Source organism: Gossypium hirsutum, chromosome D02 (genome assembly GCF_007990345.1).
Source record: "Gossypium hirsutum isolate 1008001.06 chromosome D02, Gossypium_hirsutum_v2.1, whole genome shotgun sequence".
In the NCBI taxonomy this organism is placed as follows: Eukaryota; Viridiplantae; Streptophyta; class Magnoliopsida; order Malvales; family Malvaceae; genus Gossypium; species Gossypium hirsutum.
The window spans coordinates 58,034,606-58,106,694 of NC_053438.1; the positions used below are offsets into that span (position 1 = coordinate 58,034,606).

The 72,089-nt window shown below is 32.7% G+C and overlaps 5 protein-coding genes and 2 long non-coding RNA genes across 8 annotated transcripts in view; 3 read left to right on the forward strand and 4 right to left on the reverse strand.

Moving 5' to 3' along the window:
- The window catches only part of LOC107907890 (stemmadenine O-acetyltransferase), a 1,540-nt gene extending 488 nt beyond the window's left edge, over positions 1-1,052 (reverse strand). The window contains exon 1 of the mRNA XM_016835199.2: positions 1-1,052. This exon is cut by the window's left edge and continues 488 nt beyond it. Within this exon, the coding sequence (XP_016690688.2) occupies positions 1-1,001 (1,001 nt within the window). The 5' untranslated portion in view covers positions 1,002-1,052.
- Positions 1,053-7,881: 6,829 nt separating this feature from the next.
- LOC107909756 (uncharacterized) lies at positions 7,882-20,326 on the reverse strand. Its single transcript, XR_001687351.2, has 2 exons — positions 19,998-20,326; positions 7,882-8,123 (listed from the first exon to the last, which is right to left on the reverse strand). It is a non-coding gene; the product is annotated as an uncharacterized lncRNA (long non-coding RNA).
- Positions 20,327-22,667: 2,341 nt separating this feature from the next.
- LOC107907889 (uncharacterized) lies at positions 22,668-23,626 on the forward strand. Its single transcript, XM_016835198.1, has 2 exons — positions 22,668-22,736; positions 23,048-23,626. Exons 1-2 carry the CDS (start codon positions 22,668-22,670, stop codon positions 23,624-23,626), a joined length of 648 nt encoding a protein of 215 aa, XP_016690687.1.
- Positions 23,627-27,219: 3,593 nt separating this feature from the next.
- LOC107909755 (uncharacterized) lies at positions 27,220-28,045 on the forward strand. Its single transcript, XR_001687349.2, has 2 exons — positions 27,220-27,523; positions 27,793-28,045. It is a non-coding gene; the product is annotated as an uncharacterized lncRNA (long non-coding RNA).
- Positions 28,046-32,398: 4,353 nt separating this feature from the next.
- Positions 32,399-38,986, reverse strand: LOC107909754 (stemmadenine O-acetyltransferase). The gene is made up of 2 exons (XM_016837396.2): positions 37,741-38,986; positions 32,399-32,661 (listed from the first exon to the last, which is right to left on the reverse strand). The coding sequence occupies exons 1-2, from the start codon at positions 38,984-38,986 to the stop codon at positions 32,399-32,401; spliced, it is 1,509 nt and encodes a 502-aa protein (XP_016692885.2).
- A 9,340-nt stretch (positions 38,987-48,326) lies between these two features.
- Positions 48,327-54,145, forward strand: LOC107909752 (protein WVD2-like 7). 2 transcript variants are annotated; one of them, XR_001687347.2, is made up of 10 exons: positions 48,343-48,708; positions 49,168-49,725; positions 49,808-50,410; positions 50,647-50,705; positions 50,792-50,857; positions 51,131-51,233; positions 51,324-51,395; positions 51,626-51,736; positions 51,990-52,253; positions 53,033-54,145. XR_001687347.2 is itself a non-coding variant. In XM_016837394.2 (9 exons), the coding sequence occupies exons 1-9, from the start codon at positions 48,640-48,642 to the stop codon at positions 52,116-52,118; spliced, it is 1,770 nt and encodes a 589-aa protein (XP_016692883.2). In that variant the 5' UTR covers positions 48,327-48,639; the 3' UTR covers positions 52,119-52,460. The 2 variants fall into 2 exon arrangements, 1 of the variants encoding a protein (XP_016692883.2); XM_016837394.2 differs by lacking the exon at positions 53,033-54,145 and having other exon boundaries at positions 48,327-48,708; positions 51,990-52,460.
- LOC107909753 (two-component response regulator ARR11) lies at positions 52,720-56,409 on the reverse strand. Its single transcript, XM_016837395.2, has 5 exons — positions 56,022-56,409; positions 55,020-55,172; positions 54,515-54,901; positions 54,295-54,371; positions 52,720-53,960 (listed from the first exon to the last, which is right to left on the reverse strand). The coding sequence occupies exons 1-5, from the start codon at positions 56,155-56,157 to the stop codon at positions 52,992-52,994; spliced, it is 1,722 nt and encodes a 573-aa protein (XP_016692884.1). The 5' UTR covers positions 56,158-56,409; the 3' UTR covers positions 52,720-52,991.
- Positions 56,410-72,089: the final 15,680 nt, after the last annotated feature.

The window sequence follows — 72,089 nt, forward strand, 5'->3', positions numbered from 1 at the left end:
CCTTGGTTGGTTGACTCGAATATATCCTCACCAGCCTGAAGTTTCCTCACGTATTCTTTGTCGATTTTTCTAATGGAGTCCCTTATTTGGCTAACAAGTTTAGACCCATCGTCTTTTCCATTGTCCAGGGAAGGAACTGTTACGGCAAGTCGAAAAATGTTCCCAAAAGACTGAGCTGACAGCGGGGGCTCAAATTTTGTACGTATATTAACTGTATGAAAAATCACGTAGAATCCATTAGGGCTTGGTTTTTCCTTAGTGGAAGCAATGAAGCGGCTCCATATGAAAGCAGACAAGGCCTCAATACGTGAAGGGCGGATTTCATGATCGACAGCGTATTTCGCTCTGATTTCCTCTATTTTAGAAGCACTAAACACCAACCTCTTCGTCGCTATATTCTTTTCACTTTTTTCCATTACTGGTTCAGGCACTGATACGTTCCGCGGGGGAAAAAGCTTGGCCGATACCAACTCAGGCAAGACCACGTTCTTCGTATCCCCACGAGCAATGGCTGCCCACGTATTCAAAAACGTAAAAAAGGATAAAGCATCGCCGATTTTATGTGAAACACACACACCAATCCCGATTCCACCACAAAGGAAAGTGTTGAATTGGATCCCCATGGGCAACTCCGCAGCATCATCGAGAGGAAAAGGGTACAATTTGTTGAGTTGTTGAGGGAGTGGATCGTGTAAAAAATCTGAAAGCCGGCACTTGACTTGGGCTTCTTTAAAGGGAATCCCCTCGTCATTGCAGTCGACAATGGAGTTGTTTTTGATGCGTCCCGCTAGGGGATAGAAGTGGGTTAGGGCCTGGGATACCGACAGCTTAAAGTTGTAGGTTTGGGCATTGGTTGTGGCGGGGTAGAACAAGACCAGATGGTTATAAACTGGTGGTATTTGTTGATCAAGTGAGGAGAGTTGGTAATGGCGAAATTGTTGAGGAGTCGGAGAAGATGGCTTGATTATCTCTTCCAATATTACTTCAACCTCAGGCTTCATGTTTTAGGCTGTTTTTGATCGTGAATGGTACATGTTGCCTACTGCTCACTACTACACTTATATAGACATGATAACATGATATTGTTAAAAATAAAAATAAAGCAACCTTTACTCTTCAACTTAATAATTTTTTCAATTTAGTTTCTAAATTTTTTTAAATCTCTATTAATTTTAAAGTTTACCAACTTTTCTAATAATCTTGAAATTTAAAATTTTTTCTTAATTATGATCTATGATACTTTAATATTATGTCACATCATCACGTAAAAATATAATTGTCAAGTTTAGAGACTAATATGAAAAAAAAATTAAGAACCAAATTGAAAAAAATTATCATAAACAGAATATTCACTTATTCCTAAAAAGTTATTAATTTTCTAGATTTTTAATTTTTTTTTCCGTTTTATTTGGTCATTGTTGAATTAACAATTTAAACCAATTGAACTTTTAAGCTTGTATATTACCATAAATAATCTTTGAAATAAACATCCATACGTGTTGGATGTGGATGGATATATAATAAATTTTTTATGTTAATTTTCAGAATAAAAGAAATATTAAAATATTTAAACAATATCTTACACGAATGCGTAACCCTAAAACAAAATGTTCGTGTAATATAATAATATTACATGTCATTAACTTTGAACCCTGCTAAGACTCCAAGGTAGACTCTTACAACAATTCTGTGAAACAAGTTATAGGGAATTTACTGTTGATGTCGAATGCTGAGTCTACGACATGGATAGGTTATGTCGTGTTTTATTTGATACCTTTAAAATATTAATATTTATGATTATTTAGGTAAAATGTTTTGACTTTCTGAAGAGCTCCCGCGGGAAGTAAGCTGGGAATTTTATATTACCTCCGGGATTTTTTCTTTTGAAAACAAACTGAGTTTGATAGATAAAACAAAACATAACAGCAACCAGTCCAAAACAAACGAGACAAGCCAAAAAAATAAAACGAAAGCCTTAATACATTAAGCCTGGAATAAACAGCTCCGTAAGCAAAACAAGATCAAAATTTGGAACCTTAAACGAGCTGTCATCCGAACCCTCCAGAGAAAATCAAAGTTGAAGGGACGCTGCCGATGACAAGACAAAAGAGATGATTCTGCGACCGTGGAAAACCAGAGAAGCAGCTATCAAAACCGATGAGCAGGCAACCACTGAGTCTGAAGCCTGTGTTCCAGCATAGAGATCCCAAATCCCAAGTTAGTCATGCGAAAACCATGAAAATCTTTGAGCTCCCCCCACCCGCAAAGATGTTGGATAAACGAGTTTGGAAAACGTAACGGAAAATAAATTTAGGAAAAAAATAGAGTTTTAAAAAATTTTCAAAATAAGATCTTGGTTGTAATATCTAAAGTAATAAACACTTAATCAAAATTGTACATTTTCAGTTCATCTAGGATGAGCGCTTCGACCTAATAGTCTTCTCCATTATCCTCAATCTCACGTTTACCGAGTGTGGGCTCGCTTCGAATCAGAAAATTTTTGACAAAAATTATCAGTGATACAATTTTGTAATTTCTCTAAACTCTTGGGTCAAGTTGTAAATAAAAAAAATATCTTTAGAAATTTTCTAGAATAATCTCTTCAGAGAATTTTTCCTCTACAACTTTCTCTTGAATTCAAGTGTATATAAATAATGACCTAAAACTCCTCTTTATATAGGGAGAGTTTAGAGAGTTCAATTATGATTAAATTTAATCATTTTAATATTAAATTAATAAAATACTATTAATTAAGTATTAAATTAAATTTAATATTAAACTATTAAAATAATATTATTTTTATAATAATTAATCTGAAATTAAATTCTGTGGTAGAGTCCCAATAAGAGTGTAACTCTTCCACTACTCAACCACCAATTACCAACCGTCGCCGGTCACCGGGACGCCGCCGTCGTAACCACCGGCACTACTGTGTCCGGTGATGCAGGTGCGACACCCTTATAACAACCCAAGCCAGTTCGACTGTTGTCAGTTCAGTTAGGGCCAATGACAACCCGACCGATCTAGTCTAGCCACTGGTTGGACCGTCGGCCCGATTTCACATATTGAGCCCGGTTCGACTAGGTTTTGAGTCTTGATCTTGGTTTTGGGCTCCCAGACTCAATTTACGATCTCAGATTCAATTTTCAAGTTCAATTACCCATTAAGCCAATTGTCTGACTTGAAAATTAACTTCTAAAAATATCATATTAATTTTAATTGATTTGATTAATTTAATTTTACTTGATCAAAATTAATTTTTTCAAAAATCACATACATTTTCCAAATTAATTTTTTAAGAAAATTCTTTAAACAAATTCTCTAATTGAACAATTCTTACGACCACCTAATTTAATTCCACATCGAATCGACTCAATTAAATTATTCTCAAAGTCGTAGGATTTTCTTCTGATTCAAATGCAGTTCGATCGAGCTTTTATTGATCTAGCGGAGGGACTAATCAGACATATACAATTAGGCTCTAGTGATTACAATTATGTCCAGAAGCATAGCTCCGATAATTCACAATTACTTAATCATGGAGTCAGTCCACAAGAAGTACTATGATCGAAAATTCCTTATTGTATACTCTTTACGAAAGCAATTCATCCAATTGCTTTATCCAATGACCTTTGAGTTAAATTCGTTCATTCAATAGAATCCTATTTTTTCTCATTGTCACCATTGTGTTTTCTTAACGATTAATATGATCACTGTCAACAAATGACTGTGATAAATTGCTCGTTTGAGAACAAGTAACCCATTGCCACGTTCCATATTTATCAATCCACGCAATGCCAATAATAGGACATCATTAACTCTTTAATTGAGTTATGAATTCCATTGTTGCTAGTAAAACCATGCCATACATAAGTCATGTACCCAACATACCGACTATGGACTTGATCATCTTTAGAGCATAAGCCTTTACTTATATCAAAGCACATGAGTTACATACGCATGGTCAGTGACTAACTCAGGATTTAGGTAAATCACATCATGAATGTCACAAGTTCACAAACGGATTCATAATTAATTCATCTTGGATCCAGTCCAATGTATCATTCTACCAATGAATACATCTATGTCTCGTGGAGTCAACTACTCCGATAGTCAAGACCAGCCATCTCCCCAATTGGAATTGTAGACGACATAATAATCATTCTTAGTATTTGAATCAAATGTCAACTTTGACTCTTTTACAGGATTACGAACTCATTTAGATTATCTACTAAAGTAAGTCGTCTTTTTCGCAATGTAAACGTTCTTTACAGTGCCACTTACCTTTTGAACTTTAGACAATCAATGAGCTAATATTTATTTGTCACAATCATGTAAAATATAAAAGGCATAAATACAAAAGACATAATAGTGAAATGTGAAATTAACTTTATTTATTTATTTATCGTTCAAATAAATAGAAAACAATTACATGTTTACTACAATATAGGCACATTTCCCAACAAAAGACTCTTTAACTTTTCCGAAAAGCCAACCCGAGAACACCCCTGTCATGGTTCACTACCACTTAAATAAAAAGAGGCACCGCACCTGCCTTAGAAACTAAACCCCAATCCCGGAGACTCATTGATGCCAACCGATTGGCCGCCTAATTTGCGATGCGAGGGAATTACAAAAAGCGACATCCGCGAAGGCGTGCTACCATGGCAGTAATGCCCTAATGTAGGGACCCATAATAGACGCATCAGGCCGAGGAGATAGGAGTTCGCGGATCACCGTTAAAGAATCAACTTAAAAAATGATCGACTGAAATCCCAAATCAGAGCCAAACGGACTGCATGATAACAAGCCAGTGCCTTGACATCGAAAGGTGAACGTACATGCGCAATGGGTATTGATTGAGAACCCGACACCATACCTGTATGATCTCTAATGACAATACCTACATAGGAACAAATATTAGACCTACTGTAAGCTACTTCAAAATTTACCTTTATAAATGGAGGATCTGGAGGCTGCCATTGCTCAGCATCGATTAGGCGACCAGGTAACCACTGGTTTATCAAATCCAATTCGAAAAGGTAAGCCTAAAATCTATGCACCACAATATGTATTTGAACAACATCATTATTATGAACCTTCTTATTTCTCGCATGCCGAAGGAACCATAACGCTTACACTACTTTCCGGATTACATCACTAGTAGATACTGTGAAAATGGATAGTAGCCAATCTTTGTAAAGATGTATTCGATGTTTCACTTGGCTATGTGATGTGCAAGGGCCCCAAAATAGTAAAAACTAGCTGGCCATCTCGAAAGATATGTTCTAAAATCTCATCAGCAACAAGGCACTGTGGACACAAAGTGGAGGCTCGCAAACGTTTATGATATAAAGTATAGTAACTAAGAATGTAGTTGTGAAAAACTCTTCAAACTGTAATTTTAACTTTTCCTGGTAGTTGCAACTTCGATAGAGTAGTATAGAAAAGTCTGTAATAGTCTGGAATCATCGTGTAACCTGAAGAAACAAAGAGTCTGTAACCACTGTGAACAAAGAATTCACCCGAAGGTTCAGCACCCCACACTAAGAAGTCATCATAGGCCATTTGAAAAATAGGAATACATAGCACACAATCAGCCAGGGCACGACCCAGAATGCTAGTGAGTTTGTTTTCTTCCCATTGTCTCGAATTAGGATTAATGAATCTAAAACAGGTAAATATGGAGAACTAACACTAGTGTTTTGCAAACATTTGTTAGGTAAACTTGGGATCCAATCATCATCCCTGACCCATATATTTGACCCTGTACCCACACGCTAGCAAAGCCCCATGTGAAGCAACCCCTTTGCAAACCAGATACTCCTCCATAGGCAAGAAAGATAAGTTCCCAAACACCAACCTTGCTTAGCCAACAAAGTAATGTTGAATTTTTCCAAATCATGAAAACCCAAACCACCCTCAGACTTCGGAGCACATAAAGATTTACAATCTCACCAGCGCATACCTTCATGGCCCTTATGCTGCTTCCGCCAAAAACGTTTAATAATTCTCCAAATCAATACATAAAGTTACCGGTAAAAGAAAACAAGACGTAGTAAAGGTAGGAATAGCTTATAAAACACTCTTAATAAACACTTACTTCCCACATTAAGACAATGTACAAACATACCAATTCTCAATTCGGGAATGCATGCGATCATTCAAACCCTGAAAACCTTGCTTCCTCACACCCCTAATCATATTTGGCAATCCCAAATATCTCTCAGGTTCAGTAAAGATGCGGACTCCTAAACAATCCAAGATAGAGGTGGCAAGAGTGTCCTCAACGTTGGAGCTAAAATAAATAACAGACTTGTCAAAATTAAGACACTGTCCCGATGAGCGCTCATAATCAGAAAGGATTCGTTTTAACACCAAAGCACCCCCAATCGTAGCCTCGCCAAAAAGTAAACAATCATCAATGAAGAGCAGGTGCGAAATAAACGGGCCTCCATCGCTAAGACAAACCTACGAATTAGATTATTAAAAAGTGCTTGTCGCAAAAGGGAAGACAACCCTTCAGAACAGACAAGAAAAAGATACGGACTAAGTGGGTCTCCCTGTTGAAGGCCCCGACGCAGCGAGAACAGACGACTAACCTCCCCATTCATGGTCTCTGAGTATAAGACAAATCGAACGCAATGGAGAAGAAGACAAACCCAACGGACAGAAAATCCCATTCGCAACATCATTTGCTCAAGAAAAACCCACTCCACTCTATCATAGGCCTTGCTCATATCTAACTTTAAGGCAAAACGCCCCCTCCTTCCCCACCGCTTGCGCCGAAACACATCGAGGATCTCATAGGCCAAAATAGTATTATTCGTAATCAACATTCCAGGAACAAACGCGCTTTGGACCTCATCCACACACAAATGTAGCACTGACTGAAACCTATTAACTAGGGCCTTTGAAATGATCTTGTATAAGACAACTCAGAGACTAATAGGGCAAAACTGTTGTATACGGGTTGGATTCGAAACTTTCGAAATCAAAACAAGGTGAGTACCATTAATTGCCACAATATGCATTCCCTCGTTTAAAACCACAAGACAATAATCACTAATAGTGAGTCCAACAATGTGCCATAATTTCTGATAAAACAAAGTAGGAAGTTCATCTAGACCGGATGCCTTCGTTAGGGCCATGGATTTTGATATCATATTTGCACCTATTTATAACCATATTTATATTTACATTTTTGTGTAAGTTAGTATCACGAGTTAATTTTACATAAAAAAAGTCTCAACTTATTTTTCTTACAATGTATTGTTTTGTTATTGATGTAATAATATGTGAAAAAAACTTACGTAATACATATGTATTACAATTGTTAGACTTACATACCTCATTTGATTGCTAGTATAATAATGAGTAAAAAAATTATTTAATACATATGTATTACAATTATTAAAACATAAAATAAAAAATAGTTAGTAAAATTTAAATTAGAAATTAAAAAAATAAGTAAAACTCAAAGTAATAATTCTTCAAAATAAGCAAAAAAAAATGTTCCTTCTCTTTTCCTAAAATAGATCTTGTCAATGGCTAAATATTACCAATTAAAATTAGCGTATTGCTAACTCATATACTAAAACACTGTTGAAAAATAATAATACTACCAAATGTTGCAACAAGAAAGAATTATTAGTATAAATTTACACTTGAAATTAGAAGGATAAGTAAAAACTCTTGCAAAAAATAAGACATCTTCAAAAGAAGTAAAAAAAATTCTCTCTTTTCTCCAAAATAAATCATGTCAATCACTAAAACTTGGTGAAAAAAATAATATTCTTACCAAATGTAGCGTGATTGTTTCTGTAGCAAATATTCAAACAAGAAGATAGGATAAGATAGTTTTGCTAGGAGAGTTACGTAAGAAGAAATGACAACACGTTATATTTGTTAACACAATTCAGATACAACAACATTTCTCGGCCCAGCTTGGTTCAGAGAATGATTTTATTCAATAATTCATCCGATACAACTTTTGGCTTAAGCTCAATCTACCCTCACAACAATAGATAATTGCAATCTCACAACAATCAAATAAAGACACTCAAAAGCTCACTTCGAATGTGCGGCACAAATATCCTATTTATAGGCTTCACTCGATCAGCCTACAATTTAAAAGAATAGATAGATTAAATTTCAAATTCAAATAGGAAGTTATCCTCAAAATATCATCCTTTAATTTTAAAGATGCTTCTAATTCAAACTACTTCAAATATTTAAAGATAAAAATAGAGTCCAAGCCTTTACAAATTCTTATTTTCTCTTCAATAATGCTGACCAGAAGATAAGGTTAGGACTCCCATCATATTTAGTTCCCTTTTACATGAACCAACTACATTTGTTACCTAAAAACATTTTAGAAAATAATTACAAAATTTATACGTGTCAGAAATGCCAACGATACTATTACTTTAACTGTCCTAAATACATTATATTGTATTTTACTTTTTTTTTCTCGTGATTTCTGATTTATGTCGATTGTGACGTACTATTTTTGTTCTTATGGTTTACTATGAAGTTTATATTGTGTTCTTTTTTTAGATGATATGTACGGTATTGTCTAGGTTTAAAGATGCACCACCTTTAGAGAATTCTAGGTTGTGACAACATTTTGCTGCTTATTCTTTTAATAATAAGATTAATCTTTATTGAGAAAAAAATGTACACCCAAAAAATTTTTGAATTCATAACTTGTCATTTTATTCATAGCATAAAGTCATTTCAACCGCCTATTAAAATATATCTAATATGAACGTCTGCCTATTTTTAATAATGACCTCTTAATCTAGATGATTTTGCTCTTATATGCTTTTTATTACATTGAAAAGTGATAAATATTATATAATTCATATAAAAATTAAGATGTTAGTAATCTAAGTTTTCAATTATGACAACAAAAACTTGATTTCTTGTATTGAAATCTTTGAGCACCATGATTGGAGCAAGAAAAATAAACTTTTTCTAACTCATTTCTAAGAGAATATGGAGACTTGTATAATATCTATCCTATAATATAAAAAGTAAGCTATTTACTTTTGGGGGGGGTAAATATAGGAGGGATATTCCCTAAATAATCAACCAACAAAAATTCTAGTGAAATCAACTCCTAAGAGATCAACAAGCAACACACTCATGGCAACCTACGGTGGTCAATCAAATAAACACATATCACCAGATAGAGAAAGGCTATGTTCCACCAACCAAACTGGCATGAAGTTCTTCTCCCTAGGAGTGTGAACCAGTTTCCAACACTTTTCCTTTCACCATGCACCTCGTACAACTCCAATGAATCAAAAATAAGGATTTGAAGACGATTAATATCATTCAAGATCATCTCAACAGTCATAGACAATCTGATTCAATTATAATGTTCCAAATTCTTTTTTTTTACGCAACTTCAACCCCATTGAAAATTCCCATAAACTCTACCACATTGATATTGCAATTTCCACAAAAGATTGAAAAATCGACGACCCAATTACCATAGTATTCATCAATAGAACCCTCAGCACTTTCCCTCTCGCTCGACTAATCCCAACTCCCAACATTCACCATAAATCAATTGTGAGGTAGCTTCTCCCGTTGTAGCAATAAGTAACTTTTAATTGTAACACACCTATCCCGTCTCTATTACCCGATTAGGGTTATAGAGTATTACCGTAAAAAACAGAACATTTAACTTTACAACAGAAACAATTATACAAATTAAATGCTAACATATAAAAATTGAATCTAATCATGGCAAAAATACATTTATGGGCCTTAAATCAAGTCTATGGGGACTTATAAACGGTTTGGGAACAATCAGGGATCAAAGCAAAACAAATTAGAAAATTCTAGAAAAATATGAAAATTTAGGAAACATGGGTCATACGGTCATGTGACACATCCCAGACCGTGTGAACATTCGAAGTCCGGATACATGGCAATGCTCCAGCCCATGTGTATATTCGAAATAGGGCCACACAGCCATGTCGCAGGCCGTGTGCCAAACCATATGTGCATTCGATGTTGGGTCACACGGCTGTGTCATAAGTCGTATGCCAAACCATGCTACAGATTGACTTGGGACACGGTTTTATCGCAGGCCGTGTCTCAAACCATGTGAATCCTGCACCTAAAATAATAATGACACACGATCGTGTGGGGGTGGTCGTGTGTGGCACACTGCTGTGTGGCAACCCGTGTCTTAGGCCGTGTGCTCCATTTTTAACCCCTAAATCAAGCTAATTCAAACACCATTTCTTTCACAATAAGACATATCATAACTAGCGTATTTCACAAGGTTAAAAGCATATTCAAAACACCAAATACATGCCAAATATTTCTCTATCGTATGTCTAACCAATATGCCATCAAAAGGCACCTCAATTCACATACCAATTCAATTCAAGAACAAAGTTACAATTAAAAAATAAGCTTTATCATTAGTTAACCATTCATGCCTAAAACCATCAATCAAAAATTTACCAAAGATGTGGTCATTCACAACAAAACTACCATTTCCAAGACATCACCACTTAACATATATATAAGGCACTAAAGAGCAACTTGACCAAAACCAACACAAGTACACACCCAAATTCAACCACATTAACTAGTTATAACAAGTTAACCTATCACTTTACATATCAACAACTTAAAACCTATATACATGCCACATTCCAAAGTGATAAACAAAAACTACCAACAAGGCTAGATAGTGTGAGCTCCAAATCAATCCATCTGGTCAGTCCACAAAATGCTAACTATAAAAGAAACATAAATGAAACACAAATGAAATAAATAAACTTAAGAAGCCTAATAAGTCCATAGTCTAAACATGATTTAACTTACCTTAACCAAGACAAATACACAAGTATATAATTTAACTCCTAATAATCAAATACAAGTTCACACCATATTAGTATTTATTCATATATATATAACATAATAACACCTTCTTAAAAGACTTACCCAATACCATCATCCAAATTCCCTCAATGTAACCATCCACATTTATAAACAAGAAATTCATTGTAACATTTTTCATTTAACAACACCATAGATGTACAATAGAATTAATCAAGTAGATAAGTTGTAAATTAATTAATACATAGTCTGATGAACTATAGTAACTTGACTCGGATACTCGGGTAACTACACCACACCAAAGGCATCATAGATGCGTAACAAAGGCACTGAAGTGCAAACAAAGGCACAAATTGTAACACCCTAACCTGTATCCCTCGCCGGAACTGGGTTACGGAGTATTACCGGAGTTTACAGATCAAACAGACAGAAATTTCAAACAATTCATATCATCAAAACAAGTCATCAAAGCATCATTTTAATCCAATTTATAAACATACCAAAACCAAATCAATTTTCCTAGTTCTTGAGCACTTAAACATAAAATTAAATTCACATGCACCTATCTAGATTTAGTTCAATTTATCATGTCATAATATGGCTTCAAAAACAAACACATATTTATATGTATAAAACCAACCAAAATTAAACTTATAACCTCATTTACAATCAAACCACAAATTAACTATTATTTAGACACCCTAGGTACATGCCGACACAAAGGATAAACTTCACCACATTTGAGTTCGGGATCGTTGTTGGATGTTGAATCGGCGATCAAAAGTTAAATGCCTAACCTACGCATGGGAAATAAAACCGTACGCTGAGTATAAACTCAGTGGTATTTCTATAATCCAAATATTTAAAGATAAGAAATTATAAATATACAATTGAAATATAAACACATATTAATATTTAATTATTACAACAACCATATCATATTTCATTTGTTTCACAAATATCTCAATTCTCATACTTGCTATATAAATAGCTTTTCACAATTTATTTCACATTTCATTATACAATTGCAATATCCATTCCATAGTCATTTCATGAGTATATAACTCATATATTCTATATATTTGCAACATATTTCACATTATATTTTCAATTCACTATTTCACTTTCATTTCTCATACCATACCATTTCAATATCAATTATAAAACTTTATTATTTATTTACCCCTATTAACACGACTCGGACGGATACACGGATCCAACCAAAACACAACAATTTGGCACCCAGTGCCGCATCGAATAATTCGAAGTAATAAATTGACACTTAGTATTTCATCGGCTAAACCGAAGTAAATTGGCACCCAGTGCCTCATCGAATTAATCCAAAGTAGTAAATTGATACCCAGTGTCTCATCAACTCGAAGTCGAAGAAATCCCTGAACTCTTCCAATCCTATGGTATGCCATCTATATCCGACTCAGCCCGATACAGTTAATAGGGTTTCAATTCACTTTTCAAATACAACTAATATTCAATTCAATTCAAATAATCAATATATATTCAATATATATACCAATTCAATCAATATAAATTCAATAAATTTATCACATACTAAATCAATCCATTTCAATTGCAAAACACAATAATTCTCACCTCAACACTGACCAGATATATTAAATTGAATTATAACAATTAACAACTAAATTCGGATTATAGAAATACAAACCAGAAATTTCGAGCTATTCCTCGTCGACTTTATCTTTCCCCTTTTTAGTCGAGGATTCCGGTACGATGTTAGCTACGGAATTAAAACAATTAAAATTCATCAATACAATACAATTCAATTTCATATTACATATTTTAATTTTTACTCAAGATTTGTCTAAATTCTAATTTAGTCCCTAAATCGAGACTAATTTTATTTCTTCAGAATCAATCCTATATTTTCATTTAATTTCCACTTTAAACTAGATTTAACTCTATAATTTCACTTAAATCCCTCAATTTTTAATTTTTCACAATTTAGTCCCTATTACTCAAAATTTACAATTTATTTTACAATTCAATCATTTTTCACTTCTAACTTAAAAATCTATCAATTTCCCTAATACTAAAATTATTCAACATTAACAACATTTAAAAACTCAATAAATTCTAAAATTTTGACATGGGTCGAGTAGTGTTTAATATCGGGGTTCCAAAAACATAAAAATTAAAAGAAAAATTGACTAAATTGACTAACCAATTGAATTTTGAACAATTGAAACCCTTAACTTTTCTTTCTTTTTTTTTCTTTCTTTTTCCCTTCTGTTTCCTTTCACTTTCTATTTCTTTTTCTGTCATTTATTTGTTTTATTATACATTATTATATTATTATTTTGTTTTATTATATTATAATATAATATAATATAATATAATATAATATAATATAATATATATACTTAATACTTATAATATATATTAACTTAATATAGTTTATATTAACTTAAAGTTTTATGATGATTTCACACAAAAAAAAATCTACCTTGCCGTCTCATAAAGAAATAATGGCATAATTACTTCTTTAGTCCTTTCAATTTTTCTTTAATCTATAATTCAACTTTCACCCTATATGCAATTTAGTCCTTATACCTAATTTACTTTTAATTCAAGTAAATTCATTTAACCGAAACCTAATTAACTACACAATTAACTTTGTAAATATTTTTAAAAAATATTTTCGAGTCTGATTTATGGGAATAGAGTCCCGGGAATGCACTTGTTTTTAATTTGGTTCTTTTTAATTAATTAACTATCGAAACGTTAAAATTTCTTAACGAAACCTTAATACCGCCTTAATGACACTCCGTAAATATTTATAAAAATATTTATGGCTAAGTTTATAAAAATAAGGTCCTGATACCTCATTTTCTAAAACCACTTTAACTTAATAAATCACTTATATAACATAAATTATCAAATCAAAAACCCTTTTAAAAATCACATTTGACTCATAAATATTAAATAATAGTATTTACTAAATTACTCGTTGGATTTGGTGGCCCCGAAACCACTGTTTCCGACACCACTAAAAAAACTGCCTGTTACACAAATGTACAATTAGAAGACCAAATTTTAATCTCGTACAAGTGCGCATACTAACCCTACTGGCATGCCAATCGTATCCTAATCGATTACTACGTTCAAACAGACACTTAACAAAATTCTTAACATTATAAATTAGAGGCACTTCCAAAATATCCATACACATGCTATGAATCAATTACATTCATTTCAATATCAACTAACCATATTATTCACCAACTCCTGAATAATCAACTCTCATCTGTACTTAATTGTAAACATTTTATAATTTCAATTTAACATCATAATTTAATTCAGATACAGTTTAACCAAATCATAATATCACCAGTTATATAATTATATAAATATATTTATCTATACTATAAACTTACCTACAATCCGCTTCCGGTTAATTCACAGGGACTACTCCGTAATTTTTCCCTTTCCTTGGTTATTGTCTTTTTTACTTGGTTCTTGATCTATATAGCAATTAAATTCAATTTCTTAAATTCACATACATCAAAAACTCAATTCAATGCATGAGACCTTTAAGTTTTAATTATTTACACATTTTCCCTAAACTTTTACATTTCTCACAAATTAGTCCATAAACCCAAAATTCTAAATTTATCAAAATTTCACAATTCCCCCTACTAGCCGAATTTATTCCTATACTAGTATAGTTCATAATTATTCACAATCAAAAAAAATCTGTGTAAATTTTAATACTTTATCAAGTTAATCCTTTCATTAAAAACTAACAAAAATCACTTTACAAAGTAATCTTAATCAACACCTAAGACTACAAATTCACCATTTAACATAAAGAATAACTAATATTCAATAATGGTGAAATTCATAATCTTTAATAGTTTCAAAAACGAAGGTACAAGTTAGCTGGATCTAGTTGTAATGATCTCAGAAATATAAAAATTATTAAAAACGGTGAAAATTCACTTACACGCAATCGTTTATGCTTGATCGAATGTCAACTAAGCTAAGGTGTTCTTCAACTTCTCAATTTCGATGGTAAGAAACACTAAGGAAGATGACGCCTTATTTTTGTTTTATTTTACTTAAGTTATATTTATTTAATTAAAAAATTACCCTTCAATTAAACATACATTTTTAGCATTTTTTAAATTTTAACCGTCCATGCCAAATATGAATGGTATAATTGCCATTTAAATCATTCCACTTATGTGATTTAAACCATCTATTCACTACAATTCAATTATAACTAGATTTTACAACTTTCACAATTTAGACCTTTTTCTTTAATTAACTAACCAAACAATAAAATTCTCGAATCGAACCTTCACATACTAATATAATAACTTCATAAATGTTTAATAAGAATATTAAATGGCTATATTTCTAGAAATAATGTCTCGTTATCTCGTTTTTCGAAACCACTTGACTTTTAGAACAACCACTTATACCTAATTTATTCAATTATTTGAAAATTATCACATCAAAATTTCTATATAAAATTATAATTGACTTGTATTAATTAAATAATAATTATTACGAATTACTCGTCGAAATTGTAGTCTTGAAACCACTGTCTTTGACACCACTGAAAATGGGTTGTTACACTAATTCTTGAACATCTTACACTATCATTAAAGCTCCCTCAAAGTTCAGTTAAAACTCTGCACACCTTTTGAATTTTAGCGTGGCTGAGTAAAGTTACATTTGCAAAAACAAAGTCAATTCAGTATTTCTAGGCTAATCAAAAAATAGTTGAAAACACAGTGGGCCAGCCCCAATCACCTGTTTTGTTATCCCCACAAGCAATCAGATTATAGTGCCACCAGTCCCCTATCAACAACTCATAAAATTGGGATTCAACATCCGAACTCAAGAAAGCACTCCAAATTTCTTTCATTGAGTAGCAAGATTGAAGGACACGTTCAGTGTCCACCCTTACTTGTCCACAAAACTTACTCCTTGGACTATTAGTTAGATTATGAACCAGGCATTAACATTCAACATAATTCGGTCCCTCTAAGAGAGCCAAATGAACAATTTAATCCTTGGTCGAGTTTTCAATCTTTATATTGCTGTAGCAATCGGTCGAACATAAGCATCACCATCAAGGGACATATTATATGTCAATTTTGTCATGAAGAAACCATTAATTGAACCAACTCAAATGAATGTATCCTTAAGAGAAGCATTGACCTACGCAAGATTAGCTAAAATCTAGTTGAAAACCCTTTCAAGTAGAAATGACTAAACAATAGAGGAAATCTCAAAAGTGTTGTCAATAACAGTTCTAACCGAAATACTTTCTAATTCAAATTTTAGACTCGATGAGCAGAGAGAGATTAGCAGACCATCAACAATCCATTTATCAAGCCAGAAATAAGTCCTCGAACCATCACAAATTCTCTAACAAAGACACTTACACTTTACGAACAACAAGCATACTCCTCCAAATATGTGAGCAGTTCGTACCACATCATGGTTCAAACAAACTACGACACGGTAGATACTTCGCTTAGAGCACCTGAACCCTCATTTTATTTTTGTTCATGATGAATCACCACTCAAACTTAGCAAGCTAGATGCCATATTATCTGTAACAGCCCATTTTTCAGTGGTGTTAAAAATAGTGGTTTCGGGACCACAATTTTGACATGTAAGTCTGTAAATATTAAATAATTAATATTTACAAGGTCATTAGTATTGTATTAAATTTTGGTTTAGAAATTTTGATGTTTAGATAGTCAATTAAAGAAAAAATGACTAAATCATAAAAAGTGCAAAAAATGATTTTTATGAGTGTTTAAGTGCTCATTTGTAGTAATTAGTAAAAAGAGAGTGAATCAATATGGCAAATTAACCAAAATTGAGGACAGTGGATGGTGACTTGATTGTTTCCTAATGTTATAATATGAAACGATAAATTTACTTAATAAATATAATGATAAAAGAAATAAATGAATTTAACCAAAATTGAGGATAGTGGATGGTGGATGGTGGCATCATCTTCATTTTCTTGGTTCCCCACTGAAAATTGAAGTGAGAAGCTCCAGGAAAAGAGCTTGAAATTTTGGCTATATCAAGCTTATACATGTAAGGGTTTTCCTAACTTATTTTTCATGGAATTGACATTTTTGTGATTGTTATCTTGATATCTAGTTGGATTAAGGGTTATTTTGTGAAAATACTAAAGTATAGAAATTATTCCATTAAAAATTTTGACGTTTTATAGTTATAATTGGTTTGGGTAGTAGCTTAGTAATGATTTGTATTGAGTTTGTAAAGTAGTTTTTATTAATTTCAAGTTTTTTCATTAAATTGGATATAAATTAAAATGGACATGTTTTTCTTGATAAATTCTGAAATTGTAGGGCTGTTTTAGAATGGTTAAAAATTGGGTTCAATGGGTTTAAAGTTTAATTATGTGAAATAAGCTTGTTTTGGTCTTAAAGACCAAATTGAATAAAATGTAAATGTTTGGGGTCTAATGTACAAAATTGTAAATAGAAAGTTATATGTATTAAGTTGAATAGTATATGAAATTGAGGCTAATAATTGAAATAAATTATATCATAAATCAAGAACAAGTAGATAACTAAGGAAAAAGGAAAGTAGCTAAATAGTCCCTGAATCTTTGTCGTTACTATAGTTTAGCCCTGGTAAGTTCGTTCGGTTTATTTTAATATATTTTACAATATAAATTAAATAAGAATTTAGTTGTTGATTGTAAAAGTAAATATTTAAATTAGTATAAATGGGAATAATAAATTGTTGAACTTGGTTTAACGGTAATATCTCCTAAGCCAATGAACATAAGATAGAGTACAATTAGCATGCCAATATGTTATAGTGTGCGCTATTTGGGATTAGTTTGAGATGAGATGATGATTCCTGTTTATTTCTTGTTTACTAAATATAACAAAGTCCATCATTTGTTTCGGACTATCATGTTACATTACAGTATTTCTGGCATGTTACTAGGGGCAAATGTAAAGCCTTCGAGCTTGACACTTGGTGCCGAGGCGTGTTATGAGGGGAATGTTAGCCTACGGGCTAGACATTTGGTGTCGAGGCATATTATCGGTTGAATTGGCTCGTTGGAGTATTTGACGTGTTTCGGATGGATAATTGTGTACTAATATCCGTATATCGTTCATCAGGCAATGTTTTTTATGTTCAATGCCTTGTTATTGAATGTTATAATTTATTTTATATTTATGTGTCTATTTAATGATAAATGTCCTTATTTGTACAGTAACACACTGCAACCCCAATCCAACGACGAAGACGGGTTAGGAGTGTTACATTATCATAGATTTCAACCTCAATCTGCCATCATTTATTGGGGCAAAAAGCATATCCCACCTTGCCAATGAACTCTCTAACTTCCTCCAAAAATCCTTAAACAAACCCTCAATTACTCTTATCTAATTGATCACAAGCACCTATCAGAAGAGAAAATAAACATAATATATGTATATATATTATTATTAGCTACTAAGAATATTTACAAGAACACAACAAAAAAAAAGTAACTTACTTGCATGTGAAAATTAGGTCAAAATTAACCCTTTATTCAGCAAATCAAAACTTTAATAGGGCACTTAGAAAATATTTTCTTAAAAAATTAAATAAAAAACAATTCTCTAGAAAAAATGGAGGGGTCACATGTGGCCCCACATAAAATCCAACCTCCTAGAAAAAATTTCTTTTAATATAATGATCAATAAAATATTGTCTACGTCAGTTATTCTAAATCAAAGTGAAAATTAAAGAACAAGTAGTTCAATAAAATAAAGTGAATGAGGTTTTATTTCGCTCAACTTTATCACCCCAATAATGTTTAAGATATTGACCATTGACTTTGAACTTACCTCCCTTACCGTCATGTAGTTCAATAACCCCGTATGGAAAGATTTGAAAAATGGTGAACGGACCCGATCAACGAAAATTTAACTTACTGGGAAAGAACTTTAATCTGGAATTGAATAGCAAGACTTGTTGACCTGCTTCAAACTCACAGATTCAGATGTGTTTGTCATGCCATATTTTTAATTTCTCTTTACATAGCTTGGTATTTTCATACGAAAACATCTAAAATTCTTCTAATTCATTGAGCTGAAGCATTCATTTTTCTCCAACAAGCTTGAGATCCAATTTAAGTTACTTGAGAGCCTATAAAGCTCTATGTTCTAACTCCAAAGACAAGTGACAGACTTTCCCAAAAACTAACCAATAGGGAGACATCCCTATAGGTGTTTTGAATGTTGTCCGATATGCCCATAAAGCACTATTCAGTCTTTTCAATCAATCTCGTCGTTTTGGACGGATTACCTTCTCGAGTACATATTTTATCTCCTTATTTGCCAATTCAGCTTGCCTATTTGTCTATGGATGATAAGTTGTGATAATCTTATGCTTCACTTCATGTTTGTCGAACAACCATTTCAACCCAAAAGAAACTCTACTTACTTGTGAATTACGGATTAGACCATGAAGATATACATATGAAAATGGAACAATTGCTATGAATTCGATTCTCATCATAATCATTCTTGCAACCCAAAAGAACAATATATCCTAGCTGTCCAAAGTGAGAAAGGGTTAAGCCCAACAATTAAAACATAAAAAAGTAGATCAAATATAATTTCTTGAGACCAAGCATGCTATAATACCCTCTAATTTGTTATTCTATAATGCCCTCTAATTTGTTATTGAATACTTATTAGAAGCACTCTCTTACGAAAAAGAATAGGGAACATCATTTAAGCAATAGGAACACAAATCCGAACCGATAACCCTTGAACCCATCACGCTAAGCACACACACCACAGAACATAGATGAAAAAGCAAATAGAGGGAAACAAAAAACAGAAAAAATAGAACACAGTAGAAAAAAATTATATGATTCCGCCTTCATCCGAATCCAAGTATCATATTTCTATGTGCTTTTACTCAAAAAATAATAGGGAAAACAATAATGGTATCACCAAAAAACTTGGCAGATTCAATTATTAAAAACAAGTCACTGATTTTAAATTCCCATTGACAGACTCTAAATCATTGCAACAAATGAGTTTAACAGCTTGATAAAAAAATTCCATAAATCGAAATACCTGAAAGTTTTCGCTAATGGAAGGCAACAGGAAGGTTTGCAGGTTGGGAAGGAGAACCGCCAGGAGAACTGCTCCAGAAATCTCCACGCCGTGCGTCCTAAACTTGACCAGCAAATTGCAAGCTCCATATCACTTCCTCAACAGAAGGGTCTCAAGGGTTTCTCCCTCTCACGAAAACCCTATTCCTGCTGTAAAGTTTGGGTGTGTGTGTGTTTAGCCTTTTCTGACCCAAAACTAAAAAAAATTGGTATCGCTAAAAAAAACACCCCCGACATATTAAAAAAACACCCTAATTCTCCTTTTCATGTAATTGATTACAACATTTCTCATTTTATTGGATGAGTGTTTTTCCCAATGAGTCTTTTTATTAATACAATAATTACAGTCAAGATCTTAAATTAATGTGGTCCAAAAAATTAATTAGTACATTTTTCAAATATCTTTATTTTCAACATCTTAAATTAATTAGTGTAATCAATTTAGTCCAAGAAATTAGAGTCAACATCTTAAAAAACGGGAAAAATTAATTTTGTTGTAATTAATACAATAAATAAGCAGAGTTATATATATATGTTTATTTTGATGAACATTAACAACACCCTAACGTAAACTCATATTATTATTAACAAAATTAAGTAAGTCCTTCTCACTACACTCTATTATTTGTAATTTTATTTTTTATAAATTTGTTCTAAACTGTTTTTATAAAAATCTATTTTTCTAAATTTTTTTTCGTTTTTTCTTTATTAATTCTTGTATAAATTAAAATCTGTTTTAAATTTTTATAACTACTGATTTTTTCGTCATAATTTGTAACGTTCAATAAAAGATGTCGAATTTTTATAGAAGTAACTTAAATGAAGGCAATGAGATCTCTATGGCGACATCACCATTTTTTACCGATCGGGTATAATATTTATCATGATGCTAATATTTTTTTTATCTTCATAACATTTAATATTTGTTAACAAAATTATTTAACTTTTAGGTGTTCGAGTCTCGTGAAGAGCTGAGGCAATGGGTGCAAAACACGACATTCTCTCTTGGTTATATCATCGTCACGAGAAGATCAAAAGCAAAGGAAAATGGTGTGGTGTCTTACATCACACTTATTTGTTATCGTGGCGGTGAATACAAATTTAAAGAATCAAGTAAAAAGTTTGGCACCAAAAAGACCAATTGTAAATTCTGATTAGTAGGTTCGTATTAAAAACAATATGATGGGTGGACGTTGAGGGTGATATGTGATCAACATAACCATCCACCTGCACAACATATGGAGGGACATGCTTATGCGAGACGGTTGAAAGAAAACGAAAAAAAATTATTGGTTGATTTGACGAGTAAGAATGTTACACCACGTGACATATTATCGGCACTAAAGGAGCAGAATGAGAATAACGTTTCTACACTAAAAACCATATACAATGCACGGCAAAAGCTTCGCTTGTCCCAGAATGTCAGTAAAACTCCAATACAGGTTCTTATGTTGCTTTTGAATGATAAACAATTTTTACTGAGTTTTCAATAAATAATATTTCAAATGAATAGGAAAATCTATTCTTCATTCATCCACGATCATTGGATATATGCCATGCATTTTTGCACGTTTTGATTGTAGACACAACGTACAAAACGAACAAATATGATATGCCTTTTGTTCAAATTGTTGGCGTGACTTCAACCAACAAGACATTTAGTATAGCTTTTGCCTTTATCATTAACGAAAAGGATGAGAACTATAATTGGGCATTAACATGTCTAAAGTTGACACCAGAAGAGTGCATGTACCCATGTGTTATTATGACGGACAGAGAGTTGGCTCTGATGAATGCATGCCAACAAGTTTTCCCTGATGCCACTCGGTTACTATGCAGATAGCACATTACTGAAAATATTAAAAAACATTGTAGGCAGTCTATCAAGTCGCAACATGAGTGAGACTCCTTTTGTGCTATGTGGACTGTACTCGTTGAATCTCCAACGTGGATATTGTACACCGAAAACTACAGAAAACTCCAATCAATGTTGAGCGAATATCCAGGTACAAGCCTCGTTATTTTATAAATAATTGTTTATAGTTTTAGAAGACTTTTTATACATAACTAACATTTATATAAATTCAGGTGTTTTAAAATATCTAGATCAAGTGTGGTTAAGCAAATATAAGGAAATGTTTGTGTCGGGCTGGATTGATCGGCATCTCAACTTTGGAGAACAAACTACGAATAGAGTTGAGAGCCAGCATGCAAAGCTAAAGAAATACCTTTGCGCAAAAAATTCTTCTCTAGAAAAATTTGTTGGTTGTATCGATCAGATTGTGAAGTCTCAACTTACATCGATATATGAAAGTTTTGAAAATAGTAGAATTGTCCTCAAACACAGACACAACTTACCGTGTTTCAGATTATTACGGGGTTTTATGACACTTGAAGCTCAAGATATCCTAGAAGGGGAACTTCAGCGGTCGAGTAGACATCAACTTGACTCTTCAAACTGTGGTTGTAAACTACGTCATAGTTGTGGGTTACCATGTGCTTGCATGCTATCAGTCTACTTGAATTCAGGTGGTATATTTAACAATTATTTCCTAAATTTTATTTATATATTGAATTTTTATAAACTAATGGCTTTTCAATGCAAATGAGTGTATTCCGTTGGATTCAATAGATGTATTCTGGAGGAAGTTTGACTTATCACCGTCAACTTCTGTGGAAAATGAGGATATTTGTTGTGACGGTGAGTTAGAAATGTTCAAAGAAAACTTCACTAAGCAGTCAAAAGTCGAAATAAAAATTCTGTTAAGAAAGTTAATAGATATATTCCAGCCGAGTAAAACACTCATTAAAGAACCTACAATTCAAAAAAATACGTGTGGACGACCAACCTTGGAGAAACAACAACAAAAATGAGTCAATTCTATAAGTCAAGCTCTCAGAAGACGTAGCCATTCAACCACATCAAAATTTGTTGGGTTGGATCTGGTAGAGTTGAACAAAGAACCTGCAAGACATAGTTCATGCGTAATCGAATTTCCGGACTTAAACTAGGAGCCATCAGAGCAAGTTTCAAATTTCATAGACTTAAACCAGATGCTTGAATCATGTGACACTCATCCACTAATGAAAGAAATTCCAGATATGTTCCACCCTTACATCACACATGTACAAGATATCAGGGGTGATGGAAATTGTGGATTCCGAGCAATATCTGTTTGTCTTTGTTATGGCGAAGATCAATGGCTCTATGTTCGACATCAACTGCTAGACGAGTTATTGAGTTCATATGATGTCTATGCTAGAGTTTTCACTAATGGAATCGATGAATTACGTAATTCACTGTGTTTCTCAAAATGCCCTGCACCAGCAGAACACTGGATGGTTATGCCTATGACAGGTGTCCTAATTGCCAACAGGTTTGGGGTAATCCTCAATTATTTAACCAAGCGAGGTGACATAACTTTCTTTCCTCTTTGGAGAGGTCCGGAACATTTTCAATACCATCATACTATTACAATTGCACATGTATATGATAATCATAATGTGATGGTACAATTAGAAGGAGATTACCCAATGTCTACCATTTTGGCTTATTGGATCTGCCATAGAGCCCCGTTTACAGCTGGATGACAAACCATGTAAATGTCACGTCTGGAATTTTATAGACAATTGAAACCTTGTAATATCAAAACACCTGTTATAACTATAGAGGATTATTGTTGAATAATATTAATTTATCATATTTTTGTATTTATGTATTCATATATATATGTTTAACAATAATCCTATAATAAAAAATATGTTGAATAATAATAATACTTATATCTTTAATAATAATACAATAATAATACTTATAATATTTAATAATAATACAATAATAAAAAATGTTTAACAATTAAATGAGATAAAGAAGTGAGTGGAGAGGTGGTAATTAATTCTTAATCATTACATTAGAAAGATGTTAATTACTAACCAAACAATAAAGTAAAAGAACATTGTAAAGGTGTGTTATTTATTAGGGTGTTTTTTTAATATGTAGGGGGTGTTTTTTAGTGAACTCCAACAAAAAATTGAGGAAATTGAGAAGAGACAGAGAGAGACGGAGTGGGCGAATAAATGGGGTGCTATGGATTGAAGACAGAGGAATGTGTGGATGCCGAGGAAGTGGCTAAGGTTTGGTTGGGAAGGAAGACAGAAGAAAGAAAGCGAAAGAGATTGGATTAAAGGGGTAAAAAAGCCTGAGAGTTTTTATATTATAATAATGGTTTCATTTATTACTTCTTCTCCTGCCCGTGACTATACGGTTTAAGAATTTTATTGCTTCTTCTGTTGCCGGTTACTATACAGATTGAGAAGGGGGAAAGAAACCTAAGAGATATTTTATGTTAGTAGGAATTTATTTATTGTCTATTTCGTTTACTGTCATTTTTATGGAAAAAATAATAAACAAAAGTAACCTTTTCTCTTTTCTCCTTTTTTTTGAGGGAAAATGGTTGGACTTTATTTATTAGACACAAAAATCCAGCCACAGTCAAAGCACCGGTCAACTGGTAAGTAAAATTGTGGACAAAGGCCCACCTAACCAATTGGGCTTTAAAAATATTGCTGGCCTAGTGAGTCCAAACGGTACTGCTAGTGGGTCGCCTGTTGGGCCTGTTTTGACTAATAAGTTGGCAGATGGTACTCAGTTCGGGAATGGCGTGTCCAGCAAGAATTTAAAGGAGACTAACAAGCTGTTGGACTTTAGTGGCCCACTTGAAGGTAAGGCCCTTCTTAAGGTGGACAGGGCTATGGAAGGACTGGGAAAGCAGAAAGCCTCCGAAGCTGCTATCGACAAACAGAAGCCGGTGATGCAAGATGAGATTGATGCTTCGGGGATTTATCTTTTGTAAATTTGATATTATTACTTTTTAGCTTATTAGTTTTTCGAGTTAAATCATTTTTTTAAATGAAATATTGATTAAAACTTTTTTTTATGGATTTTAATGTGCCAACTCCTATGATAGTTTATGTGTATTTAATGCTAACATGACACTATTTGTCTTATATGAACATTAACAAATAATTTAAAATATTAATAAAATATAAAAAAACATTAAACAAAGTTATAGTAAGTTAATAAAAATATAAAAAAAACATAAAGTATTTGTAGATTGTCAAGCAGACTTCTATATTTAAAATTTTAGCATTTTAGTCTATTTTTTTGTTAAAAATAGCAATACGATTCTTTTTTAGAAGATTAAATTGTCAAATTCGACTCTTTTTGTAAGGTTGACTACCAAATTCAACCTTTTTTAAAATATTGTATTTAAATTTAAATTAAAAAAAATAAGGGTCAAATTTAAAAAAAATTTGTAAACAATTGTGAAAAATTATTATGAAACTTGTTTGTAATTTGGTTACTATTGCAAAACCTGAAAAGGTAAGGTGAAGAGATGTTGAACCAGGAAAGTAAAATAATCATGTCAGCGAAGTCGCCTAGCGAACCTAGATGGCTTGGATATAAATGGTGCCTACGTGGTGGCTTGTGTATGTGGCAATATCTTCAGGAATAAACCCAACAGCTCTCCAACATTGGATGAAATCTTTCATGTTAATAAAATAATGGTGTTAAAATTGTCACATGCCAAAATCATATCATTAGCTTCTTCTGTGATGTACTGCACCAACACTCTTAGCGAAACACACATTGTTTTCATATTGCATTTTGGCTAGCCAAATATATATTAGAAATAGAGGGATAAGGCTTATGAAATTTATAACCAATAAAATTCCAACTTTGATAATGCCTTAGCAACTTTGACGAGCTATAAAGGAAATTAAAATTCTTTATCATCAAATTGTGCAATGATTATTGTCCAAACCATTTTTTTGAAAACAAAAATTTTAGTTATCGACTTTAAAAAAAAAAATTGGAGTCACCACCGATCATTTATCGAGGTGTAATTGGCTCACCTAAAATAATTTTGGCCTACGAAATTTGAGAAAATAGGTTCGGGAGTCAGTTATGCACGAGGAAGTGTTAGCACCCTCGTAACGCTCAAAAGTCGGTACCAAATTGATTATTTAATGTCTTGGTGTCAAAAATTTAAAAGATTTTATTAAACACAAATATTGAAATCTGAAAAGGATAGTCAATTATTCAAGTCATGCGAAGAAATTGAGACCCAATACGTTAGGGTACAATTTCTCAAAATCCCCGAATTTTGAATATCACTTTTGCTTTATAAGTAAATCTTCATTTCGAGGAAGCAATTATGTCATGCCCAATACGTTAGGACATAACAAATTAAATTCCCAAAAATGATTTTTACTTATACATTTTGAATAACGAATATTCTCGGTTATTTGGAATTAACAAAGAAAATCAGAAACCAATATGTTAGGGCTCAATTTCCTCGAAAATCTCTAACTTTGAATATCGTTTTTATTTTAAAAGCCTTTGGATCATAAAAAATGATTTTAATGTTTTGATAAAATCAAAATATATTTTAAAAATATATATATGTATATATTAAAAATGATAATACAATATGAATCAAATATTTTAATTCAAATTATAAGTATACATAAGTATAATATATAAACGAATTTTGCAAATATGTATTTGGACATGAGAGGAAAATGCATAAGTCATAAAAACAAAACAATAATAAAATACATATAAAATATATTCATACATTTTAAAAATGTATAAGTATAATGTATTAGTAAATATAAAAACATGGAAAATATTTATAATAAGCCTTGAAAAGAGTACAAAAATATATATGTACACGTTATAAAAAAAATTGTATAAACATAAAAATTATAAAATTGGGAAACCATATAAGTATTATAAAATATAGATATATACATATATACAAAAACTATGAAAATAGAATAGTAATATAATAATAAAATATGTATATGTAGTTAAAACATTTAAAATACATATATATTATAAAATACATAGGCGTGTATATATGTAAATATAATAATAATAATATAATAATAATAACAAATAATACAATAACAGCGAAAAATGACAAAAGGACTAATTTAAACCTTAATTTAAAAAAAAGGTAAATTTGAAAATAATAAAATACGAATGGACCAATTAGAACACGAAATTAACAATAGAGGACGAAAATAGAAATTAATCCCTTCCACTAAAACACTGCACTGCAACACGGATTAAATTGAAATAGTTATAAAACATATGGCCAAATTTATAAGAAATAAATAATTTAATTTAAAAGCACTGTAAAAGGAAGGGACCAATTGCGAAAATAAACCATTGGAATAAAAAAAACAAATTTATGGCCATTAAACGGCACCACTTTTCTTTAATATTAAAATAAAAAAATTTCCTTTAAAAAAAACATCTCTATTTCATTTTCTTTAAAGAACAGAGGGAAAAAAAAGGGGGGGTTCTCTGTTAGGGTTTTCCTTTACCCAAACCCCCTAGCCGCCGCAACCACCTCAGCGGCCTGAAGCCTCCTTCCGGCTTCAATTCGGGCAGAATTCGTCGTCTCCTCCTCGCAGGTAACTTTCTCTTTTTCTTTTCGTTTATTTATTTTTAAGAAAGAGCAGAAAATAAAAAACAGTAAAAAGAAAATAAGAGAGAAAAAAAGAACAGAACTGATCACCTTCAAAAATTTTCTCCTCCGATTCTATACTCGTATTTCTTTAATACTTCAATACAATATTTTGCTAACCCCTGTTACAGAAATCGACTAGCTTTTTATAGCCAAAACCATTTACAATTTGCTGTATCTATCCTATTAGTGTTGCTCGAGGTTTATTTGTTACAGGTACGGGCATTGTGCGCGGCGTGGAAGGAGAACGTGCGACGGTTATTGTGACGTGCGTGGGGTGCGGCTGTTGATTTTTCTGCTAGCTGCTAGGGTTTCTTTCTGCCTCTGTTTTGTATTTTGGGCTAGCAGATTAGGGTTTGCAATTTGGGCCTTATTGGGCCGAATTATTTGGGCTGCATAAATGATTTTTTAACCAGGCCAAAATTGGCCTATTACAATTATAATGGTAATATAATTCACATCATAAAAAGAATGAGCCATAGGTATAATTAACTTCAAGGTTGTCTCAATGTTCTTTGTCCAGAAACCAAATTCGTGGTTCAAAACACAAGGATTTTCACTCATTTAAGAGAAAAATAGTGAATTATATCATGTAAAATAACCAACTTCTGGACACTTGATATATATGAGATCCAACTTCTAGGCCATTGCCAAGCAATAACTGCAAAGAAAGTTCAAGAGTTTTTCACAAAGTGGGACCTTTCATCACTGATGATAGACCTTAGAGTTTCAAATCTTATGAACACATGCTTTTGTAAAAACCACATCACCACCTTAAATTAGAGAAGATGTCCATCACCTTTATAGGCTGTCAGCTGCCACCATAAAAGAGCGACATAAATAGAATAAATTAAAGAAGATGCCCGTCGCAAGAAAGTACTATCCCATCCCGTAGAGAAAATTGTCCACATCCTTGTCGAACCTTGTCCCTTAAACTTTTTTGATTTGTGAACTATTTTACGTTGTCTCGGTTCTAAAGCCAACATCTCATTACCCAAAGCAACCTTGTAGATAGTAAGCTACAATTTGTTCCTTCAAAGTCATTACCATTGCTTTGAGAGCATCATTCCTCTTCATCTTGTCATCTATAGCGATATTGAGGGCCCTTTTCATTGCATCCAAATTGGAACTGAGAGCTTCCACCACATATTTCTTGACCTGCTCTCTCATCGAGTACGACTCATTGGTGTGTCCCTTAACTACCCTCGGGTGTTTCCTTCACATCACCCATAGATTCCTCCAAATCAACCACTCGACGTTCCAAAGCCAACAAAATGTCCATCGATCTGCTAGCTTTCCTGCCCCTCCCATAGGTCTCCATAGGCTCAATCTGCTCATATACTCCTTTCCTCATTTCAACCGACACCTTCGAATCTTAGCTATGATACCAACTGACATGGGGCTAGAACTTTAGTCTTGCAAATCGTGCGACCTTAAGCGATTCTTTAGCTTTAAATTCTCCTAAGTCAACTTTACTTTCGAAAGTGAGAATTTACAAAGGAAACTCTCCAAGACATTGAAATAAAGTAGAAACACACACAAAGACAAAAGAGCATGAATTGAACAAAAAAAACTCACAAGAAAGCAATGCACACAAGATATTTGAGTAAATGCTCTCAAATATATTCAATAACTATGAATGATTTGAATGGAATGATTAAGATCATTACAGTTGAGGGGAATACCTCTATTTATAGTTGAACTCCCCTAAATCCAACGGTATAGTTTAATTTACATCGACGGTTAAGATCAAAACTAATCTACAAATTGGGTTTCTTAAGGGATTTACAAAATCCCCTAAGATTAAAAATTTAAATCTTCTAAGATTACTTTTCATATTTGTCATAGTAACCCTAGTTTTCTTTAAGTGTTTCACTTAACCACCAAGGCTTCAAGTAGATAGATTTCTCCACATGTTTCACGAATCGGACTAGTTCAAATGTGTCGAATGAACCCAATTTAATCAAATAATTTTAATAAAATACTATATATGTATTCGTGATGAGCTTAGATCCGCCGCTCGTGAGAATAGGATATAATTATATAAATTATATAGGTAAAGATAGATTAAAGATAGAAAGTGCTATTAAGGACAAGAGGTACGTTAGTTTGTTCGTAATCATAAAGCGTTGAATATTTTAATAGGCAAAAAGACTAATCTCCATATATTAACTTGGAATTTTCTCTTATAATAATCTTTAGGCTTCTTTTTTACTAAGGCTCAAGATTTCCAATCAGCCTAAAGATTTTGACCAAGGCTTAAACTGAAACTCCAGCGGAGGGGTAATTCCGTTTTCCCTCTTTCATTTCTTAAATCTATTATTATTTTTATTATTTATTTTTAACATAAATATGATTTTATTTATTATTTAATATTCAATATTTTTAATATATATTATTAATAAATATGAATATATATAATTTTTAATAATTTATTATTTAATATAAGTATGATTTTAATGACTTTATTATATACACTTATTTTAATATTATTCTTTTAGTGATATTTTCCATATCCCACTATTGTCCATGCATTTAAGTTCAAAAAGGGCAATTTATCATTAAAAGCCACTTTTTTTTTAAATTTATCGAAATGGGCCCGATATTTTATTATTTACCGGAATGGGCCCCTTTTCCCCTAAATCGCGTCCACGGCAGCACGATGTCATGGGACGAACCAGCAAATCGCGTCCACATCAGAGCACTTTGCTGGCGTGACAACAAATCACGTCCACGTAAGCGCGATTTGCTGACGTGTAGCGCGCTCCTGGGGACGTGATTTGCCTCGCGCGTGAATAGTGCAACGATCATTTTTTTGACCGTTGCCCCCCCCCCAACGGTCCAAAAAAAACTATACATACCCCCACCCCTTTTTTTTCACAAACTAATCCTCTCTCAAATTTCCTCTCAATTTCCTCTCAATTTGCTCTCAAATTCCTTCCAAATTTCTCTCAAATCCATATTTAATCTTAATTTGCTCTCAAGTTCCTCTTAAATTTCTCTTAAATCCCTATTTTTAAATAATTTTAAAAAAAATTATTTTTTTAAAATTTTTTTAAACCGTAAAAATTTGTACGATTTCAGCAATGGCCGGAGAATTGACTCGTCTTGATAAGCAGCACATATCGGTGGAACAAATGAAAATGGTAAGCGTTAAATTTAATTTTTAAATATTATTTAAGAATTTTTTATTTATGCATTTTTAGATAATTATTAATTTATTATTTGTTATAAAAGTCTTTCGATCGGATATTGGAATGCAATATCCAGAATATGCATGCTCCTCCATCACCGTTGGTAGAGAACTACCTGTAGGAAGCGGGTTTTTGGCACGTGGTGACGGTAGGCCGGGGATGCAAGGTGGACCCGAAACTAATCAGTACGTTGATCGAGATGTGGAGACCCGAGATGCACACATCCCATCTTTCATGTGGAGAGTGCACTATCACTTTGAAAGATGTCAGTCTGCAATTAGGATTGCCGTTGGAAGGGTACCCAGTCACCGGGTCTGCCCAATCTAGCGATTGGGGAGCGGTGTGCTACGAGCTTTTAGGCGCTATTCCGGAGAAAATGGACGGAGGTAAGATCGATATGGGCTGGTTACGAGACACATTCCCAGATCCGAATGAAGATTCAACCAAAATAGAAAGAATCTGATATGCTCGGGCATACATTCTTCAGTTAATTAGAGGTTATCTGATGCCGGATTCGTCATGGAGCCGCGTACATCTAAGATGGCTACTGAAACTCGTTGATTTTAGAGCAGCTAGTGAATTGAGTTGGGGGTCTACTGTCTTGGTAACATTATATCGGGAGATGTGCGGGGCGACGCGACTGAGGAGAGCAAAAATCGAAGGTTGTCTGTCACTACTGCAGTCATAGGCACAGTTTCACTTTCCATTTCTATGTCCTCAAGTGGACCACCCATATACATTCCCACTCAAAACAAGGTAAATTTTATATTAGATTTTACAATTATTATGTAGATTTTTAAAAATAAAAATATGCTAAAAATTTAATTAATTAGGTGGAACCATCCGGCAAGTCATGCTCGATTACCTACCTCTCTTGAAGATATACGGCTTCTATTAGATCAACAGTCGGAAGCACATGTAAGTATTAAATAAAATTGATATTTTCATCATTCACTAGTCGATTGGTATTTAGTATTTATTATTATGTATATAACTAATATTTCTATCATGTTCATATAGCTTCAATGGACACCATACGAGGATCCGGAAATTCGGGCAGTAATTCCGGATGAGTTCTTACAAACTCCAAACGCTTGGCACGCGAAAGTCGCGTTTATCAACTACGCGACCGTGGAGATGCACCAGTCAGACAGGGTGTTACGGCAATTTGGATGTAGACAACCGATTCCCGTGGAACCTGAGGTGTTTGACGATTACCATAAAATTGACCTTTGATAATTGAATACGGGTTGGCCGAGATACTGGTCCGAGTACATCCAAATGTGGGAAGATCGGTATGATTATATACCTACTCGGAAACTAATCATCGTTCCGGAGTTAACGTGTGTGCCAGAATACATGCCATGGTTTAGGATCCATGACAAGCCGTATTTACTGTCGCCAGAGGAGAGGCAGCGGCAATTACATGTCCAAAAGGAAAGACCATTCAATCACCATGCCCAACGAGAGCACCGACACAGTCACCCAACCCAGCAGTTTAACCGATGATACCCACGCAACTGCCTTTTCAGATGATGCCAGGTGCGTTTTCTAGCTCTTTTATGTATCCTAACCCTTACATGTTTCCTTTTTTGAGTCCTATGGCAAGTTGGAGCCAATGACCCGGTTCAACTCCATTTCCTGTTACACCGAGTGGACCGCCGATGTATAGGCCAGCGGCACACGAGGGATCGCAAGAGAGGCCGTCGGGAGCTCTTCTTTTTACTAATCTCCACCACCGTATGGGTTTCAAACACCGTCACCGTTGGTGATGCAAACATCTCCACATTCACTATTCTATCAACGTGGCTCATCGTCCCAACTCCGACATCAGATGCAATACCGGAAGAACCAGAATCCCCGCCGGAAGAATCATAACCATCACTGGAAACTGGACAAAGGAGGAATCCAGCATGTAACCGTCGACGGCTGCCATGTGGCACTAAATCCGGCGGGTATGGAGATTGATTTTTGTATTTAAATTTATTTGTACAAATATTTTGAATATTTTGATATTATTTGATGTAATAAAATAGAATTTTTTTTGAGTTATTACTTAAAAACCCTAAACTAATTTATTAAAAATTTATAAATTTATAAATTATAATTAAATGTATAATTTAGTTGACAAACCTTAAACCCTTAACCTAAAAACCCAAACCCTAACCCTTAACTTTAAAATCCTAACCCTTAAATTAAAACCCCTAAACCTTTAACTTAAAAACCCTAAACCCTAAACATTAAACCCTAAACCCTTAACCTAAAAACCCTAAACCCTTAACCTAAAAACCTTAACCCTTAACTTAAAACCCTAACCTTTAAATTAAAAACCCTAAACCTTTAACTTTAAAATCGTAACCCTTAAATAAAAAACCCTAACACTTAACTTAAAAACCCTAACCCTTAACTTAAATATAATTTGATAATTTTACTAACCATTAATACAATTATCAGTTAATAATTTTACATTCACATAATGTTAGATTTGAAAAAATGTTTTGACTGGTACTAACAATTAATAATTTGATATAATTTGATAATTTTACTAACAATTAATACAATTATCAATTAATAATTAGAAAAATATAATTTTTTACAACTACATTCGACTATTGCGATTAGGGCATGATTGATTTGTATGGCCTGAATTCCTACACCATCCGCACAACTTCTGTTGATTGGTTGTTTCTCGGATATCCATATTGTTACGTATTCTAGTTGAGTAAGGTCGACCTTTTGGTTTGCGACATAATTCTCTATCCGGTAACAGCTTAAAAGGAGCAAGAGATACGGGCGGCCACTTACGTTCATCTGAGACCAGTGGGAAAACGTGTCTCCAGATGTTGTACATATTTTCTAATTTGTACACTTCGTCCACATAGCTCATCGGATCCAGACAGAGATTCTGACAACCTGTAATAACATTAGCGCATGGATAACGAAGTGCATCAAACATCCCACAGTCGCAAGTCCTATTACGCAAGTGTACACGATATTGCCCGCCAACAACACCTTGGTGTGGTCTGTCAAACTCTATCACGTGAAACCATAAGTTGTCTCGATCGTGACACACTGTGTGCATGGTGTTTGCCCGCGCCTTGGCCTTGTTAATTTCTTGAACTACCTTACTGCACCATACATGGTCTCCCTGCATCTGGCCTGCATAACTTGCTGCTCGCTTTGGAAATAGCGCCGCCAAATAAAAATATGTCTCTCGCACAACCGATGTTATCGGTAGATGGCGCGTTCCTTTAAGAACAGAATTTATGCATTCAGCCAGGTTTGACGTCATATGGCCATATCGTAGGCCGCCGTCGTATGCTTGTGCCCACTGTTCGAAATGTATGTTACAAAGGTAGTCCGCCCCTTCTCCGTTAATTGAACGTAAAATTTCCAACATCTCGTGAAAACGGTCTTTATTTATTTCATACCCTACCAATATAAGTTCATAGCGAATATTACATACCACTTCTACCAATAAAACTAATTCAAATTGACAAATGAAATAACACAGATATAGACTAAATACCCATGTTGGTCACTTTTCGTCGTTCGATCTTAGATGGATATTGCCTGTAGTAGTTGGAAGCAACGTGTCTTAGGCAATATCGATGGTGTGTGCGTTGCCATAAGCTTCCCTGTCGATCAAATGCAGCTAGTATACCGGTGCCCCGATCTAAAATAACACAAATATTAGGTTGGGGGAACACATGTCTCCTTAATTTAGAGAGAAAGAAATCTCAGTCATCAGATGACTCCCCCGGTGTTATTTCAAATGTAATTGGAAGAATTCTCCCACTGCCATCCTGTACCACTGCAAGCAATAGCCGATGAGTATACCTACCAAACATAAAGGTACCGTCAATTTGTACCAATAGCTTGCAGTATGGAAATGCTTCTCGGCATTACTTAAAGGTCCAAAACAGGCGTTTGAACACTTGGCATCCACGTAGTAATTGGCCGTTGTAGTACGCATGTTCCGTTTCAAGGTCTGTGATGGCACCTGAGACGTATCTCTCTAGCACTTGACACCACTGCCATATTTCATTATATGAGGCATCCCACCCACTATGCATCTTCTCCAACGCCTTTTACTTAGCTATCCAAGCCTTGCGGTAAGAAGGCGTGTACCCCATTTGGCTACGGATATTGGCAATTAACACTGGCACTGAAGTCTTGGGATCTGCTTTTACCATAGGCAGTATCAAGCTAGCTAACATAGCTGAATCCATCTTGGGATGATCTTGTGAAACACCTATAAACGGAGTACATTAAATAATGCAACATTACATAATAAAAATATTATTCAGAAATCGTCAATACTATACCTGCAGCACATGTATATGGACCTTTGTACTTTGTAATCTTCCACAATCCTATCCTTTTCCTTAACGAGTCGTAGATTTTCCATGAACATGTGCCGTCTTGCACCGCACACTTCGCCTCAAAATTATCAGATTTGGATTTAACGACGTGGTAGTTAACGCCGTTTTTGATGCTACATTGTTTCAAAGCACAAATAAAACTATCCTTGTTGGTAAACTGATTACCAACTTCAAATTCACCCGAATCTAGCCCCGAACTTGTACGATCACGCAACTGGTATGGTAGATCTGGAAACACTAACGCATCATCTGCAAACAGATCGACATTATACATGTGGGCTGGATGTAAGTATGCTCTGAATTGTGGATTTTCTTCTCCATCTGAACTCCTTTCAACATCATCAGGTTCTGTTGGAATAGGCTTCGATTTAGAAAATAAGCCAACTTCTGCACCATCGGGCCTGAGCTCTCGAGGTGGATCTACATCGGAGTCATCTTCTAACCCACAATCATCTGTAGCATACAAGGTCCCCTCACCGGTTGACGTCGTAGGGAGTACATCATCCCTTCTTCTGGGCAGTTCATAACGTCCCCAATTGGATGTAGATTGCCAACCACTAGAACTTGATGTCGTTCTCCAGTACGTATTTCCAGCATCAAACATCGAGCCACCGACGTACATGTCTCATCCACCGATAGAGTGTCTTGCAGGGGATGTGCATTCGACACCGCTACTAAACATGGGTTGTTCCGTATTTTGTAACCCGCTAACCGAGTGTCGGCCAGGGTTCGTGTATACATATCGAACACCAGTCGTAAGTACATCATTTGGCTATGTAAATTGTACATATAACTCAATATAAGGTGTTCCACTAGCAAGATGAGTTTGCACCATTGCCTCCAAGCTACGAGCATCTTTTATGTCAAACGAGTCATATGTCACCGGATTAACAAAAGAACAAAATCGATACGTAATAGACAGAACTTTCATTGGCGTCGTTCCAAAAATTTTACGCCTAATTCGTTTACGAAGTTCTGTCAAATCTATGTTCTGGTTAAAAACCAGTCGCACCGTATTCTCTGACAAAAAAATAACACCATTCTCGGTGTGGCAAACCTCACCATCGTAGTAAATACAGCACTAATACGTTCACTCATATTTGAAACTCTAATCTTCTTAGCCTCTCTAAATTGTTTCTGCTGTGACTTATGCATTCTGAGAACATTTTTTGCCTCATTTATAGCCTCATCCCAAACATGCTACTGTAGCAAAAGTGCGTCCACGTGGGCGCGATTTCACAAATTCTTCTCATAAAGCATCCTGCTAGAAGCGATTTTATACTATTTGCTCAGAAACGTCAAGTCGAAATTATTTTTCCAGTACCTACTGTAGCAAAAGCGCGTCCACGAGGGCGCGATTTCACAAATTCTTCTCAAATAGCATCCTTCTTGCAGCGTTTTTTATACTATTTGCTCAGAAACATCAACTCGAAATTATTTTTTCAGGACCTACTGTAGCAAAAGCGCGTCCACGTGGGCGCGATTTCACAAATTCTTCTCATAAAGCATCCTGTTTGAAGCGTTTTTTAAACTATTTACTCAGAAACGTCAACTCCAAATTATTTCTTCCAGGACCAACTGTGGCAAAAACGCGTCCACGAGGGCGCGATTTCACAAATTCTTCTCATAAAGCATCCTGCTTGAAGCGTTGTTTAAACTATTTGCTCAGAAACGTCAACTCGAAATTATTTTTCCAGTACCTACTGTAGCAAAAACGCGTACACGTGGACGCGACTTCAAAAATCCTTCTGATAAATCATACTGCTTTGATTTTATCTTAAAAACCCATAAACAAGAAACGTAATCTAATTTTGAATAAATTTTAATTAATTTAATTACGAAACCTTAAACCCTAATCCCTTATTTGTTTACTTTTTTCTCCAAAACCCTAAAAATCCTAAAAACCCTAAAAATCCTAACGTGCGAAACACGGCGAAATCGCGTCCCCAGGGGCGCGCTACGAGCCAGCAAATCATGTCCACGTCAGAGCGCTTTGCTGACGTAGACACAAATCGCGCTTACGTGGACGCGATTTGTTGCCACGTCAGCAAAGCGCTCTGACGTGGACGCGATTTGCTGGCTCGTCCCCTGACATCGCGCTGACGTGGATGCGATTTAGGGGAAAAGGGCCCATTCTGGTAAATAATAAAATATCGGGCCCATTTCGATAAATTTTAAAAAAAGTGGCTTTTTTTGGTATTTTGCCCTTCAAGTAAAAAAGGTTTCAATTTAATTTTCTTTTTCTAAAAATAAAATATAACTTATACTTATCCGAATCTATGACTATTTTCATCTTATTATTACCATAATTAAACACATAACCACTCCTTAGATTTCACTAAAACCAATGTATCGCTAATCCAAATCCGAATCCAAATCCAAATGTACCCTAACGATTAGCAAATGCAAATCTGATTATACGAACAACAAGCTAAAACTTTGACTACTAAAACAATCGACCCAAACCAAAAACAGTGCTTTATTCAGATTATTGTCTTTCATATAATACTGAGAAACCTCTCAAACATGAGTAAATTTATCTTGTATGGCAGTTCTCCTTTAATGGAGAATTATCTTATTTCAACAGCTTTTAAGTGTTGCAAGCAATTCTTCATCACTTCCAAATTCAGCCATGTCTTCCTCCTTCAGATTAATCCAAGCTTCTATGCCATCACCAGTTGCAGTATCCATGAAAACAACCAGATTCTTTGCGCTCAACCTTGCAGAACTGACCCATACTGGTTTTCCCCAACCAAAATCAGCATCGTATAGTGGAAACCTGCATAAACTAGTGAAAATAAATGGGGTTGTCTCTCCCTTTTCATCCCCTTGGTTCGTTGGCTCGAATAAATCCTCACCAGCCTGAAGTTTCCTCACGTAATCGTTGTCGATTTTTCTAATGGAGTTCCTTATTTGGCTAACAAGATTAGACCCATCGTCCATGGAAGGAACTGTTATGGCAACTCGAAAAATGTTCCCAAAAGACTGAGCTGATAGCGGCGGCTCAAATTTTGTACGTAAATTAACTGTGTGAATCATCACATTAGGGCTTGGTTTTTTCTTAGTGGAAGCAATGAAACGACTCCATATGTAAGCTGACAAAGCCTCAACACGCGAAGGGCGTCTTTCATGATCAGCAGCGTATTTCGCTCTGATTTCCTCTATTTTAGATGCACTAAACACCACCCTTTTCGTCGCTATGTTCTTTTCACTTGTTTCCAACGCTGGTTCTGGCAGGGATATGTTCCGCGGAGGAAAAAGCTTGGCCGATACGAACTCAGGCAAAACCACGTTCTTCGTATCCCCACGAGCAATGGCTGCCCAAGTATTCAGAAACGTAAAATACGACAAGGCGTCGCCGATCTTGTGAGAAATACACAAAGCAATCCCGATTCCACCACAATCGAAGGTGTTGAGCTGGATTCCCATGGGCAATACCTTAGCATCATCGAGAGGAAACGGGTACAACTTATTGAGCTCATCAGGGACTGGATCGTGTAAAAGATCTGAAAGCCGGCACTTGACTTGGGCTTCATTAAAGGGAATACCCTCGTCGTTGCAGTCGACGAAGGAGTTGCCTTTAATGCGTCCGGCTAGGGGATAGAAGTGGGTCAAGGCTTGGGATACGGACAGCTTAAAGTGGTGAAGATCGAGGATGTTAATGTTGTGGGTTTGGACATTGGTTTTAGTGGGGTAGAACAAGACCAGATGGTTATAAACTGAATTTATTTGTTGATCGAGTAAGGAGAGTTGGTAATGACGAAGTTGTTGAGGAGTTGGAGAAGATGGTTTGATCATCCCTTTGCATATTACTTCAACTTCGAGCTTCATGTTTAAGGCTGTTTTCTACCAATCGTGATTGAGGAGGACTTGTAGCCCAACACCATATATATATATATGATAATTGTAATGAATCATTTGATTTAATTTATATAAAAAATACAAATAATTTATTAATTCATTGAAAACGAAATAAAATTGTAAGTGGGTTGAGGGTGTGTCCCATTTCTTTTGTTTTATACTCTATTAACATCCTTTAAGTTTATATTAAATGTTATATTATTAAATAAAATGCATATTTTAAATATTTAATTAAATCAATTCAACCTGGTAGAACATGAGAAAGTTAATTTTGAATTTTTCTTATTTTATATTTCCATTAACTTAAACGTACAAATCTTTATTTTGAGGATAAAAATAATTAAAAATGTTGAAATAATTAAGCATTATATTGTAGACTAATATACATCATAATAAAATGATTCATCTAATTAAGTAAATATTGTATGTCTCTTCAATATATTGACTTTGAGGGTAAGATTCTTACAACTTGCAGATATGGGGACCTTTTACGAATAAAACCGATCAAACGACTATAACAAAGGACTACTGATGTTACGACATAGTATTAGGTACGTGGTACTTTTATTATATAGATTGTTTATCTTGATTTAGGTAAAATGTTTTGACTTTGCTGAAAGGCTCCCGCGAGAAGCAAGCTAAGATTTTTAAAGGTTAAATTCTGCCATCAGTCCCTGTATTTTTGTGAAAGTTGTGGATTTAATATCTATACTTTAATTCGGTCATTTTTAGTCCTTGAACCTTTTCCAAATTAAAAATTTCAGTATTCACCAAACGATAGCTATTAAATTCATTCCAAAATCTGATGTGGGAAACATATTATCATATGTGTAACATCATGCCAGTTTATTATTTTCACATATTACTCACTAAAAGTTTAGCCAATGGATTAATGATGTAATTTTGTGTCTAGATTAAAATTTCAAAATTCGATAAATATAAGGACTTAGAATTATCTAATTGGAGAATATGGACTAAAATTTTAAACTTTGAAAAGTACAGGGACTAAAATTAACTAATTCAAAAAGTAAAAGGAGTAAATTTAGTCAAATTAAATTACAGGGATTAAATGCATAACTTTTATAAAATACAAAGATTAACCATATATAAGTTGTCTTAAGGATTTTTTTTCCCTATGTAAATTGGTGGGTATAGTGAAACTGTGACTCTAGTATTTGGAGAAAAAACCATTTAGTTGAAGTTTCATTTCGAAATTCCTTCAATCAAATGTTTTTGTTAAAAAAAAATTGCGTGGCAATAAACAACCAAATAACAACATGACATCAAAACCATAATAAAATTTCAAAATACATATAATGCAAACAAAATTCCCCCAAAAAGTAAAAATTTAAGTAATTCTAAAATTAAAATTAAAGAAATGTAAAAGGAGTAGGGGCTAATATCACAGATTATGGTGAGATTGGGTTGGAGAAAGCAATCTCCATGAGAAGAGTTGACAAATTGAACCCAAGTACGACTCTACTCAATCTTTTGCTTTCCTTCCCTTTTTTTTATTTTTTTTCTTTGCTCATTTATAGCTTTTATTTGACAAATTGTACTTAATTTTTGGGCAACTTTTGAACACGCCTTCAAAATGGTTTTAAGAAAGTTCAATTGTTCTCCTTGTTCATATTGCTATACTTTCGAAGACGTTAGCATATGCATCATCATCATACATGGATGAAATTCATATCAGTTGCTAAACCTTTCATTTATACATATATATATATATAGCCTAAGATACTAACAAAACACTAGAGAGACCTAATTGAGTTATTTTTACCCTTTTATTAAATTTAAATCATATTTAATGGTTCAATGGTGGTATATTTGTTGTCACAAGTTATTTATTTAGAGGAAACAAAACACATTATATTAAAGATAATCGAAAGAATAGGGAACGCCTCACGAGGAAAGGAGAGCACTCAACTTTGAGGTGGCATCCTAATTTAGGCTTTAATATTTTTGTAGCGTGGAAAGAAAATTAAAAGGATGAAAAAAACATAATTTGTCTTGCCATAAGTATGTTTGGTAAAGATGGACAAATGAAAAGAAAAAGTTCATTGCTTGGTAGAATAGAAAAATGAAAGCAAAGAAAGTAAAACATTTAAAAAATGCAAAATTTAAAATTAACATACAAATCTTTCTCATTTTCTCTTCTCTCACATTTCCAATTTGGAATGATTGATTTTTATTCACTAGAATGGAAAATGACCATCCCTCCTATTTTCTTTCCTCTCATTTTTTTTCTAACAATGCACACTCAAAATTTATTTTCTTTCCACTCTTTCACACCCTCCTCCCATCTCTCCACTTTACCACCCAACCAAACATACTCTTAATGCCCAAACTTATGGAAATTAACTAACGCAATCGGCTGAAAAAGTGATAGGCTATTGAGACCTATAAAATAAAAATCTTCTTTAAAATATAATATTAGTAGAAAGCGGCAAGTAGGATTGTATCCAAAGAGATTGGTAATAATTCTATTTTTTAAGTAAAAATAAATTGAGGGAGCTTTTTTAATAAAATTTAAATTTAAATTTAAATTCCTTTAACTAGAAAAGAGAGTTTAGAAACTCACAAAGAAAAAAAAACACAAACAAAATAAAACTAAGAGCGACCATGTTTAGGTCTCTCAAGTTTTAACCTAATACTGTCTATTTATAGGAAAATAAATATAATGGTAAAAATATAAAAGTGCCCTTAATTAACTAAAAACTTGAGAGTGGTATTTAACCTAAGTGTATTCCAAAATTTAATTTCGCACTAACATCTATGTTTAACAAGTAAGTCCAACAATAATGAGAATTTAAGGAGAACCTAATCAAATAACAAATTAATGGTCTCTCCAAATTTGTGAAGTTGCTCCCTCGATCTATTGTCAAAACTTTTTTTTTTTTTACACTTGTATTCGAAGAAAAATAGAACAACGACTAAAGCAACTAAAACAACTTTTAGGAGGTCAAATTGAGGGTATAAGATCAAATATAAATATTTAAAATACCAAAATATCCTTAGCACATGAATCTGGGGCGTCTACTCCACAGAACACAAAAAAAATTCAAGTTGGGAGGGTTTCCATAGACGTAGGGGTGTCGACAGACGGGTGTGCAATTGCACGATGGGGCACCAAAATGGGAGAGAGGCGCTGACCAAGGTGGAGTTTCGAAATTTTGGGCATCGAGGCATGAAATTTGGCGCTAGGGTGTCGAATCCCGCATGCTAAGGCTCCATTTTCCGGGTTTGGGAGAATTGGGGAAGCACACATAGGTGAGGCTAGTGTTGTCTATTTATGTCTTGAGTTATATCCGAGAAAATTATAAGAGTTCTAGTTGAACAAGAGTTAAATAAATATTATTATTTTAATAAAAAAATACAAATATTTCTTATTAAGAATACCTAGGGGAGATAGTAACACCTAGTCTCTGGGACTGGGGTTGTCGCCCATTACATGCCAAATTGACCTCTAGGCTTGTCCCTTATATTGGGTATAATTATATGTTTTATCTAGTCTTTAACCAACTCATATAATTTATTCCCAAAATATTAATTAATTAATATCCTAATTAAATTATTTTCTTAACTCAATTCTAATTTCCTTAAAGTCATGACGATTTTACCGTACTAAAATCTATGAGTAAATAAATTTAATTAACTTGTTCACCAAAACTGCAATGACTGATTAATTTAATTTTCCACTTTGAACTTCAATTAATTAATTAATTATAATCAATTAAATAATAATTCAAAGAAATTAATTTAATTCCCAGGTCATCTCTTGTGTATGGTGGGATAACACATTCACTGCGGATAGTGATACATTTGATTTATTTCTCTAATTCGTCGTTTTCATTCATTCATCACATCGATTCAATTGCAAACCATTAAGAGTCGTGTTGAGCTAGCGGAGAGACCGGTTGGGCATATATAATTAGGGTCAAATATTTGTAATTAAGTTTCGACTCTTCGTCTATTAACTACAACATTATTTAGTCATAGAGTCATTACACTATCGTACCATGATTGAGCTCTCGCTTATTATATACCATTATGAAAGTTATCAAGTGCTTGTCCAATGACCTTGTAATTAGTATATTACCCTCATAGGGTATCCTTGATCTTTTTGAGTTAAATCTGTTCACCCAATATGATCTTATTTTATCTCATGGTAACTATTACATTTGTCTTCCTAAAACAGTACTTGTGGACACGCTGCTTTTCCATTTATTGGGTAATGTCGATGAGAGAATATCATGGAATACTATTATTGAAAGTCACGGTGAAATCGTCTTTGAATAAACATGCAACCAGAATTAAATTTCTCTTAAAGTTTGGTGCCTAGGAGACATCTTTCAATATAATCTTCCTAAAACTATCAAAATAAATATATATACTTCATATTAATTTAATGAATTTTTATGAAATTTTTAATTTTTTAAAATTTCTTTTGAACTTTGAATTTTTTTTATTTTTTTAATATTTTTAAAAATTTAATTTAAATTATTTGTTGACATGATATATAAGACAAATAATATCATGTCAATATGAAGTAAACGTAAACTACCTTGCGAGTTGCCACGCCAAGATCATTAAAAAATAATGTTTTAGTCACATTTCCATTAGAACAAAGAGATTTGACTCTTTTTGAAAAGTTAATTGTCAAATTTAATTTAAAAAGACCAAATTAACAAAAGATGTAAGAGTTAAGGGCTAATTTAATATTATACCTATTTTTTATAATATTTAAATTGAATTATGTTGCAATTATGAGGTTTTTAAACAACCTTTTTAACCCTATTATTTTAAGTTTTTCATGCTTCATTTTTTTATTCAAATAGTTAATGAAATAAAACAAAAACCAAAATTATAATAAAAATATTATATAATTAATACATATACCCAACTCCTACAGTGCATGAATGTATAAATATGTCTAGAAATTAAATGGCTAAACTCCCTCCTTCATTCCTTCGAAATATCAACCTCATTGGATGCAGTTCTCATCTTTCTCTTAGATAATATCACTGATAATCAGACACATGGCTATAGAAAAAAAAATCCACATTAACCACTTGCAAAGAGCTACTAAAGACTAGAACAAGAGAAGGGTTGGTCTAGTTGGGTTACCCTTTGTTAGGGTACATAATTGGCATAATTTTGTCACTAATTCTAGTGAAATTTGAACATTATTGCTTGTAATAAGTGCAATTCATGTCATAAAGATATTAGAATTTGGAACCAACTTGTGCAATTGTTGCCCGAATGACCAAGAAATGGAACATGAGATAGGCATCTGACCTAAGGTAGATAAGTAGTGCATGGAAACTTTTGGATCAAATTAATTACCATGAGATTAATAGTTGTTTTATATTACAATTTTTCTTGATGAATATTTATTATATTAAGTGGTTTTGTTATTTTAGGACTACTATTATTATATTTACCTTTTATTTGTAAGATTTTATCATTTTAAAATAGGGTATAAATTATAGTGACTAAATTATTAGTAAGTTTATGTATTGGCCATTCAACTTTAAAAAGTTATAAAATAGTCACTGAACCATTTAAAAGTTTTCATTTAAGCCAGTGAACTAGCGAGCTCCAAGTGATGATTCGATGATTGGTATAATGGATCTATACCCATCAACGAGTGGAAAGGATTAATGTTGGATATCGGAGAAGAAAGCTATTTGGATTTTGGTTTGCAGATTCATGATGTTCAAAGTTGTTTTATAAAAAGACTGAACTGTGGAAGTGAATGGGAAATAGAGGTTTCGATTGGTGAAGGCGATGCGAATAAAGAATGTCAAACAACAATGATTTTAACAACTCAATAACTTAAATGAAAACTTTCAAATAGTTTACTGAGCATTTTGTAACTTTTTGAAGTTGAGTGACCAAAACATAAACTTATTAATAATTTAGTGACCTTATTTACCCTTTATGCCTTGTTTGATTAACAGTGTAATAAGACGAGGAAAAAACTTATTTATAACATATGTATTACAATAGTTAGTACAAATTTAAAGTTTAAATTAGAAAGACGAGTAATCTCTTGTAAAAAAATAAAACCTCTTCAAAATAAGCGAAAATTCCTTCTCTTTGCTAAAAGCAAGTCATGGGAATAACTAAATATTACCGGTTGAATTAGTTTATTGCTAACTTAATTATATACTACAACATGTGTAAAGAAATAATACTCCTACCAAACATAGAATTAAAATATTATTTTTGTATTATCTCTAAAGTTAGGATGGAACTCCTCTCCTATCAGAAGTGATTTTCCACAATAGCTAGATGATGTGAAGTGTTTTTCATTTCTTTATTTAGACAAAATCTTGGGATTGTGAGATTTAAAATGTTCTTCATTCTTTTCTTATTCAACTAATATTTGCTCAGGTAATACCATCTCTTATTATTGTTCTTAATATCATTCAAGTTGGATCCCTTGTTCCATATTTAGGATAATAAATAGTTTATTACAGTAATTAGGTATGTAATTGTCTCTCTTTTTTTCTAATAATTAATTAGAACAAGTTAGTATAATTTGATTGGGTCGAGCAATCAGGTTATGTTATGGGAGTGGGTAATCTAATTTAAATGAACCATACAGTTGAGTTTATTGATTAGAGTTAAGTCTTTCTAATTTGTAAGGTTGTTGATGAATTAAACCTTAGGAGTGTCTCCTAGGATTGTTCGATCACTATAACCAACTTATCATTGAATAAGGAAACATCAATACTTTGTGATCAACTCCGTACCAAGACTGAATCACACTTGAGGCTAAAATTTTCAAAACATTAATTATTTTGAATTAAAATTGTGGATTTTGGCACCTCTAACTTTTTCAAGCTCGAAAATTCGTTTGATATTTGGATGTTTAAATAAGAACATTATGATTGAAAAATGGACTTGAGCAAAAAAAAAATCTATTTAAAAATTGGATGTATCTAGGTTTAATTAGTCATTTATATTTTCAAGTCAAACTAAATTTAGATTATATATATGTACATGATCTTGATACAATACATAGCTCCGACCTAGCGTGACTGATAGATACCTCTAGTTAATTTTGAATTTCATATTTGGACGAAAAATACTACCTTAAGTTGATAATTTTACATTTATAATATTGTTAAAATTTTTTAATATAACAATTCTTAAATAATGTAAGATTTATCACATTTGTGACAACTTTATCTTTCATTTTTATCAGCTTTCCTTAACTTAAAAAAGTCCAATTGAAAAGGGAAAAAAATCATTTTTTCTTTACTAATAAAAGTTATTTTGGATTGTTTACTAATAAAATTTAAATCCATATTTTACTTGGTTAATACTAGAGTGTTTATGAGCTAGGCCGGGCCGGGTCTAAGTATGATATTAACATATTTTATATTTGCTCGAGCCTACAATTTTGTCCAAACTCGTCCATATTTGCAAAAGACTAATCCAAGCTCAATTTAAGCAAATTTTAAAACTTTTTTTTAAAAAATAATTATATTATATTATTTTAATATTTAATAATTTAATAATCTTTTATTTATTGAAATTTTTTATATAGTTATCTTAACATTATTTTAATGTTTACATTAGAGTATAGGTTTATTTTTTAATGTGTTCTAAATTACATAATATATAAAAATTACATAATATAAAGTATTATAAACTTAAAATGGGTCGGGCCAAGTCTGGCTCGGATCTTGAATGTTCAAGCTCAAGCCTAGCCTATATCTTAAACGGGCCTAATTTTTTTGTCAAGCTCATTTTTCGAGCATAATATTTTTGTCCAAACCTTCTCAAATTTCAGACGGGCCTTCGGACCTGAGTGGGTAGCCAGGCCCATAAACAGGTCTAGTTAATACCTTTAAGATTTACTATATTAATAAATTCAAAGGGAGAGATCTGCATACATGGTGTAAAATTAAAGTAATTTTACACTTTTTCATAATTTTTATCTGATTATTATTTTAATAATTCAATAGTCATATTTAATGCTTTATTCATATAAATAATGCATACTAAGTTAAGCGTGAATTAAAATTTTTTAATTATTTGTTTTGTGTAAAAAATTTTCAGCTGTTAAATAAATATTAATATAGATAATATTTTAGATCGATATGATAGAGATTTTAGATTGATCTAAAATTTTATATGCATGACAAATACAAATATTTTAATAAATTTAGTTATTAAATTATTAAAAATATTAATTGATATGATAATAATTAATATTAAGTATTCACTTTTCATTACATGAACCCAGGCTCCCTAAAAACACAATTGCTTGTTGCTAGAGCTAGCATTTCCGTTTTCCCTCGCTAACCAACCACATTTTTATTTCCAGCAGCAGCGAATCCAAAATATTTTTTAGTTAGGCTACAATTTTAATTATAATTTTTTCATAAATTAAAATTTAAGTATATTATATATTATTTTATTATTTTTGAAGGAATTAAATATTTTTTTCTATTTTTAATAGTTAACGTGTAATTTTATTATATATTAATTTATAATTTATTTATTAAAAATTAATTGATTTTTTCATTTTGGGAGAGCTTAATTTGCCTCTAATTTTTAATAATTTTCATACCTATTTTATGATTTGTGTTCGGAGTTTGTAGCTGCTTCTTCCTCACATCTTTCATTAAAAGTGTAATATGTTTTTGAATTTTTTAAAAGGACATTTTTTTTTACTAACCAAACACATTTTAAGCAGTTGACCAATCTCCACCAGAGTCAAACCCAGTTTTTATTTTGACTAGGAAAAGGAGAAAATTATATGGTGACCCCACATTTTCATGCATAATTGCAGACAACAGCCGTTGCAAAGCTAATTCTTGATTTGTCTGCTTTCTATGGCTCCAGCGATTCTTTCATGACTTCCAAATTCAAATTAGAGTAATTTAATAAATGCTTTCCAGATTTTGTAAATCTAATACTTAAAATATGGGCTCCAACCCTAACCATATTAGGATGGATTATACTCAAATCAATGTTAGGATCATATTTATTTTATTAAAATATAATTTTTATAGTTCTTTTTGTCACTAAATTAAACATAAATATACTTATTTTATATTATAAAAATTTTATTCAATTCAAATAATTATGTTTTGTAAACTACAAATCAAACTAAACCGAATTAAATGCATTTGAAAAAATTAATAAAATAAAATAAGATTGAAGTGGAACCAATATCATCAACTAGCAATAATCATTTGTAAAGAAAAAAAAAAAAGGAAGTAGACGTTGGGGAGCTTTTAAATTTCAACAAATAGGGGACCCGATTCATATATCAGATCAGATCCACATACTCCTACGGACATTGCAAAAAGACCCAACCTTTAAAGGCAAAAAACAAAGAAAAGGAGCTTTCTTTTCTTACGCATCTCAGCTAAACCCATTGTAGCCTTGAGTTTGGACATTGAAATGGACCCATTACCGTAACTCTACTGTTTCAAAAACAACAACGGCTAGATTTGAAGAGGGGGAGCCTATCTTTGGTGGCCTTCATTTTGTTTTTTACTAGCAGAGTGAGTGACTGTGAATCAAAAGCTCAACGACAACAGCAAGAAGAAGAGATAAGGAAACTAGAGAAGAATAGATTTTTTTCTTAAGAAATGGAGGAATCTGCTTGTCTTGTAAGATCATTTTCTAATCCTGCAGATATTTTTCGCCAAGTTAAAGAGGTCAGTTTTGTGAACAAAGCTTGAAACTTCACGGACAAAAGAAATGATTTTTTTTTCTTTTCTTTTTTGCTTAAATGGATTCTCGTGATTCAGTTGTTTTGTTTTACTTACTCTTGTTTTGGTCGCTGGGGTTATGGGGAAAACGGGTTCTCACTGGAGGTCTGGATTAAAAAATTAGGGCTCTTAATGGCTGTTTCCTTTCGGTTTCTCGGGAACCAAACATAGCATACTATGATAGCTTGACATTCGAATGATTTCCCCTAGAAAGTTTTCTGATTATGCTGGGTTTTTTTTTTTTTCATTTTCCCTTCAATCTTTGTGTTAAAGAATGGAGGTGTCAATAAGGGATGCAAGTTTCTAACAAGCTTCAAGCTTCAAGCTTCAAGCTTCAAGCTTCTTCTTTTCTTTTTCCTTCTTTGTTTTCGAGTCAGGAAACTGATGGTGGATTTTGAATCACAGGGTAACCCCATTCGTGCTCTCACAGAATCAATATCTTTCGGCAGATTCATGTCGGAACCGCTGGCATGGGAGAAATGGTCAACATTTTCTCACAACCGTTACTTGGAAGAAGTGGAAAAGTTTTCAAAACCAGGATCTGTTGCTCAAAAGAAAGCTTTCTTTGAAGCTCATTACAAGAGAAGAGCCGCAATGAGAGCTGCGGCTTTGCTTGAGCAAGCCAATGTTGTCACCAATGATGCATCTCAAATGGGAACTATAAATGCAGCTTCGGTTGACCCTTTGTCAAATACGGATTTAGCCAATTCAGATGCATCTTTGAGTGCAGATCAGCCGGAGAAAAATGTTTCCGATGCTGAGATAATTAATACTGCTGGTGTAGATGCAGGCAATCTTAGTGTTGTAAGAGAAAATATCGATATTACCGATGCAGAGCAAGGTCTGGCAGTGATGGAAGAAGATGTGAATATGGGGAAATGTGACCAGGTTGAGAATTCGGAGGCTTTCGAAAATGGTGACATCCTTAGCAAGATTATGGCAACCCCAAAGATTCTCCCTAAGGTAATGTCTGTTTAACCAGTTTTGCTTTTATTCTTCCTTTTGATCTAGTGTTTATGTTTATCCTCATTATGGAGCACTGTAGGATTGTGCTGATCCAAAGAACTCAACTTCATCAAGCAAGAAAAAGCGAACAAATTCTTCGTCAAAGTCATCAGTTCCTAGTAGAACATCCGAACTTCCATTACATCCTTCTAAACGAATGGCTTCAGCACAAGCCAAGAGTGATGCTAATGTTGCCAAATCCGCTGGAAACTCAAATGACAAGAAGAAAACAATTCCGAACTCGCTCCACATGTCAATTAATGTTGCTTCCAGTGCTGGTAAAACTAATAAAACATCACTAAGAATTTTAAGAGATAGTTCAACTCCAACACAAACACCAACCAGGGCATTGAAGAAATCTGCTGATCAAGAGAATTTAGCTCCATCAAGTGAAAAAAGACGGTCGAATTCCACTTCGAAGTTATCCAATCATGGCATAGTACCCAAACAAACAACTTCAAGAATAGGAAATAACCATGCTCATATTAATAAGAAGCCTGCATTAGACCCAAACGAGCAGAGGAGAATAGCTCAAAAATCCCTTCACATGTCAATGAATTTTACTCCGCATGCTGGTGAAACCAATAAGACATCACCTAAGATTTCCAGAGAAAGTTCGACTCTGCTAGAAGCTCCAACCAGGGTAATTTCTTTGTCACATCATTCATTTGCTGTTCCATTTGCACATTAAAGGCAACTGCATGTACTGAAATACTGTTGGATATTTTCTGGAGTGGATGCCAAAATAACATAGTTATGGTGTTCAGAAAGTGAAAATGGCAATATTGTTGAGTATACATTTTTTATTTAAAATAATTTTAGAGGGTACTTGGTCTAGACTTTTTAATGATTAAGATAAGTTTCATTCACAAACTGCAGGCATCCGTTTATGGGGGTTTAAAGCATGCTTCCAAGGTTGTTCAGGCACGAGATAGAAGGTAATCTTCGCTCCCGAAATGTCTTTGTTGACAATTTGTCTAAGTTGGCTTTCATTTTGCTGACATAATTAGATTTATATCTGCAGAACTACATCAGTTCTCTATAAGTCAGTTTCAGCAACAGGAGATGGGAGATGGCCATCCCTCTCCAGGTAAGAGCTTTTTCTATTTATCCTTTTATATGTTTTGCAAACTAGGGATGTCTGAAAAACTAATAAAGTTAGTATACTTTCTTTGTTCGTGAAACTACCAAAAGTTCAGTATTCTGTATTGTGCACCATTTAGTTTCAAAGTGCAATGGCTTCTTTATGTTCCTTTTTCTCGGGTTTACATTACAGATCAGGTCTCAGATACTATTGACCTAATTGCCGAAGTTGCTGTCCTATATGAACATTGTAACTGTGTTCTGTATTGAATTGTGGCAGCTGCTCGAAATCTTCAAATGCAAGTGGAACCAGTACAAGATGTACTATTAATTCTGCTCCATTTAGTTTCAGGAGCGAAGAAAGGGCGGCAAAACGGAAGGAGGCAAGTCTTACTATTACTTTTCCTCGTGCTTTAATTGCCATAGTTTCAAATTGTACCAAGCTTAGTGTTTCCTTGCTTGCTCCATGCCAGTTCTTTAAGAAGCTAGAAGACAAAATGATCTCAAAGGAAGCAGAAAAATCACAAATGCTAAAAAAATCAAAGGTACAAATCAGACAACCTTATTAGGATGTTAGCACAAGTGTAATTGATGAAACCCTGCAGTTCCCTAGTCGAAGCTCCTAAATTGCAGAGATGTGAACTACTTCAGTAATCAATTTGAATGAGTTGCCCGAGTTGATGCATGTACACTTGGTCTGTGCGTGTGAACATGCATGTTATGAATACTCGTTTGTTTCTTTGCATGTGAAACCGGTTTATGGCCTAATATGCAGGAGAAAGCAAAGAATGAACTGAACAAACTCCGGCAAAGCACTGATGTGAAAGCTAGATTGAATGAAGATTCATGCCATGGATCACAGTTCTTAAGCAATTACGTTAAGAAGGTTCCTTTTCTCCTAACTCTTAACCAACATTCTTTTGATGCATTGTTGATAATGATATAATGGAATTAAGCATGCATCAAATTATGATGCTTGCCTTGTTTCTTGAACAGCTTAATCATGAGTTAGATTGTCAATTCAGTAGGTGTAGAGGCAGACTTAACTCAGTCCCGATCTTCCCATCGGATGATGTTCTATGTTTTCCAAGGTGATTATAGCTTGTGTTCTCCATTAAACAGTAAATTATGCCTTGCAGATCACGTCAAATTGGCCTCAATCACCAAAATCTGGAAGGAAGCCATCTCCCAGCACAGTGCAAGATGCAAACTCTATACATCCAAGGAGGCCTTCAATTAAGGCTGAAAGCTCTAAAATGGATCAATGAAAAATAACAGGACAACTTGTTCAAGGACCTCATTGCCAAAGAACAGGCATGAAAACGCCTCCCCAAATATCCAGCTTTCAGTTGGCAAAAGGAGTATTTCATACAAGCATGAAAATGGGGGGTCGGTCCACGGAGGTGGGTGTGACCGATGACTTTTTAGTTCCTTTAGTAATAAAAATTACAGAAAATGAAATACAATGAAAGATAGAATTTACATCAGGGAAGATATCAGAGAGGAGTTTGTATTTTCTCTGTACTGCAAAATTCCACATCAATCCTAAGTACAATTTTGTGAAGAACTTTGGCTATCAATCTGCATATAAAGTCCTGGCCTTTTATGTAGTCTGGATGGTGATAGGTTTACATGCTAAATCTAACCCTAAGCTGTTTAATTCCATCCCAAAATCAGTTAAAAGAGCCTTGAGACTCATCTCCACAAAATAATGTCAATGGCCCCCTTCCTAGGATGGCAGATAGTGCCGATTTGTATGGCTGCAAATATCCTATCTGTTTTTTGCGACATTAAATAATATTTTGATTAGGATATTGAAAAAAAATGCAAATACCCCCAAAAGATGAACCAAAGGATAGAAGGCAAAAATAAAAGAGAGAAGAAATTATATCCTTTCTTGAACCAAAGTTCACATGTGATGTGACTAGCATACATGCATATTAATACAGCATTAAGATACATATCCCAGGTTAAAAAATAGCAGCAAAATTATTATGTTTTATCACTTGTATTTATACATGTTTAAACACCCAAGTCCAAACTGCTTATGAAAATGGCATCCTGTCCATAAATTTGAAGTACTCCACTTATAGATATTACCTGATATAAAAAAAAGATCATTCACCGAAGACAACTTCATGTTATGCAAACAACCCTTGATCGATTGCATAATATTCTGTAGGATCAAAGAGATGCTCGTGGTCAAACCTTAGTACATCGTACAAGTGAAATGGAGTTTCAGCCATCAGTGCTGGATTGTCATTCGTGGAACACTCCAAATCCTGGAGACCATAATTCATGGGATAACAATCACCTTGAAGCCAACAGATTTGTAAGTCCTCAGACAATGTTGCTAAAGGTACTCCTACACCGCTTGCATTCAGGTTCCGCAGTGCAAATTCCGAGTCAGCAAGGTAGTTCAGACCCACATCCTGAGTTTTCATGCTTGATTTAGTAGCAGAAATCAGGTCAAAAACTTGATTATTCAGCGATTGGCTTTTGCTTTGAATTGGAAACAAGTCTTCTGCACCAACTGGACCTAAATGCTCGACGAAATTGCTTCTAGACTCATCAAGCAAAGGCTTAACTTCAATTCTGCTTCGGTTAGCCTCATTTTCAATCATGGAAGGTCCAGGCAGTGGTAGTTGGCTGAAGCCATTTTCTAAGTGCAAGGGTTCACACTCTTGTTTGAACTGAATCTCGGGAATTTCAGTCCACGGATACTGCAATGGGGTAGTGGAATTGAATGACGCAAAGCTTACAGCTGAATCAACTGATCCAAGGGAATGATCAAAGCTCATCTGTGTGCTTTTGGCTTCATGGGAATCATGAATATCTATAGACAAAGCTCCTTTGGGCTCTGCCACAGGAGCTGAAGTAATTCCTTTTAGATCACCTTGACCTTTGAGATCCACATTCTGAGCTAGCGAGTTACTTGCTGAAAAACTATAGGTACCATTTGGCACATCATCTGGTATCATGTTCATCGCTTTATGGGGACCGAAACTGGCAGTCGAATCTTTTGAAGGCAGATCTGAATGCTTCATTCCTATAAATGAATTCTTGATATCACTCTCCTTCTGCAACCTACTCAAATAGAGTCGGTATTTCTGCACAAGAGTACTTTTCTCGATCAGAATCTAAACAGTCTTAGATTGTTGACAATTAAAATCTCTTTCTTTCAACTGATTAGAACATTTCTTTTCCTGCAAACATATAAGCAAGTTATGGACAATTCTTGTATCATTGATTATAGATTCCGAAAGCTTAAGAACATTGAAACCCATTGTCTTCATCCATTTCTTGATTAACCCAAAACTCAAAATAGACCACAGCTTTTTTATACCAAAAATATATGACAAAACGTTAATTAACAGTTGTTTTGCTGTTCTTTTCAAAGAAATATGGCAGTATCATGAGGGAAATCAAGTGGGAGGTATTTACCTGCAAGTGACTGGCGACGTTTTCTCTTGTCAACCATGGTACATTCATCAAGTCGAGTATTTTCTTAGGTCCAACTTCTGTCAAACAAATATGAGATGTTGACAAATATAATTAGAAACTATAGCCATATCATTGAAAGAGATACATATTACATATATGGCTACTTCTTGATGTTGATCAAGAGATCCCTTTAGAACCAAAAGCTTGAAAATATACTTACTGTCAAATCCGATCTGATTTACGGCTTTGACAAATTTTTGGTGAAGGTCAACAGTCCAAACAACCCTTGCTTTCTTGGTAGAAGAAGGATCACTGAGCTCTCGATCGTCATGCTTGTTATCAGCATCTTTTCTTTTCCTTCCCGAAGTTGTATCGTCTCCACTGAGGAAGTGCCCATCATCAAACAGATCATAGCCACTTCTAGTCATCTGAATACTTTCAAAACCTTCAAGACTTTCAATGTCTCTCACCTCATGTATCTTCTTCCTGAACACATGCTGCCATATATTGCGAAGCTCTTTCATTCTTATAGGCTTAAGAAGGTAATCACAAGCACCATGCTGGACACCCTTCATCACTCTGCTGGTCTCCCCATCAACAGACATCACTGTGATGTTTTACACAAATGGAGCTTGTCAAATGTTGATTATACTGAAATTGAAAAGAAAAACAGAGCAATAACAATGTTTAAAACAAAGGTTCGTATGTCACGGTAAAGAACTGACTAATCACAGGTAAGTCCATTTCCAGCCCAACGTGTTCGAGAAGTTTAAAGCCATCCATGTCAGGCATGTTAACATCACTGATTACAATGTCGTAACCATCCTTCCTTTCGCGAAGCAAGTTCAGAGCTTCTCGTGCAAGGCAACATGTAGTCACTGGAACAGGGAAAGTACCACAAAAAGAATGTCAGGATAGTATGAAAAATATGTTTGATATTTCCAGAAAAAAACCATGGACTTAGATGCAAAGCCTATGCATCAATAACAAAACCTCCACTACGTCACATCTTTGGTAACCTTTTAAAACAACGGTTTTAAACAAATTTGTGTTTTGTGCACCCAATATCCAATGAATTAGAAAATAAGTTCAAAATGATGCCAGAATCAACACTTTGCACCCACAACAAGCCTTTAGAAAAGAAAATATCTTTTTCATCCCTAAAGCCATGAAAACTTTGTCAAAAAGAAGTCTGGCTGAGTCTAATCATATAAGCCCATCAATAACCTCCATTTTTGCAAGATGATTAAACCAAATAGCACTGAGATGAAAAGATATAACGACAATAGAAAGTAGTAGAAGGCATGCTTTTCAATTGAATCCGTCCAATTTCATTATCCAATATCACAAAGATAGCAGAATTTCACTTCTTTTTTCTCCCCCACAGTTCTATGACAGTGATGATCAAACTTACCCACTCAACCTTTTGCAACTTGAAAAAAGCTTGAATATCATAACATATTCAATACTTGATAATAACCATATATGATCAGCTTTTTCCATAAACAGCAAAAACAGAAGCTGAAATGTTATCAACCTTAATCAAACAAAAAAACCAAAGTCGAAAAACGAACAGTTTATTTATACGACAAACCCAAGAGAAAGCAACAGCCAATGAACAGTGCACTAAAATGAAAACAAAAGAAACTAGTGCCCCATGTATGAGTAACAGTAACAAATTAAAGTTGGTTTGCAAGTAAAAAAAGATAGAAGAAGGATAAGTAAACCTTCATAAGAACACTTCTTGAGCATCTTTTCAAGGATTTTGAGCCAGGTGGGATCATCATCGACGACGAGAACCCGGAGGCCGGCAGGAAAAGCATCGTTTCGAGGAGAAGAGAAGCCACTTTCGGCGAGCACCATGTTTTTCTTTTTGGGGGAGGTGGTTGGTTTCTTTGATATGGTTTTGTTGTAAGGATTGAAAGGGTAGAAAACAGGTAGATTGGAAGCGTAAGAGAAAGAGAAATGGAAAGGCACTTAAAAGGCAGAAGGGACAGAGAAGAAGAAATGGGAGTGGGTTTTAAAAAAGAAGAAGAGAAGAATGAAGGAAGTGGGTTTTTAAGGCAGAGATTCCCGGTAATTTTGAACCATTTCTCTTTCCCATCGCTCGGATTCGGTTTTAATTGAAAAAACTAATATTTAAATATATTAAAATTAAACTAAAATAATCACTTAGTCAATAATAAATTTTAATTTTCTCCATAAAATAAAAAATAACAGAGTGTGACAAAAATAATAATTGTATGTTTCGATTCTCAAAATGAAAACTTATGAAAATTTACTGACTTTACTCTTAAAAGCAAAGATGTCGGTAAAGTTAAATGCTTAAAGATCAACGTATCACATATTCAAATCTTATTATGATTCATTTTTATTGATTTCATATAAAATGACAAAATCACTTTCATAATAATATAATTTACTTCGCATATAAAAAATATTTTAATATTTTTCTAATTGAGCTGGTGCCCAAATGGCAGAGATCAACCTGTACTTGATATAAGCATAAATATAAATAAGCATGAACGAATAGCCTTTTTAAGAAATTAATAATTTTTCTTTTTTAAAATTAGCATAAACTCCTAACACATAAACCCTTAATGATTTATATTTTTATCTCAATCCTTTAACAAAAAAAAATTGTAAATTTGATCTTTTATATAATCAAATTAAAAAAATATTAATTGATACTCAGGTGATGGAGCTTTTTTTTAACTATGAGATTGGCAAGTGTCTTGTTTATATATTATTTGTTTTTTAAAATATCAATTAAGTATACTTATTAATCTCTTAAACCTATTTTTAGAGTTTAAAGAATTTTACTGCTTGAGAAACTCAACAATTAAGGTCGAACTCTTTTTACGGAATTGTACTACTTTACAAAAATGATCATATCTTGAGCTACAAACTTTGAAGTCAGGTGATTCAAAAACTATTTCAAAGAGAACTCAAAGCTCTACAATTTCGATACAAGATCTTATACCTAAATCATAGAGCTTTGAGTTCTTTTCTAAACAGTTTTTGAATAACCTAATTTCAAGGTTTGTAGTTCGAGATATAGTTAATTTCATAAAGATCGAAATATTATAAAACTTTTTGAGCCTATCATATTTTTCCAAACGGGGTGCTCATATCCATGTAGAATTTAACAATCATAATTTGACATGAAATTAATTTAAGCACCTACACCTTTGGGTGAAATCAATGGATGAAAATGTATCTTTTTCTAAAATACTAAACTACTTATTTAACTCTATTGATGTATTACTTTTCTCTTATAATATTATTTTATTTGTCTTTTCCTAACTTATTCAAATAATTTGTTACATCAAATTCAATCCTAAATTTTATGTTAGTTAAAAAACTTTTAAAAAATCATGTTTGAAACATTATGGGTGGAAAAATTTTAACTCCATGCATATTATTAAAAAATAGAAGTTTGGGAATATTTTGAATATTAAAATTTTCCACTAGCAATATATTAAATGTTTAAATATTTTTAAAATATTTATAATGTTCCAATAGTGAAAATGAAATGTTACAAGGATATAAAAATTACATTACTTAGTTTTTAACAAAAATTGTCATTGTCCTAGTGATGAGTTAACTCTTGTTATCAACAGTTATATCACTTAATTAATAACAAAATGTCATAATTATTCAAATAAATATATATTGAATAGTTATGTTTATTGTTAAAAGATGTGTCTATTCGTTTGAATAGTTATGTCTTAATGAAGAACATGGGAACTCGGAATCAAAATTCATTTGTTTGGTACACCAAAAATACATCAAAAGTTGAGAAACAAAATTTCTTTCTATTTTTTCCTCATCTTTTATATTCCTATATTATTCTATAAGTATTATTGCATAAGTTCTTTATAAAAATTAATACTCTTACTATGCTCCACTCAATGCTCAGTGAACTGTTTCCATCACTACAAAACGTAGACAATCATTGGGTTTCATTGTATCTTCAAGGTTCATTTGTTAGTAACTTTTTTGCACATCAAAATATATGTGGGAGCGAATAGATCCTTAAAAAAAGTGACATTGATATACATTTTAAAGTCTTCATTAATTTCTTATAAGTCCAATTTTAACCCCACACGCCAACAAATATTAACTCTAATAATTAATATTAATAACTATTAATATATTTATGTAATCATATTGTATTTATATTTTAATTCGAATTTTAATTATTTTCATAATCCTAATCAAAGACAATAATGAATTAGTTTAAATTAATTTAACTTAAGCTTTTATAAATTCAATTTGATTTAATCAATTTTAAAATTAATTCATTCTAAAATGGATAATTATTTTATACATAAGTTAAAAGCAGACTTAAAAAGACTAATAAGTATTCTTAATTTATATTTAAAAAATAATATATATATGAGACACTTGTCAATCTATTAAGCTTGATTATGGAGTTAAAAAAAAAACTTTATCACATGTGTATTAATATTTTTTCTACAACACCAAAAAAGAGAGAGTATAAATTAAATTATTAATTTCTTACAAAAAAGGTTACTCGCTCCTGTTATTTATATTTATATTTATATTAAGTCCTTAATTGAGTTAGTGTCACAAGTCAATTGAACATTAGCTTAATTAAAAAATTATTAAAATACTCTTTTATATACAAAGTAAATTATATTATTATGAGGGTGTTTTATCTTTTAATGTTTTTATATAAAATAAAAACACCAATCAAAATAAGATTTGAACCCATGACACATTATTTCTTAAACATTTGACTTTACTTACATCAAAATTTAAAGGTGGTCACTCAAAATTTTCATTTTGGGCACCGAAAAAAGTTTTCAACATGGGCACTATCATTACATACTTTTTTATTATTTTAGTCAATGTCATTACATACATTTATCATTTTATCACTTGCCATTAATTTGTCATTACAAACACTCATTTTATTCACCTAACTTTAATAAGTTTTCATTTCGGTACTCATTTTATCTTTTTAATTTCCCTTTTCCTTTTTTTTAAGAATTAATTTGAGCTCTTTTCAGTAAGGGAAAAAACTTGGATTTTTATAAAGAAAATCAGAGTTGTTACACTCATTAAGGTATGATAAAATGCATGTGTAACATGATTTAATTAATTTTATTTCATTCCAAATAATTAGATAACATGATCCCTTAATTTAGGTCCACTTCGATTCAACACTTGGTCCAAATAAATCGATATCTAAAGTGACTAAATTAACCCAGGTCAATCTAATCATCAAACCAAGAAAACACCTACTCCAATCAGTAAATCTAGTGAATCATTTCTCCTTGTTCAATCGTTTACAATTTCATACAAGTGTTCATGTTAAGCACAATCTGTTAAAGAATTGTGTTGTACTAGTGGAATGACTGATTGGACATATATAATTAGTGCTTGAATAATTTGTAACTAAGTTTTGACTATTCATCTATTAATCATAAATTATTTAGTCACAAAGTCATCCACTAAAGTAACATGAATGCACTTCCAATTATATATCATTACAAGGTTACTAATTTAAAGCTTTAGTCCAATGACCTTATTGTATGTGTGTTACCCTCATAGGATATTCATGATCCCTTTAGGTCAAATCCATTCACCTAATTCTATCCATTGTATCTAATGATCATTGTTGTATCTTCTTCAATGAAAATGATCATTACTCAAATTAATAATGATAAAATCATTTGTCTCTGACAAATGACCCTAACTAGATTCTATTTTCATAATTCATACAATGTCAATGAGAGAATATCATTCACTCTTTATTTGAGTTATGAATTTCACTATTATAAGTGATGTCATGTCATGCACAAGCCATGTACCAACATACCAACTTTCAACCCACTACCATGAGAGCACATATTTTCAAGATATTAAAGCACATGAGTTATTCACACATGGTCATTTACTTACATAGGATTTAGCTAAGTCATACCATAAACGTCATCAATGAATAAATCCATAAAAGGATCTAGTGTTAATTCAACTTGGGTACTGTCCAATATATTATCAATCCAGACAATCACATATGTGTTTCTATTTCTATGAGTCAATCTTTCTACGATAATCAAGACAAGCTATCTCCTCAATTAGACTTTATAGATGACATAACAATTCCCTATTATTTTAACTATTTGCTCAATTTGACTCTTCGGGCTATAGAAAATTTAGATTACCTACTAATATAAGTTGTATTCTTGCATTAAATTTATTCATATAATACAACTTAATATAAGTTAATAATTATTTATTGATTTATTTTACGTGCAACAATCATTGAAAATAGTCTACTATAGGGATAATTAATAACATTTGTTTATTTCCATAAATAATTAGTTTAATCATTTTAATAATCTAATATATATACCATAATATAATTATACTTATACATATACATATATACTATTTGAAGTTACAAGAAAAAGGAACAATTCCTTCATGGCGTGCATATAATATACCATTTCTCACCATATTATTTTACCACGTGTAAATATTTATTATATTTTTAAAAAATTAATTAAATATAAATTATTTATTAATATATACTATCAAATTTGGAATAAAAAAATTCATTAGTAATCGTTTCCATAGCTAAAAAATAATAAACTATATTTTTTAATAGAAAATTTTCGACTTTAAAGTTGCAAGATTCTCTACATTTTAGAATTTTTTTAACTTTTTTTTTATCAATTACATTTCACACTGATTAGATTAAAAATTAAAGTATTGCACCCATTTTGTATGGCAAAAAATATTAGACTATATTTAATATAAAAATTGATTACAAGTATAAAGTATTCCATATTATTAAAAATATTACTAAATTTGATTTGAATATAAGTAATACTTTGTATATACCAATAAATTTGTATTAGTAATACTTTAAATATATGTAAGATTACTAAATTAAATTTAATACTCTAAAAAATTATATATATTTTTAAAAATTGTATAAAGTATTCCAAATTATTTAAAATATTACTAAATTTAATTTAGTACTTTATACTTTAAAATATGAATTTATTGGAATATCATATTTTAATTTTTAAAATTGTATGAGTAATACTTTTAAAAGAATAATATTATGTTGAAAAATTAAAATATGATATTAACTAATAAAAAGTGAAAAAATTAATTGATATATGAATTTTTTAAAGTATTAAATTTATTTATTTTACATAGAACATAGATTTCAAAATAAAATGATTTTTTTAAAACCCTAATATTACATTGAATATTCGCCCATATATCAAGTGTTTTATATGACAATGAGCCTTACTATTTTTTCTATCTAAACATTGATTACCAAAAAAAAAAATTCTAAATTAGAATTTAAATTTAATTTAATTTGCTATAGAATCTAGTAATATGATACAGTTTTATATAAAAAGTATTTTATATGACAATATAATTACTTTTATATTTTGTTTAAATTAATTTTTGCTATATGTCATGTTTTAAACATACTATAAACGGTTATATTTTCAGCTTTTAATTTTTACAATTACAATGAAATCATCATATTTTTCTTGGAGCAGTGATGATGTTATTAAAGTTTCTCTTAGTTGGGTAAGATAATATACCTCTTCTTTTATGATCTCGACACTTAAAGTTCATAGATCCTTTGATAGTTCACTTATGGAAGAAAGTTGGATGTGCTTAAATATGGATGATTCAGTAAGATAGGAGAAGGCTTAGTACGAGATCAAAATGGTAGATAGATCATGGGGTTTAATGGATAGTTAGGGAATTGTACAATGACAGAGGCTGAACTTTGGGGCATCTTGGATGAGTTAAAGTTTATAATTGGCAACATATAATTAGATAATACATACCAAATTTAAATTATATTTTATAATAAATTATAATTAATGCAATACGATAATCAAATATAATTTTTATTTGACTTTCTATTTTTTTTATTTAGTTGTTGAAATAATAAAATAAAGATTTTGATCTAATAAAATTCTTAACGTTTATAATATCTTTCAAATTCAAAACCCTCTTTTCTTATACCTGTAATTGTGTGTAGCGCACTAATTACTACTGTTTTATTACTTTATTTTACAGTATCCACAAATGAAATGAAGATAGATGCATCAAGATCAAAAATTTTAGATTTCTTTTTAGAATTTTTCCTTCGCATGAAATGCCACCATTTTTAACTTTTTAATAATTTTTATCAGATTTTTTTTTTTTTTACTTTTGAAAGGGCTATTATGAAATCGAAAAAAAAAAAGAAGAAATAAATTTGAGGTTGATTGAAGATATTGTTGGTGGAAGATGATCGCGGAGGCGATAATTGATTTTTTGGGAAATGGAAGAGTTTTAGAGAAAATAAAGATTTTTTTAAAGAAAAAATTAGGTGAAAAAGAAAAAAAAATAGAAGAATCAAAGTCATTAAAGGCTTGATTATATTTTTACACGGTTATGTTTAATACTTTAATAATTTAAGTAATTTTTTAATACTTTATTTTATTTGGATCATTATATTTAAGTTATTTTCATTTCATTTAAAATTTATAGATAACTTTAGTTTAGTTTCTGATTGTGATGCTATTTTGATTTTTAATTTAATAAATACTCAAATTATTGTATAAGTTAATTAATATGATTATATTTTGCATGATATATAATATTAATTTTATAATTGTGCTATGTGAATTTTAAATTATGATATTACTAAACATTATAAAATATTATATAAAATCAATAATTATTATAAAAATTAACGAACATAACTTGGAAATTGTATTTTCAAAAAAAAAAAAAGAACAAAAATGATTTTATTTCCCAAAATGCATTTGACAGTTGCATTTGTGACTATTAACTAGATTTTAGTTTATGATCATTTATGATAGCATGAGAATACAAACTAATATATAAGATTTTGATTTCTGAAGAAATTTTAATTGTTAAGAAGGTGTTGGACAAGTGTCACCATTTTAATTCACATGTATGTTTACAGTCAGCTTTAATGCCATTTGAAATCCCTGAAATTCAGGGTAATACAATGGTTTATGCCATAATTGATTGGTTTAAGATGAAACCCAACAATTGTATAAAAGGAAAAAAGGCTTCAATTGGGAGAACATTATGTGGTCAAAAGAGTAAATGCTGGAATTCATCTGGATTTAATGCCCTCCCTATAATTAGAAATTTGTTGAAGCTCTAAAAATAAAATCTCCTTTGCAGCCTCCGTAAATAGCATTCATATACAAACAATGCATAAGAGTAGATTAGATTACTGGTATTTTAAGGTATTTTTATCTTAATTTTTATTTATTTACTTAATCATATACATTGTACTCAATTTTTTTATAATCTAATTACCGTTGAACTCTATTGATTTTTATCAATATTTACAACATCGTTCACCAAATATTTGTTTCCATAAATTGTTTACCTACCATAATTCATTATGCTAGTATTTTTATTTTTGAACAATCTCATTATAAATTTTAGTTATATATATATTTACATCATGTTTAGAACTACCCAAAGCCCCTCACCAAACCATAAGTAGGAAGATAATGTGCTTTATTGCACTCGAACCCACGTCCTCCTTCATTGGCTACAATGCTATTGAGTAATATTTTCTCGTATGTTATTGATAGGACTATTCGGGTGTTTATACATGTTGTTACAAATGCTATTACAACTCATGATAGAACCCCACTATTTTTTCTTGACTCCATTGCCTCTAGTACAGACATTCTCTGTCCCTTGTACTAACACTCTCAGCGAACTCTAGGTTTGCTGGATACATGTTTACGGAGCACATGGTCCTTTCTATTCCTGGGATTGACATTCTGGGCAAGCTCCGTGCCTGCTGGAGACGTGTTTAGATGGCCTGTGGAATACGCGGTCCCTTTTGCGAGCTCCTTGGGTGTATGCGAGCTGAGACCGAGGCCTTCCCCAGGTTCCTACGAGCTGGATTTGTGGCCTTGCCTTATGAGCTAGGTCATTGGCTTTGCCTTGCAAGCTGGGTCCACGAGCTCACTTTGCTATCCTCTTGTGGTTCGTCTCACAATCAATCTTCTGGTGGGACCTATCCGGGTCACAAGTTGGAGACCCAGAACCTTTCTAGGATCTAGGTCAGTGATTACTAATGTATAACCAGCTTCAAGCGTGTGAATTGGAAACAGGAAGCCGTCGTCGGTGGTTTTGCACAGCCGGTGTGACCCCTCTGTGATGGAGAACTCATACGCGAAGTTGGGAAGTTTGATTCCCCGCACGGCCAGAACTCGTTGTAGTTCATCTTGTTTAGTGGTGTAGGGATAGAGTTTGTTTGTCACCAGAACCAGAGATAGTCGTTCCCGCAGTGGACGGGCTTGGATGATTCGGTTACAAATCTCTCTCATCTTCATCATAGTATTGATAAAAGAAGAAGATAGAAATTAAAAAGCACAAATGTTTTTGAAATTACCTTTGTTTCAGATTGCTGAAAATCCTAAGCGTGAAAGATTTAAGGCTCCGGAGGTCCTGCATTTTAAAGAAGGATTTCTCTTCTCGCTTTTTGACGATTCGTATAATCGAGGAAAATCAAGGATCCAGATATGAGTAGATGAAAATGGTTCAACTTTTAACGATTAGATACACACACTCGAAACCTGCTCGCGCATGTGGCAGAGCAATTGTTATGCATCGCAACTCGCAGTGTACCCAACAAGTTGCATTTAAACTTGACATGATGGACCTAATGAATGCCATTTTATAACACCCCTTAGGCTGACTAGGAGGGAGTGGATTTTTATACATCAGTAATCACTAAATCAAATCCTATAAAGGATTCGGGTCTCCAACCCATGACTCGGATAGGTTCCACCAGAAGATTGTGTGAGATGCAAACCACGAGAGGACAACAAAGAGAGCTCGCGGACCCAGCTTGTGAGGCAAAGCCAATGACCCAACTCGCAAGGCAAGGCCGCAGATCCAATTTGTAGGAACCTGGGGAAAGCCTCAATCTCAGCTCGTATACACTCAAGGAGCTCACAGAAAGGACCGTGTACTCTGCAGGCCATCCAAACACGTTTCCAGCGGGCACGAGACCCGCCTAGAATGTCAGTCCTAGGAACAAAAAGGACCGCATGCTTCGTAAACACATACCCAACAAACTTGGAGTTCATAGAGAATGTCAATACAAGGGACAGAGATTGTCAGTACTCAAGGCAGCTGTAACACCCCGTACTCAGCCTAGACGTTAAGACCAAGTCAGGAGAGCTACATAAAAACATTTCAGAAAAACCAAATCTTTAACTATTTAAAGTTTAACAGACGAGATCATTTACAATTAGTTCAACATAAAAATCCAAATCATAGTCTGAAATCCAAACCACACGTAATAGTATAAGTCCAAATTAAATAATAAATAAAAAGTAAAAGATGACTGAACTCTTGCCACGCCGACTCGCCTAAGTTTATGCATTACCTAAAATCCAAACAAATAAATAAATGAGTTTGCAACTTAGTGTGTGTGTGTAACTTAGGTTTAATGATAATTTGTAACCTACAAATGTAATTTCACTTTCTATAAATCATCTATTTTTTATAATCAGATACAAATGCAGAAACAGAGAATGTTGGATACAAATACATAATATATCAGATATAGATGTAGAACATATCAAATTCAGATGTAGAATAATTTAGATTCATATGCAGATTCCTAACCCCATCTACTACACACTATCTCCGTTCATCCCAACACACCATATAGGGCATCAAGTACCCATCCATCCTTACACACTGCATAGTGGCTATATGTCACGTTTTAGAATAATCGCAGCCTAGCTACCATATCAGAATGCCATAAATCGCTAGAATCAGAAATATGTGTGGCTTAGTCACCAGATTCGACAAATTATTAAACTGATTACACTTCTTTCTTTATACAATCCCAATCCCGATGCAGATGCTAACTAACATATACAAATATAAGTATGCAATATTACAGATTTAGATCATACTTAATCAATACAAAATACATTTACTCGCTTGTCTACAATATTGATGTTATAAACATAATAACAATTTATACAGAAACAAAGTATCAACTAATTGATTTTATAGCCTAAATTAGATCATACAGACCCTATGATAGGCCCATGTCCGATAGAAACGATGTTTATGACCTTAATAAAAAATTCAAAATTTTGACTTACAAGCCCGTGTGGATTCACATGGCTTGGAAAGCTAACCCGTGTTATCTACATGGCCTAGCACACGCCCGTGTGGCCTATCTCATTTCCACACGGTTTGACACACGGCCGTGTGACTTAAAACAATGAGTCACATGGTCTAGCACATGGATCGACACAAGCTCGTGTGACTCAAAACACAAAATAATTCTCACACGGCTTGGACCCATGCCCATGTCTCTAGCTCGTGTGAACCTAATTTGGAAACAGTGGGTACAGAGCTTGCCACACAACCTACCACAGGCCAGGCACACGGTCGTGGCATCAACAATCATGTCTTTCGGTGTTCGAAAATCGTAAAAAAATTAGTTTTTCGTTACACATTTGAAGAAGATTCGAGGCAAAAGCAACCAAATGTGATTCTTGAAGCTAAAACGTTAACCAATTACTCAATTACACAACTTAACTGACGGAATTTACTCAAATAACAATCAACCAAAAGTGTCAAAAGTTTTGATGCAATTCTCGATGGAACTAACAATTACCTATAAATTAGCCGCAATTATCCGACTTAAGAAGTTGGAGAGACACAACCTGCTTCCAAATCTTCCTTTACAACGAACCTAAATAATAATGACACAAGGAAATAGATTAAAATTTCGACAATAGAGTTTGAAGGAAAATACCCAATTCACACAATCCAATAGTAACAATGGTAAAAATGACGAAAACTCACTTTAAGAATTAGAATTCAGTCAATCGAGTGATACAGAATAACCAATTGCACAGCAACGAGGCAAAAATAGAAGATCACGAAAAAACAAAAAGTAAAAGAAAAGAAAAAGAAAATGATGAAAAGGGTGTCAAGAACATAAGAGGGAAACCCAAATTTGAACAGAAGTAAATTAATTATTATATAAATAAATAACAACTAATCATCACAAAGTGCAAAACATAAACCTATCGCTTACGCAGGGACTCAAACAAAAGACCAAAAGGTATATAGAAGCTTAACCATTGAACCAGTAGACTCATTCTTAACATAAAACTGCACTGAATTAAACTTAAGTTGATAGTTCAAGGATAGGGATTAAGCCTATTTAAAACAAAATATAACCACCAACTTTCCAACAGTAAAGATCGAACCCCTAACCCCGAAATATAAATAGAACACTTAATCACATATACAGAGACTTAATTATTTATAGACGTTAACAACAAAACATTCAAATTTTGGGGCGTTACAGTAGCTGAGTCAAGACAAAATAGCATCTGTAACAACATGTATAAATACTCGAACACTCCTATCAATAACATACAAGAAAATATTACGCAACAAATGCTAATGCCAATCGAGTTAAGACTCAATCAGCATGCTAATATTTTAAATTCACTTGAAATTTCCTTTTTTCTAAAATTACCATATTAATAAAAAAATTCAATCAATAAAACCAAAAATCCATTTTTTTAAGTTTTAAATGCCTCGCTATTTCATTTTTTAAAATTAATATCTAAAGTCAATGATACTAATAAATTGTATGAATTAGTCTTTCCTTTTTCGCACCAATAGGCAAAGTCAATATACTCTTCAATTATGTGAATTATTTTTTTTCCTAATATGACTTTCTAAGTAAAAACATATATTTAGGGATCTTTTTTCTGTCATTTTACATTTTCTTCTGCCAATTTATTAAATTTAATAAAAATTACAAAACTTAACTTTAAAGGCTTACAAATGTATATGATGATGAAGACACCATAGATGATTTGCTTGGGTAACACCTAAAGTTGAAATTGCAAGGAATAAGTTTCATAATTCATAAAGAAGCAAGTAGAAAATAATAAATAACATCCATTAAACAATATATACTTTACTTTCTCTTATTTATTCATAATTCACCTTGTGTTTCATTTCCCTTACATGATTATTTTTCGAAACTTTATTTTAGCAATTTAGATTATTTATATCTGAATATTACTGATGAGGTAGTTCGAAATGCGTTGTTTAGTATGGGTCCCTTAAAAGCCCCAGGTTCAGATGGTCTTCATGCTCTTTTTTATTAGAGTCAATAGGACACGGTTGATCTGGATATGTGTTTTTGGGTTCATGGTATTTTTTCTAGACAATATTTTAATTGTTCTATCAATAAGACACGCTTTGTTCTCACTCCCAAGATTACAAGCCCTGAATCTCTATCACAATATCATCCTATAAGCCTCTGTAACGTTCTTTACAAGATTGTTACCAAATTTTTTGCAAACCGTTTCAAGTCGATTCTCTTGTCCCTTATTGCTCAGAATCAAGTTAGTTTTGTGGCAGGGAGATAAACCACATAAAACATTATAATTGCTCAAGAGATTGTGCACTCGATGCGTACCAAAAATAGATTAAGTCATGGATAACCATCTAAGTGGATTTAGAGAAAGCATATGATAGACTCCGTTGGGACTTTATTAGGGACACTTTGTAACACCCCCTAACCTATTTTCGTTGCTAGTTTAGGGTTATGGAGTATTACTATTTAATTTAGAACATTTACTTTTAAAAAGTAACAGTAATACAAATCCTTCTACATCATTCAATAATTCATTTTAATTCAATGAATAAATACATTTATGGACCTTAAACCGAGCCTATGAGACCCTAAAAATAATTTAAAAACATATTGGGATCATTTCGAAATAAAATAAAAAAATCTAAAAATTTTAAAAATCAGTGTCACATGGTCATGTGTTTACTTCACACGCTTGTGTGGCTACTTCACACACCCCGTGTATGTTGACCGTGTAACTAACCGTGCCTATGTAATATGTGGTCACACAGTCGTGTGACCAGATCATGTAACTCATAGTGGTTGTGTAGCTCTGGGTCACACAGCCGTGTCGTCAGGCCGTGTAACTCACTGTGCCTGTATAGACTAACCTGCAGTGAAAATAAATAAGACACACGTCCGTGTGACAGCTTGTGTCTCAGGCTGTGTGCTCCAAAATTTTCCTTCAAATTAAAGTTTACTAAAAATATTTTCTTGAGCCACAAGCATACCATTTGCCAACCTTTTGACCTATTCAATACACATTTAAACCAAACCAAAACATGCCAAAATCACACATATCCAACTCATATTCATCAATCAACCAATGTACCCTCATTGGTACCATAATATACACATCTAAACAACTCAACTAAATAACATGGTTTTATACTCTCAACCTACACCACACACTTATAATTCATCCATTATCATCTCATATAAACATATTTCAAATCATATTTTTACCTTATACTTAAAAGTGACCAAAAGATACATACTTGCCAAGCATTATAAGTTCAAACAACTATATACACAAAAGACATACACATTATGATAACCAAATAGCAAACACAATACTTTCATGATATAAAAGCCCTATACATGCCATTTATAACCATAGCCAAAATAACCAAAACTACCAAAGTGTTTGTCGGATAGTGTGATAGAACTCCAACAAGGTTCCAACCGACCGAGCTTCCGGTGATATACAAAACAAAGAAAAATAACTATATAAGCAACTAGTACTTAATAAGCTCGTATAAGATAAACTTAAACTTACTGTTCTTTAACATTAATCATTTAATCATGTTCATTAAATCATATAGGTACTTTACTTTCCTATTCACAACAATCCACATCATTAGTAAAGAACTTAAACATATATTTTCAAAGAAACATGACATATATCATGAAATAGATTGCATCATTTCACCTTTTCCACATGTTTGATTAGTAATCTTTTCCATCCATATGCAAGTACCAAGTTTACCATTTCATAAGATCATTAACAACAATTATATTGTATTCATGCCTTTCCTTTAGCCTTTACTTACCCATTGAACCATCAAGAATTTCATTGGATACTCGGGAATACTCACACATAGTGTGTCTTTTCATATAATTGTAACATTTCCTTTCCAATAGTGCTCTCACGAGCTGTGAAATAGGCTTACTCACATGAGTTGTGGGTCAGAATGTTAGCTACACTATGCTACTCACATGAGTCGTGGAGAATCCACAACAAATGCAAGACCTTAGCCATCGATGGGACATTCAAGACCATCACCCGAAACCATATAATCCCAAATAACATGTCATTCGTATCCTAAGAATTCTTAAGGTTCAAACTGGACCTTTGTATATATCTGAATCATTTAATTTCATTATATTGTACCATTTCATTCATGCTTCATCAATTATACATTTCTCAAATACCAACTTTAAGAATACTAATGTTACAATTTAATCCACAATATAAATTACCAAATAAGCTACAAATCAAGATTAAAATCACATAATTATTCATAATAACTCATTCAAAACATCAAATAACAATTTTTATCTCTATACGAACTTACCTCAATCACTATGGTTGTTACAGCTAAGTCAAAAGCTAATCTGAAACTTTAACCTTTCCACGATTCAAATCCGGTTGATTTTTTTCTTGATCTAAATAAAAATTTCATTCAATTAAATCATGTCAACAACTTAACACCATAAATTCTAGCTTATAACCTATTTCATTGTAAAATTAAAATTACCCCTAATGTTTTAACTTGTATACAATTTAGTCACTAATCCTGAAACTTAATATTCAACAAATTTTAATAGAAAACCATATTATTTGATTTTTCCTTATACCTATATCAACCCTAATTTTTCCTCATTTTACAAAATATACATGAAATTTACCATTTAAACAAATTAATCCCTAAACCCTAAATTCACTAAAAATCATTTATCAAAGCATGTTCATTTGACAACTAACTTTAATTATCTATCAATTAACTTCACAAACACATCAAATTCATTCATGGAATATCCCTCAACCTTTAAAAATTTTGCAAATTAACCCCTAGAGTAAGTAGATTAAGCTAAAACGAATTCATGAACCTAAAAATTACTAAAAACAGAACTTTGAAACCTACCATGCACAAGATGCAATCATGACCAAATGCTCCAAGCTCCTTCTAATGGTGTTTTCAATCAAATTGAAAGACTGAGAAAGATGATTTGTTTTAGTTTATCTTTTTCTTTTATTTACTAATTTACTAATTTGACCTTTAACAATCATTTAAACTACCATAAAACCTATCTATAAACATCCAATAACTTTAAGTTTGGTATAATCACTATCTAAATCCGTTGGTTTAGATTCGAAGGCCATTTAATCCATTTAACTATTAGAAACCAACTTTTGCATCTTTCACAATTTGGTCCTTTTTACCTATTTAACCCTTTAAACTTCAAAATTCCTTAATGAAAATTTAATACAAACCTAGTGTAAGTCTATAGAAATTAAATAAATATTAAAATGCTAACTAACTCATCAAAATCGTGGTCCCAAAATCACTATCTTTGACATCACTGAAACAGGTTGTTGCACACTTTATTAGACATTGGTTTTCCTTCGACCTTGGTTAATGCCATCATGGAATATATCACGTTGGTTTCCATGCATATTGTGTGGAATGGAAGGATTTCTAATGAGTTTGTTCCTAAGAAGGGTATTAGGCAAGGTTCTCCATTATCTCCTTATATTTTTGTTATTTGTATGGAGAGATTAGATCAATTAATTCACAAAAAATGTTGAGGATTAGAA

Coding starts and splice junctions, on each gene's coding strand:
- LOC107907889 (XM_016835198.1), top strand. CDS start 22,668: ATGTATTCTGGAGGAAGTTTGACTTATCACCGTCAACTTCTGTGGAAA. Junction 22,737..23,047: donor TGAGGATATTTGTTGTGACG/GTGAGTTAGAAA, acceptor GACTTAAACTAG/GAGCCATCAGAGCAAGTTTC.
- LOC107909754 (XM_016837396.2), bottom strand. CDS start 38,986: ATGAAGCTCGAAGTTGAAGTAATATGCAAAGGGATGATCAAACCATCT. Junction 32,662..37,740: donor GCTTGCAACACTTAAAAGCT/GTTGAAATAAGA, acceptor TCCTTTGTCCAG/TTTCCAGTGATGGTTATGAT.
- LOC107909752 (XM_016837394.2), top strand. CDS start 48,640: ATGGAGGAATCTGCTTGTCTTGTAAGATCATTTTCTAATCCTGCAGAT. Junction 50,411..50,646: donor TGCTAGAAGCTCCAACCAGG/GTAATTTCTTTG, acceptor CACAAACTGCAG/GCATCCGTTTATGGGGGTTT. Junction 51,396..51,625: donor AAATGCTAAAAAAATCAAAG/GTACAAATCAGA, acceptor CCTAATATGCAG/GAGAAAGCAAAGAATGAACT.
- LOC107909753 (XM_016837395.2), bottom strand. CDS start 56,157: ATGGTGCTCGCCGAAAGTGGCTTCTCTTCTCCTCGAAACGATGCTTTT. Junction 54,902..55,019: donor AATGGACTTACCTGTGATTA/GTCAGTTCTTTA, acceptor AAAACATCACAG/TGATGTCTGTTGATGGGGAG. Junction 53,961..54,294: donor ACGTCGCCAGTCACTTGCAG/GTAAATACCTCC, acceptor ACTCTTGTGCAG/AAATACCGACTCTATTTGAG.